This window comes from Cryptomeria japonica, chromosome 11 (genome assembly GCF_030272615.1).
Source record: "Cryptomeria japonica chromosome 11, Sugi_1.0, whole genome shotgun sequence".
NCBI classification, from domain to species: Eukaryota; Viridiplantae; Streptophyta; class Pinopsida; order Cupressales; family Cupressaceae; genus Cryptomeria; species Cryptomeria japonica.
In genome coordinates, this window is record NC_081415.1 from 350516309 (window position 1) to 350588397 (window position 72089).

Consider the following 72089-nt stretch of genomic DNA (forward strand, 5'->3'; position numbering starts at 1 on the left):
ATTAGAGGTCGGATTGGTTGGATCTATCTCAATTACTCCTTGTTCCAATAAATCTTGAATCATATGTTTTAATTGAAAACATGAAGCGGTTTTATGTCCTTTAGACCGATGATATTCACAGTACGCATTATCATTCCACCAATGTGGTTTTTCTGCTGGTTCTGCCTTAATGTCTGGTAGTTTGATAAACTTCGCTTGTATTAATTGCTTCATGACTGATTCGATAGGCTCTCCCAATGGTGTAAACTGTCGAGGAGGCCCATCCCGCGATCGGAAGGGTTTGCGTTGTTGATTTTGTTGTTGGCCTTGTTGTTGATTGCATTGTTGAGCATACTGTTGTTGAGCATGTTGTTGATATTGTAGCTGTTGAGCATGCGGTTGATATTGCGACTGTTGAGCATGCCGTTGATATTGTGACTGTTGTGTATGCTGCAACTATTGAGTAACATTGTTCCTAGGTACTTGATTTTGTTCCATAGTCGACATATTAGGAATACTCAACTTCTTGATTGTGAATGGGGGTTGATTTGCATTTACCACTCTCGCATCAACAACACCATCATTAGTGACGTTCTTGTTCTTATACCAAAATCTGTTTCTATCCCCTGAATAATTTGTGTTGTCATTGTCCTTATTGAGCTTGATAATTCCTTTAGCTACAAGAGCTGCTTCAATATTCATTCCTTTCTTAATGAGTTTTTCTATAGTACTAGGACTTTTCAATTTTAGCTCATACATCATTTCTGGGACTAGATTTTGGATAAACAGATTCACTTGCTGTTCTTCAGGTATATCGAGAGAAGAACGACTATACAAACTTCGCCATCGTTGCAAAAAGGTCACTAATGGTTCACCTTGCTTTTGTTTGGTATTGCACAAATCCGACATAGTCACATCGCTATCGATATTGAACGCGAAATGAGATATAAACTTTTGTGCCAGTTCTGACCAAGTCTTTATATTTCCTGGCAAATGTGAATACCAATCCATAGCTTGTCCAGCAAGACTTCGTGCAAATAATCACATTAAATACGTCTCCTCATAGCTTACTTCTGTGCATGCTGCGTAAAATGCTCGAATATGATCTCTTGGATTGCCATTCCCTCTATATTTCTCAAAGTGGGGTGCCTCAAAATGCTTGGGGAATGGAGGCATGTATACACTCTTGTCAAAGGGATTAGGACATAAATCTTGATCTGTATACAACTTCTTTGTTCCTTTAGCTTCTAATGCATCAATTTTTCGTCGCAACATCTCAAGTTGTTGCGCAATTGTATCAGATTGTAGAAGTTCATCATTAATCCCAGTTGGTATTCTTTGTTGATATATCGTATTTCCGATTGGCTGTTGATACTCCGCAATGGCCATTTTTGGCGTCTCTTGCATATAAAGTTCTTGGCACTTTTCTTGTTGTTGCGGTTGTGCTATGCCTTGATATTGACTTTGTTGTTGTGCCTCTTGGAGCCCAGGTTGATATTGCAATTGAGTAGGCTGTTGATATTGCATAGGCACCACTTGCGGTTGTGAAGTGGGATAACTTGTTTGTCTTGGCACATATTGCGGCACATATTGTTGGTGTTGATGAGTTGGAATTTGTTGACGTTGTGCCAATTGTTGTCGCGGAGTATATCCAATCATTTGTAAAAAAGCTTGTTTAGATGATTTTCGTTGCTTCTCCTTAGGATGGGGTATAGCACTTACATTAACTTGCTGTGTTGTTTGTCCAATCACTTGTGATTGTTGCAAGTTTGTGTTAACTTGTAATGGTGCCGAAGGCGCTGCAATTTCTTGTCGAATGCGACATTGTTGTTGTTGCACTTCATTTGTTTGCACATTCGATCGTACCTTCTGCGTATTACTCAATTGTTGCAACAATTGCTGATGGTGCACACCACTATCCATAGCTCTTTGTGTAGCCATTATCGAAGGATTTGTTGCAATAGTGTTTGACAAAGATACATAAGAACTTTGTTGCATCATGGAAGTGCTTTGGACATTATTGACATTAGGCATTCCAGTTGTGAAACTTTCTTGTATCTTGGATGTTGATCCAATTTTATGCATATGAGGAACCACTTCTTGTTGAGGAACTGCTGTCGATATTTGCATAGTCTTCATTTGATCTTGTATTGCAGGCGTTGTATTGAATAATGGATTATTTATCGTCTCAAACAATGACTTTTGAGGAATAGTCACTGTCAATGCCTTTGAAGTACGTTTGCCCATCAATGTAGATTGAAGCTCTTGTTGCACATTTTCTTCATTGAGATGCGAAGAGAAACTTAACGGCTCACTGCCTTGTTGTGTTTGCACATTAATTGGTTCATTTAAGGGAACCATATCACTCATCATGTGAAGATACTTTTGAGGATACGTTTTAAAAACTTTGCTCAGGAATTTATCCATCCTTTTTATTACCTTTGGATCTTGAAGGAACATGTCAACCTCATCAGAGGCATCAGAATCAGATGAAGAATCTGGTTGGACATTTGGATTCGTTTCTTGTTGAATACCTTGGTCTGAACCGAATCCTTGTGAAAGAGTTTGATCTTCATACAGTGTTTGAGTTCGAATATCATGTTGCAAATTTGGTTGATCCCAATTAAAAGGTGCACTTCCTCTTGGAGTTGGTGGAACACTCCCATGTCCTGGTTTCATGGGTACAAATACTGGTTCATATAATGGTGGTGGTCCAAGTTGAACCGTTCCATATGGTGGTAGAGAGGTGTTTGATGAACCTTCAACTTGCATTGTTTGACTAGTTTGAAACTGCGAATTTGCTATGTTATCCACGGATTGATACATTGGTTCACTCATCTTCTTAGATCTTGATCTTGTCTCAACTGGCATGTCACTTATGCAAATGCAATATTTTTGGAATTTTTCAAGGGTAATATATGATATGCAACTAAATGCAAACTAAATATATGAAAATGCAATCTATGTTTTTGGCTGTTTTGAAGATTTTGACAAACTTTTGAAATGCAAATCTAGGAGATGGACCCTTAGGAAATTGAAATGATGTCTAGACCTCAAAAGGACAAAAGGACTTAATGGACAAAGGACAAAATGACAATGTCTCCCCTGTATGCTTGGATACTAAGCTAGGTTTGACGAAATGACATGGATGACAAAAGGACAAAAGGTTTTGACAAGGTCTAGACTTCCTTAACAATGACTTAGGGTTTATCGAAGAGTTGAATTGCTCAAGTATGACAAGACCTAGGTTTGATACTGTATGCAAAAGGATAATTAATATGCAAATGATCTTAATATGATATGATGATGACTTAGGTTTAATGAAGAGACTTTGAATATGCAAATGCAAATGTATGACAATGTCAACCTAAGATGAAACCTAGGGTTTAATTATGAAATGATATTGCTCTTATGCAAGAGGACATATGTAAATGATCTTATTATGATATGACAATGACTTAGGCTTAATGAAGAGACTTGGGATATGCAAATGCCAATGTATGACAATGTCCACCTAAGATGAAACCTAGGGTTTAATTATGAAATGATATTACTCTTATGCAAGAGGACATATGCAAATGGATGACTTTTATTGATATGCAAAAGAAGTATGACTTAGGTGAATCCTAACTTTGATACTTGATAATGAACTTGCAAAATGCAAACTAGGATGAACCTAAATGCAAGTGACATAAGAGTTGAGACAAGTTTTTGACCAATGTTGGACAACCATGCTTGAAGTATGATCTTTGAATCTTGTTGAATGTTTGTTGGATGAATGTCTTTGGTGTTTGATCTTATGTTATATCAATGTGCTTGTTCTTGAAATGGTATTCAACTTTTGACAATCAAAGAATACAAGATATTGCAACTTAGACTCAAGACAATCATGCTCATTTCCACATTTCTTATGGTAGGCAAAGACATTAGGTACTTGAGAGGTAGACTCATTATGGGATTCAAGGAGAATACATAGATGCTTGACCCCACGGGCTCCCCTCCACGGCACTCACTTCTCAGGGCAGCCAAGCATCAGTCCCCATGGAATCTCCCCATGGCGAACTTAGTATCTCTTCCAAGTATCCGAATTTGTCCTTCTCAAGCAACTAGAAGGGTTTTTGGCCTCTAAAAACAAGGTTTGTAGTAAGGATTTCTGTTAAGCATTACTCCTTGATGTCATGAAAACATGATTGAGACATTAAGCCCATCAAGATACCAAACAAATGTAGTCGCGCAAGCACGATTTAGACCAAGAGGCCCTACTTAGATGTTGATATGAGAAAGAGTTTCAAGGGGCATCACTTCCCAAGTAACTGCAATTCCCACGTAACACTTCCTTCAAAGCTTTCGCTCATCAGGTATTTTTTTATAGTGAGTTAGAATGCCAAGGAATTCTATCCGTACTCACTTTGGGTCGTCCCCTTCTCACGATTATCACTCGCTTGCTAAAGCAAAGTGGTCGGGAAGGCAGGCCCTCTAATGGAGACAAACAATCAACAAGACAAGCATGGTATTGAAGATCTGGATTTCTGATCACCCTATGAAGGATGAGAGCATACTCTCCTACTCCAATGTCATACTTAAAAAACAAAGCAAACAAGGGTTCATTTCCACCTATTTAAAAATCACTAAGTGCCTAATTAAAAATCTCAAACACACGATTTGGTTGTTTCTCCAAGGCAACCTGCAAAACACATGTCAGAAGTTTGATTTGTTGTCTTTGACCATCGAATCTGCATAACACATGTTAGTAATTTGATTTTTAGTCTTTGTCATGCGTAAGCCAAGATCCTGCACAAATAATCAGTACCAAAATCCAAAACACAGAAAACAGAATGCAAAAACATCAAAAATTTCAAGTAAACTGCATTTTTTTACCCTCTGATCTGGACTTTACACAAGCGCAGAAGACAGGACACAAGCGCAGGTTGTCAAACACAAGCGCAAGATGTCTTGACACAGGCGCAAGACCCTTCAACACAGGCGCAAGATGCTTTACACAGGCGCAGGATGTGTCCAGAATGCACTGCACGGCCCTGTTTTTGAGTTTTGACCTGCAAATCAGCTTAGAAGCACTCCAAAACACAGTAAAATGGTTAGAAGGTTAGTATTCACGTCGGGTTCACCAGTTAATGTAGTGTAGAAATTAGGAATCATCACAAGATAAGTAGATCAAATCAAAACGTTAAACATGATAGCTCAATCAAAGAAATACTCATTGCAATGAACCTAATCACAATGCACATTCAATAGAGGTATGAAAATGAAGCATTCAAAAGAAAACATTATGCAAACCAGATTCAAGATTGAATACTCCTTCCATGCGGCTCCATTGTTGTTCTTTCCTCTTCAATAGTTTTGTGGTTCTCACCTACAAGTGCTCTCACAATTGAAAGCAAAAAGCTCAAGAGTACTAGAACTAAAATTTGATAGTTTGACAGCAATTCGGATTTCAAGAAGTAATTGAAGGGGTCAAGGGATTCGAAGAGTTATTAGAAGGGGTTGATTGAAGAAAAATTATCAAATTTATAGAGAAATTGGATAAATGACAAGATTGGCATGATGCAATTCAAATGGAAATTGCAAATCAATATGACAAATTATGACAAATTATGCACTTTCCATGCATAATTTGATTGATTGACAATTTGATGACAAATTAAAATGCCACTCCCATAGAATTAGGAGATGAAATAGGAGGGAAAAAGAATTAGAAATTTGAAAATTAGGAAATTGAAATTGATGACAAATTAGAAATTTATGAAAAATAGGATTTAGGAATTAGTGAATTAATTAATAATTTTTCATTTATTAATCAATTCACAAAGAAGAATAATTAGCCAATTAAATAAAGATTTAATTGTAATAAGAAGACTTAGGATTAACAAGTAATTTAGTAATCCTAGAGGAAGAAATGGCGAATTAGGTTAAATGACTAAATCATAAAACCCTAGAAGACGAATTAGAAATGCGAAAATGACAATTAGGTCTTGATTAAAGATAATTAATGTCATGATTTGATTTTGATAAATGACCAATACGACAAAATGATTTGATTTGAGAAAATGCGCCAATTGACGAGGAACAATGACAAATTGATCCAAATTGACATAATTGAGACAGACAATGATCGATGACAAATCGGTGGCAAAATGACAAGGTTGACCAAATAGATTGCAAGATGACATAATTGGAAATGACCACGATCGATGACAAATCGGTCGCAAAATGAAAAGATTGAAGAGAGGACAAAACCCTAATTAGGATTGACGATGTCCCAAATGATAAGATTGATGATAAGATTGATAAGAGGACAAAACCCTAATTAGGATTGACGATGTCCAAAATGATGACAAATAAGCATGCTCATTGATGCAATAAGATAAAATCGATCAAAATCATGACTGGATAATGTTGTTGACAAGACCAAATTCGAGGATGAGATGGTTGAAGAATGTAGAAGAATGACTCGATGTTCACAAATGATAAAGACCAAGTGCGAATCATAGGAGAAATGTTAATGCGACGCAAAAACCTAAAATGAGGCAATGCGCAAATGTTAAAGTATGACCTCGCAAGCGTTGACCATTTTTGGGTGTCTACACCAACAATCTCCAGAATAGATCAATACCAGAGATCAAAATACATAATATCTCTCCCCTTAGGATAATGATTCCTAAATACAAATTTTTTCCATATATATCTCTCCCCCTTTGACATCAAATGCCAAAGTAATACAAATACCAGATACAACCAGTTCATAGAACCAATTACAAATACCAACTTATCCAACTACTACCCCTGATGCCAAGCATCAATTGTCTAAGTCTCTACCAGTGAGGGTATGACCCCAAGCTTCTCTCTACGATATTCAAAAGTTTCCTTAGGAAAAGGCTTAGTAAATATGTCTACAATCTGCTCTTTAGTATTCACATAAACCAATCTTACTTCTTTTGCTTCTACATTCTCTTTTAGAAAATTGTATTTGATAGAAACATGTTTAGTTTTAGAGTGAAATACCAGATTCTTAGATATATCAATTGTTGTTGAATTATCAAAAATATATGATTATAGGTTCTTTTTATTTTACCTTTATGTCCTTCAACATTTATTTAATCCATAATATACCTGAGTACAATTGGTTGTTGTTGCAACATATTCTGATTCTGCTGTTGATAATGATGTACAACTCTATTTCTTGCTCAACCATGAAATCAATCTTCTTCCAAGAAAGAATGTCCCACTAGTGGTTCTCTTTCTATCATCTACATCTCCTACCCAATTAGCATCGGTGTATGCACATAAATCAAAATTTCATCTTTAAGATACCATAAACCAAGATTTGTTATGTCTTGTAAATACTAGAAAATCTTTTTTACTGCTGACTCATGATTTTCTCTAGGATTAATCTGAAATCTTGAAACAATACACACTGCATTCATTATATCAGGTATTGTTTATGTCAAATACAATAAACCTCCAATCATAGATTTGTATCTTGTCGGATTAACAGGAGTTGAATCATCTTTCAATGATAGTTTATCAATTGTAGTCATAGGAGTACTTACCGGTTTAGAGTTTTCCATACCAAATTTCTTCAGTAATTCCTTCAAATACTTTGATTGACATAAAAATATACCTTTATCAGTCTGAGAAATCTACAATCCTAAAAAGAATTTTATCTCCCCAATCATAGACATTTCAAATTCTTCCTGCATCTTGTTAGAAAAGTCTTTACACAATCCATCTTCTCCTCCAAAAATGATGTCATAAAAAAAACTTCAATAACCAAAATGTCTTCATTATTCACTTTGAAGTATAAGTTGTTGTCAACATTAACTTTAGTGTAACCAAGTTTCATAAGATATTTGTCCAATCTAGCATACCAAGCTCTAGGAGCTTGCTTCAATCCATATAAAGCTTTCCTTAACCTGCAAACCATATCTTTATCATTTGTTAATGAAAATCCATTAGGTTGTTCAATGTAAACTTCCTCTTAAAGATCACCATTCAGAAATGCACATTTAACATCCATTTGATATACTTTATAGTTTTTGTGTGCTGCAAATGCAAGAAATAATCTGACTGCCTCAATTCTAGCTACCAGTGCAAAGGTTTCATTGTAATCAATTCCCTCTTTCTGTGAATATCTCTTACACACTAGTCTTTCTTTATATATGATTACCTTACCATCTTTATTAAGTTTATTTTTGAATACCCATTTAGTTCCAATTACATTTTTAGTTTTAGGCCGGGGAACCAATATCCATGTGTTGTTATTTTCAATTTGTTCCAATTCATCTTCGATAGCCTTAATCTAATGTTTATCTTCACATGCCACAATGACAGATGTTGATTAAATTTGAGAGATTAAACATACCTCTTCATTTTCCAGTCTTCCTCTTGTCATAACTCCTTGATACTTATTCCCAATTATCTAGCTTTCAGAGTGATTCAATCTTATATACCTGGGTGTGTTCACTTGTTGTTGTTCTTCAGTCACTGTGGAATTCTCTAGTGATGCTAGTGTGACTGGATCATCATTCTATACTGATCCATTTGGTATAGGTTCATTTGTGATTATCTCAACTACCGGTTCAAAATCCATAGACCTTGAATTTCTTCTAAAATGTTCATCAATCTTCACATTTGCACTCTCAATGATTTTCTGCAATCTCTTATTAAAACATCTATATGCTTTGCTTTTAGATGAATACTCAAGAAATATTCCTTCATCACTTCTAGGATCAAATTTACCAATATACTCATCTCTCCTAATGTAACATTTGCTTCCAAATATTTTGAAGTACTTAAGAGTAGGAATATTACCAAACCATAGTTCACAGGGTGTCTTACCAGTTTCACCTTTGATGTGAACTCTGTTGAAAGTGTAAACCACTGTATTCACTGCTTCTCTCCAATACACATGAGGTAGATTTGCTTCTGATATCATGCTTCTAGCTGCATCTAGAATAGTTCTATTCTTCCTTTCCAAAACTTCATTTTTCTGAGGTGTCTGAGGTGCTGATAGTTGTCTTCTTATTCCATTCACTTCACAAAATGTATTCATCTCCTTAGATATAAAATCACCTCCTTGATCTGATCTTAAACATTTGATTTTCTTGTCGGTTTCATTCTCTAGAAGTGCCTTGAATAATTTGAATTTCCCAAAAGCTTCTAATTTCTCCCTTAGAAAAGTAACCCAACACATTCTAGAATAATCATCAATGATTAGCATAAAGTATCTATCTCCCTATAGACTTCTTGTTCTTGTCGGACCACATAAGTCAGTATGAATTAAATCAAGAACATCATTGGTTTTATCAGAAATACTCTTAAAAGTTGTTCTTACTTGCTTTCCCATTTGACATTCCTTACATACCAGATTATGAGGTCTTACAATCTTAGGTAAATCCCTTACTGTCTTAGATAATTTAATCTTCACAATACAATCAAAATTTACATGACAGAGTCTTTTGTGCCATAACCAACTTTCATCAATGTGTGCAATCAAGCATGTCTTTTCAATGTTATTCAAATGGAAGATATTACCTCTAGTTTGATTACCAATTTCAATTTCCAAACCAGTTCTATTCGTGATTTTGCATTTACCATTCTTGAATTGTAACTGAAATCCTTTTTCAACTAATTGACCAACACTCAAAAGATTATGCTTCAAACCTTCAACATAATAAATATTGTCAATATTATGCTTACCATCAAAAGATATAGTGCCTTTTCCTCTGATCAAACAAGCTTTGTCATCTTCAAATCTTACTAGACCTCCATTGTATTCCTGAAAAGATAAGAATTTACTTTTATCACCAGTCATATGATGTGAACATCCAGAATCTATAATCCATTCATCCTTTTCTTCAATTTTAGCTGCTAGGGCCTGCTCTACCAATGGAATAGTAGGTGCCGGTTGAACTTCTATTATTGCAACAAAAGCCCATCCATTGTCTCTTGGTTCTTCATCAGAATCATCAGTAACTCCTTCATCAGCATAGTAACAAGATTTGTCTCTATTTTTCTTGAATCGGTATCTCTGATATTCAGGGTTAGGCTTATATGTTCTTTTAGCTTCTTCTCTTAATCTTGCATTTTTATCTGAACATCTAGATGCCATACGACCAATTTTATTATAGTTAAAACATTTAAAAGGTTCTTTACCTTCATACTTACTTCTAATAGGACCTTTAGGCATTTTCCTTGCAAATAGTGCTTCAAGCTCTTCAAGTTCTTCATTTTCTCTCCCGATGTCTTCAAGTTCTCTTGCATAAAGTCCTTTCCAATCAGATTTATCAGCTGATGATGAAGATGCCATAGATGATGATGCTTTGAAAGATAAATCTGTCTTAGTTGTAGCAACAAAATTCCTCAAGCTCAAATGCTGAAAGTTTTCCAACCAAGGTATCTCTAGACACTGATGTATTAGGCATGGTTCTCAACTCATTAATAGCAATTACTTTCATTTTGTATGCTGGTGGAAATGCTATTAAAACTTTAGAGACAATTTCATCTTCACTTAAGGAACCTCCACAATATTGTATTCCCAAAACAATTTCATTAACTCTTTCCATAAAAGCAAAAATTCTTTCATCTTCTTCCATTTTCAAATTTTCATACCTGACCCGAAAGCATTCCAGTTTTGCAATTTCGATAGTGGTATCTCCTTCATTCAATGTCTCCAATTTATCCCAAATAGCTTTAGCAGTAGATCGGTCTAATAATCCCATGATTTTCTGATCTGACAAGGTGCTCAAAAGTGCTTCTCTTGCTTTTCAATCATTCTCTTGATCCTTACCCAATGTAGGTGGATTAGGTTGATTCGGTGTAGGACCAACATAACCATTCTATGTAACATCCCATATGTCTCTTCCAATGAAATTTAGATGAGTCTCCATTCTGATCTTCCATATACCATAGTTAGTTCCATCAAGTTTTGGACTATCCCTCCCTGAAATAGTTAGTTGCCATAGAATCTCCTCGAGTTGTTAAACTTCTACAAAAAAGAGGACTAGGCTCTGATACCAATTGTTAGGACCTGGAGGAAATTGAGAAGGGGGGGGGGGGTGAATCAGTTGTCTATTAATTTAAACCCAACTATACTTTAACCAAACTTAATGTCGGTAAACAGATTAACAGTTAATAACAGTACCAGTGAAACTTAATGCATGAAACATAAAGAGAAACAATATCCACAACACATAACACATAGATTTGTACATGGAAACCCTTTAAGGGGAAAAACCATGGGGGTAAACCTTACCCACAATCAAATGATACTACTGTAGATAGTATGTGTATACAAATGGGGTCTGCACATGCAGATAGGCCAGCTGCCTAGAGCTCACTGCTCAGTCACAAAATGAGTCACATTGACTACAATTGGATGATTAAATCTAATGATAATGTATTGCTCAAAGTAGCATCTCCCATGCTAGATTTAGTACTAGTTAAGCTCTGATTGTCTCCTTCAAACCTTCCTTGAATCTTCAAATGATCTCTGCATGAGTAGCTCTGCTTATATTCGCATATACCAAATATCACAACCTTATAGTACCTTATCTCATCTCCTATATCAATCTCACAGTTGAGCTCTTACATATATACCAAAACCTAAGACCAAATGTGTAGGTTGGCTTATTAAGAATAATATAATAAAATCTATTACAAGTAAGTCAAGATTTGATGCATCATGTCGGCTCAACAAAAATATTAATTGATTAAACCATCTTCATAATGTGTCATGCTGATTTGGAATATATTACGCTTGCCGGTCCATAACCTAGACCCATTTGCCAGTAATAGAAAATATGTTAAACCGATTAGACCAATAACCAAATCTCCAAAACCAAGTGTCCAAACCATGTGTTTGACATAACCAAGTGATCTCTAGTTGATAGCAAGTCATCCTCAGTGCCGGTGAACAATATAACCTATCAGTGAACCAAATACCAGTGATTGTGCATAAGTCATTGAGTCTTGCCAGTGAACATAACCAAGGATCTCCAAAAGGATAAGTGTTGATAAGTGTTGTCATCAATGACAAAACCAGTGCAACATATCCATAATGCCAATAGTGATGAGGTTAGATGAAAATGTATGTTTAACCACCTATTATAATGCCTTTGACCCAAAGATGGCCTATATCCTCAGGGATAAAAAACCCACATAGTCTAAGAGATTCTTATAGAATTTCTATAAATGTGGAAAGTAATAGGAAAGCATCAGGCAAAGTGGGAATAAGAACTGATGGCAGACTATGTTAAGAGAAAAAGCCACAACCAAATAAGGCCTCTAGAGAAGAGGATAAGATTGAGAAACTGATGACTGTTGTGAAAGACCTTACTGCAAAGGTGAGTAAGAATGATAAACCTCATTACAATTGGATAAACCTCATTACAATTGGCAAGATAGGATTGCCAGGTTACATGATATACCATATAATACTACCTGGAAAGATGGCAAACCTATGCAAGACAAGCCAAGAAGTACACATAATCATGATACTCCCAACCCTTCAAAAGGTGGAAACATGCATAATGTGGAGAATACTCCTTGGTGTGCAACATTTGATGGGCCACATTCCCCTTACTAGTGTGTTGTAGCTCAGGATTTAAATGAATCTATGGGGAGTGAGGGTGAATTGAGATATCAGAATGAGGATAAGCCTGTAGTACATATGTTTGAAACAATTATTGAAAGTGACTATGAGTCTTCACATGATGAAGTAGATAAGCATGATGCATTAATAATCAATGCAAATTGCCATGGGCAATTAACAATTGATTGGCATCCTACCCTAAATGTGGTGACAATTGAGGATGAAGAGATTTCATCTTAGAAGGCCTAGTGAGGAAGAAGTGAAGAACCTCACCAAAGCTGCAATAGCTAAGGCCAAACATAACTATAACTTGAGAAGTAGCAAGAATGATGAGAATCAGGGTGAGCCTAGTTCCATGTTTATTAAAGAAGTTTCTCAGAAAAGGGTGGCTAATGGTAAGACTTCTACCAAATATGGTCATGCTAAAAAGGATCAGTCCAACACTTCAGGGAAACCTGAGAAAGTTAGTGCGACTGGTAATTCATTTGAGACCGTTGCTGATAAGAAGACAAGTCAGCAAAAAGTAGATAAGGTTAAAGCCTATTCTGAGTCTTATATTAATTTTGCATTTGATCTGACTCAAGCTTTAACCCAGATGAAAGTTTTAGTACCATTGATAGAGCTATTAAAAATAAAAGAACATAGAGAAGCAACATTTTCTTTGCTTTCTAGTATATCATATACAGATGCATCTTCACCAAAAGGTACTAAAAAGGAGAGAAAGGATCAAGAACAAAAAATCTCAAAAATTTAAGTGGGAAACACAATTACTTAGGAACCTTCCCAAGTTGATCCTTTTTATGTGACATTATTAGTCAACAATAGAATAATAAAAAAATGTATGATAGATTTTGGGGCTGCTGCAAATGTGATGCCATATGGGGTCATGAAGGAGCTGGGATTGTGAGTAAGTACCTTGTATGGGAAGTGATATGCTATGGATAATAGAGAATTACCTATTGTGGGTACATTGAAAGATGTAGAGGTGAAAATAGCAACATTCCTTGAGGCCACCTATAAGATGGATGTCATAGTGAATGACACCAAGCCCCATTATGGAATGCTTTTATCTAGACAATGGGCTGCAACAGTTGGACGAAATGTCCAACTAGACCTATCATATGAAACCATCCCAGTGAATGGAAATTAGGTGAAATTATATAGGGAACCATGTTCCCCAAGGATCATTAAGAAATAGATCCTAACATGCTTAATTGCATGATTGATGTGGACCTTGAGAACTTTAGAATTGAACCAATTCAACCTCAGCTAAAAAATACAGACCCTATTGTTAATGAATTGGAATCTCAATAGGAAGGCCTATGACAGATGTACTTTGATGGAGCTTATTCCAAAGAAGGATCTGGAGCATGAGTACTTTTTGTTTCCCCATCAGGTATTCCTTTTAAATACTCCTTTCTATTGGCTTTTCAGTGCACTCATAATACAATTGAGTATGAGGCCTTATTATTGGGGTTGGAAATTTCTAAGAAATATAGGATTCAGTTGTTAAGATTCTTTAGAGATTCAGAACTTGTGGTTTCTCAGATAAGATCAAAATATGCATCTAAGAATGATAGGTTAAAAAAGTATAAGCATGTTGTTTGGGATGTGATTGAGTACTTTGATGCAGTTTCAATTGACTGGATTGAAACATCAAAAAATATTATGTCAGACTTTTTAGCTAATGTTGCACTGAAAAATGATGATGTAACATTAACTGTAGTATCAATAGTTGAGATCAAGGCCAGACCTGCTATTCCAGACAATGTGTATAACTGACAGGTGTTTGAAAATGATGATGATATACTTAGGTTTGTACAATGCATTGATGACTATGAAGGCCAGAAAATCGATTGTAATGCATTGGTAGAAGTAGTAGATGAGAAAGAAATAGTTTTTGGAAATGACATAGTTCAACTAGAAACTAATGAGATACCCAGAGGACTAGTAGAACTAGAGGGTATGTTCAACTATAGTGATGGTCATTTACACCAAAAGTCATCTACTAAGTTGGAAGAACTGGAAGAGGTAAACTTAGGGACAGAGTCATCCCATAAGTTGGTGTATACTGGGAAAAATTTACCTCCCCATATAAGGGCCAACCTCATTAATCTGCTTAAAAAGTACAAACATGTTTTTGCTTGGTCTTATGATGACTTGAAGGTGTATACACAAGATTTATTTTAGCATGAAATACCTCTGCATCCTGATGCTAAGCCTTTTAGACAAAAGGAAAGACCTATCAACCCCTTCTTGGGACTCAAAATGCAACAAGAACTGACCAAGCTGAGAGAAGGGGGAATTATAAAGCCTATAAGGTATTCATCATGGGTATCCAATCTGGTCCCTGTCAGGAAGAAGATTGGGGACATAAGGCTCTGTGTAGATTTTAGGAATTTGAATGTCGCTTCTCTTAAGGACAACTACTCATCGCCAAATATGGAAGCTATGCTATAGAGGGTCACAGGGTGTGACCTATTATCAATGATGGATGGCTTCTATTACAATCAGGTATTGGTAAAAGAGTCTGAGTAGTTCAAGACTTCTTTTAGTACCCCTTGGGGAACCTATGTTTATGTGAGGATGCCATTTGGTTTAAAGAATGCTAGGGAAACCTTTTAGAGGGCTATAGATGTAGCCTTCAAAGAATTTATTAACATTATATTGGTTGTTTACTAGGATGATCTTACATGTTTTTCAAAGAAGGTAGATGATCATTGTGGTCATTTGGAAAAAGTATTTTGCAGGGCCTTGGAATTCGGTGTCTCTAAATCCCAAAAAAAGTTATTTTGTTGTAGTTGAAGGAAAGCTATCAGGACATATTGTTTCCAAGGAAGGAGTCAAGATTGACCCTGAGAGAATTGAGGCTATTAACAATGTGCCTCAACCAAAGACTGTTAAAGAAATTCAGTCGTTCTTGGGTAAGGTGAATTTTGTCAAAAGGTTTATAGCCAACTTTGCCGAGATTGTTAAGCCTATTGTTAAGCTACTGAAAATGGATGTTAAGTTTTCTTGGGATGAGGAAGTAGCACAGACCTTTGACAAGATTAAAAAGGCTATTCAGGAAGCCTCAATGCTAAAATCTCCTGATTACAGTAAGCCTTTTTCACTGTTTTCCTTTGCTTCTTACCATACAATAGCAACAATATTTCTTTAGAAGGATGATGAAGGTTATGAACATCCAATAACTTTTTATAGTAGATCCTTGCAGACTAGTGAGTTAAATTATGAGATAATGGAAAAACAGGCATATGCTTTGGTCAAGGTTGTTAAAGCATTCAAACCTTATCTTGTAAATGCAAGAGTTGTTGCCTTTGTCCCACATGCAGCTGTCAAAGATATTTTATCCCAATCTGAAGTTATTGGTGTTGGTGCCCAAAACCACAGATTGGAAAACCAAAGACTTTCCAAATCCTCAGTTGATCCAATCAACCTTGACCAACAAATAGGGATGGTCAAAGACCAAATCCCTCTACACTTTAGGCTCCACTAAACCTAGGTGGGTGTACCTTATGCTCTCAAGCACAAAAGAGGTTTATTTTAAGTGAATTTAAACTATGGGAATTAACAATTGCAGGGATGGCAAAAGGTTTTCCTGCAACTATGCTAGCAAAAGTGCTTTTTATTGAATACCTTTAGAATTGATGAAATACGTGTGAATATAGTTGTGTTATGTAAAACATTATTGTTAGGGCTTTTAGACATTGTGAAAAAGAGAAGTATTGATAGAAATTAGAAGATTTGTTTCTTTGATAAGGACCTAATGCATACAAACTTATTCAACAAAGATTAATAACAGACCAGTGCCTTATCTGACCATTAAAGAATAATTTTGTGGACAAGAATCACTATCAACTCAAGAGACAATTATAAGACCATCACTATGAAAGTTGCATTATGTGTTGCATGAATAATAAAAACCCAATCTTATATTCAATATAACATCATGTGATGGAACATCACAACAAATCTAAAAGATTTATCAAGAGGACATATGATTCCATCAAACACAAAATTACACATAACAGTCTGAAGATAAAAGCATGAAATCTTGTATATTAACTTTTGGAATAAGAATGTACACAAAAAATACACTTACAAATACTCCAATATATTCAGTTTGCAAAAAATAAACTCCTCATTCCCATTAGACTTCTAAAACATAATACTTGTAGCCCAGCAAGTGGTAGAATATTGTCTATCTCTTTTTGATACAAAAATGACTCAGTACATATATGTGAGCCAAAAGATTCAAGTAAAATGACATACCCTTTCATCTTGTTAAACTAAACTTGACTAAAACCTAGCACCTAACTGCTTAACTACTAGATACAAAATATCAAAATTAGTTCTGGCCATCCAGTATTGTATCACATTTTTGTATGTGCTCAAAGTATTTGTTGTCCCGGTGAGTGCTAGTGTTGAATATAATATCCCTGACAGTGATCTCCCTGGTAACCGTTCTCTCCATCTACTCACCTGTCTCCTTCATATCCAAAACATCTACCCGAGCAACATTAAGGGATGTATTGAGTACATTCTGGCATTCTGCAATCTAAATCCCTTTGTCCTTTAACTGCTCTGCCTCATCCACAATATATGGTACACCATATCTAACAATATCCTTACAATCAGTAAATTCCTGCTTGATGTCCACACCAAATGCCTTATGATTGTTCAACCTTCTCTAGATCTTCTCAACAATCTTCTCATCGTCACTCTTCTCTTTCAACAATGCCTTCAATCTCTTAAAAGTTCTTTCATGAGAAGCCATATTATCATGAGTCTTCTGATAGTTGGTCCAGAATTCTTTGAGAACTTCCAACAAATGCTCAAACCTATTGGTCAACAAAACACAAGCAACATCCACCCTGGCAGTCCCAATTTGCCTTCTTAGCTTTATATTCTCTTTCATTTTGTCCTCATATTTCTTTTTCCACTGCACCCCAATGTCAGTTATCTATGGTACTTCATGACCATGACTTCTTAATAGGTCTTTATATATATTTTTGTATTTTTGACCCTCCTTTAACACCCATTGCATTTGGGCATTATTCAGTTTTGCAATGTCAATCCCAAAATATGCAGTGACAATTAGATTAACCTCTCCCACTTTCAGCCTCATCATATGCCCAAATGCCTTATCTACATCTAAAATCTTAGGTCTTTTATTTGGGGGGTATAGGGCCCAAAGCAACATTTCCTCTTCATTTAGATCATATCTTGATCCAATAAAAATGTCATCAACTCCCTGTATGTCTAATTTTACATCTTTTCTATCCGAATGCAACAAACTATCAAAAATGAAAGAGGCACTTAAATCCTATCATGGGAACAAAATGATGCCTGCCTCACTGAGAAGTTGCCTCCCTCTCTGTGGTGTCATTGTAGCCACCTCTGCATTTATGTCTTCCTTCAATCTTTTTAGCATCTCTGCTTCATTCTCAGGGGTGACATTTGGGATGCTCTCCCTCAATCTTTTCCCTTTGTAGTGGTACAAGAAGGACTTAAACTCTTTGGACTGTACAAAAAATTCATCTGCAACAAAATTTGCATGCTCTTCCATCCTCACATCTGTGTTGGCATTGAGTCTCACCATAGCTTGCTCCTGACTCTCTGCCACTTCTTCTAGTTCTGGTGCTTAGAGTGTTGATACAACTATGTTTTCATCAGACTTGATCTCAGAGTCTCCCTCTTCTCTTAGTTCCTAGAGCTTCTGTTTTCATTCTTCTAACTTTTGGTTCAACTCTTCTAAGATTGCATCAGCCTCATCCCGCTCCTTATTCCTAAATAAATCCTCAACCTCCATGGGTATGTGCAAATATTCTCCCAGGTTCTAGCTCTTCCTCCAGTAGTGAATATATCCTTCTGGATCATTATTCTTCCGAGCCTGGTGTCCATACAGATTGTGCTCCTCTACTGGCTTATTTTCAATCATTTCATATAGCTTGGTAGACACAATGGTGAAATCTCTTAAATGTAAAGTGTCAGGCATGAATGTATGTTTATGTGCACCACCCAAATGCTTTGCATTTGACATACTAAGCTACCTAACAATCTCTAGATATGCAATATTGTCGGGCACTAATGTAGGTAGCATAAAAGGAACACCTTCAAAACCATAAACCCTGAAAAAGGTGAAATTATGGCACACAAACCAGTCACCCCAGTTGTGGTTGACCCTAGTGTCTCCAAAAGCATGGGGTCTCAAGAATCTCTTAATCTCTTGTGAAATAGACCCGTCACATTCTATCCCAAACAATCTGTACAAGGGCTTGACGAAGTATTTTTCAAACAACACAGTGTGATTTGTCAAACCTTGAATCCCACAAGGATACCCATAATTAGATTGGTTGGTCTTGTCCCTCTTTATTCCTGGAAGTCACTTTTAATTCTCCCAGCCACAAACCTTGCATCTGACCATAAAACAAAACTATATGCATTAGCAATGAGTAAAACTTGAAAGTAGGGTTAGGATCTGCTCGCAAACTCAAAAACCCTTCATGTAGCTTCTCTACCAAGTAGGTTGCATAATCAAATGGCCTCGGCCCATGCATTTTAATGTCCACAGCCAACACCAATGGGCCTATTCTTGTAACATCAGGAACTTTTTCCCCACAGACCTAGCTACATTCCCAATATGTGTACTGCAAGTATTGCCTGAACAGGGTAATCTCAAAAGGGGGACCATCCTGCTCTGTGAGTCATCCCTTCTCCTTTTTGTGAATTGCCAAATTCCACATTGTGTGGGTGGTGTCCATCTGGGTATATTCTCCTTCTAAGTCTGTAAAGGATAGGGGAATGTAAGGCTCATATTTCATGACGAAAACCTCTTGAATAGACCCAACAGATATCTAGATGAATGGATCCCTATTGGGAAATTGGATGTATCTTGTTCTTTGTTGTATTTCCTTATGAGAAATTCCAACAATTTGAGATTTATATAAACATTTGATACTACCAATCTGCCCAAATTTGTCATCCAAGGGTTTTACAATGGCATCTCCTTGTTCCTCTTGAGATAGTGATATAAAAACAATTTATGGCCCCTTATGGTTGTCCATATGTCCCCAACCCCTTTGTACTTATCTTCCAATTGATCCTTGGGTGGAAAATTTGTTTTCAACCTCCTTGACTTAGCACCAGATGACTTTATCTGGTCAATCATATCCTAGTTCAACTTTCGCTTCTGCATACCCTCCATAGACTTTGCCTTTTTTGATTTAGTTGACTGTGTCTCTAAAATCTCTATGACCTTTCTCTTTCCTTGTGAACTAGAAGCCTCCATGATTAAGTGCTTGAATTCTTAATTACCCGTGCTTCTTGTCTGCAACTTCAATGTTAATGGCTGAAGAGACTGTGAAAAATTCCTGGCACAAGAACTCTTTCTTTATGTTGGATATGTAACGGCTAGGGTCTATAATGATTAAAAAACTCATCAATTTTTCTTCGTGCGAATCAAATCCTCCTGATTGTGAGCATTAAATAATGGTTGTTGTATCAAACATTCTAACAGCTAATCGGCATAACCCCACCTGATAATTCAATTATTTGGCACCATGCGTTCCTTCAATTACCTTTTTGTCTTTCTGATTAGTATAGGTCATTCTGATCAATGCATCTGATCTCGCTCCAGTTGTTTCACTTTTTTCCTCATGGCTTGACTTATCTTGATGGATCCACCTTTCCTTTTTATTAGTCAACATTTCTTTATGTTACATCGGGGTATGTCTCTCTAATGAAACCTTCGTCTATTTATTTCTCCAGTCGCTCCATCAGCTTTCAAAATGAAATTACTTTACACTTCATCCGATGGGCCCATGACATCTAACTTTCACTTTGATCAGCGTAAATTTCTTCAATTACTTCATCACGCGTCGGAGTAGCATATTTCCCTTACTTCTGATAGTTATAGTCTCCCCGATAGATCTGCCCTTTGTGGCATTCTTCCCATCGGGCATCGACACAACTCTAGAGATGTTTCTTTGATAGCGTAAGATATCTCGATGAGTCTTTTGCACCTTACTCTCCTTATCAAGTTGCTTTAGTCTATCGGTGTAGGCTTTCCCGATGTAGTCAACTTCGCTTATGTCGATCTCATCTTCCTCATCGGGCATCGGGATAACCCAAAATGCATCTCCCCAACAATGTATGTTATCTCGATGAGTCTTACTTCCTTTCTTGCTTGGTATCACTTTATTAGAGAGAGCCTCTCCGATAGAGTCGCCTTCTCTATTTAGTGCATCGGGCATCGGGGGTAACATAAAATGGGACCTCCCGATAACCCGATGTCACCGTTATGAAGACACCACTCCATCAGTTGTCAGCAATAGCTCCACCGATAACCTCATCGGGCATTGGGATGACATGTTTTCCTCGTTGCCGATAGTGTATGTTACTTTGATGGCTTAGACTTTATCGCCGTAACTTGCCTAGATGGATTTCCACTTAGTCGCACCTTTTCCCACCACTCACTCTTTAGGAAACATTGTCAGCATGAGTTACTCCGATTAACATACTCCTTCCTCCTTAGGTGATCTCATCAGGATGAATTATGCCAATAAGAAAATTTTTGCAGTTTTTGCAAAAGAAGGCCCTCTTTATAGATGCAACTTTTAATAATCATACTGAAGGGTTTCTCCCACACCATTTCCCTCTCTGAATATGCTCACAACCCTGCTCTATGTTGATTTTCCAAAAAGTGTTCTTGCAATGAGATTAATTGTGAAGATAAGGATTACCAAAATGCCATCATACTCAACACTTCCCTTGAATTTGCCCAAGTGATGCCTTTTTATGAAGACACTGCAACACAACACCTACACATACAATCTAGTAATAAGTGCTCCTATGATGAAACTAAATGCAAAAGCATTCATACATAGCGTAAAAATATTTTGTAAAAATATGTGCTAACAACTAGTAAAAGGTGTAGGTGGATAAATAGGATACAAGAGTTTGATCTTGAGATCAAGATCACAAAGTTGGTAAGAGGACTGGGCCTGGCCAAACTGATGACCGAGTCAAATCTTGCTAAAATTGACATCAACAATGTTGAAACTGAAGAGATTATGGTCACTAGCATTGAAATGAAGCCATGGTATTCAGAGATTGTGTATTTCTTGAAAAATGCAACATGTCCAGAGGGAATGACCCATAACCAGAAGAGAACACTATAGCTGAAGTCACATAAATATGTTCTTGTTCAGGGAGACCTATACTGGAGAAACAGAGATGGGGTGTTATTGATGTGTCTAGATGATTCCCAAGATCAAAAGGTTCTGATAGAGATGCATAATGGAGTATGTGGAGGTGACTACTCAACAAAGACAACTGCCAGCAAAATAATCAGGGCAAGATATTATTGGCCCACCTTGTTTAAGGATACTCACAAATATGTCCAGAAATGTGACCCTTGTCAGAAATTTTCTTCCAAATTGAAGTATGCAGGTGCTCTGCCACTCAACCATGTTACAGTTGAGGCCCCTTTTTTTCAATGGGGCATTGATTTCATTGGAGAGATAACAAAAAAATCAAGCCCAGGTCACAGGTGGATCTTGGTGGCCACCATAGATTATTTTATAAAATGGATCGAGGCCATACCTACCAAACAAGAAACTAGTAAAGTTGTTGAATTTTTAATGGATAATGTATTGACAAGGTTTGGTGTTCATGTGAAGTTGATTATGGATAATGCTATATTCTTCAAGTTAGAGGAATTCATAGAATTTTGTGCAAATTATGGAATTATCATGTCATATTCCTCACTGTACCACCCACAGGGAAATGGCCAAGTAGAATCAAGCAACAAAAGCCTCCTAAACATCATTAAGAATATTCTTGAGCAGAATAACAGATCTTAGGTCCAGAAGCTCAAGCTAGCTTTATGGGCAGATAGGGTTACTGTGAAAAAGGCCATTGGTGTATCTCCATTTGAAATGGTATATGGAATACAAACCAGGGTACCTATAAATAATCTCCTCCCTATATATAAACTTTTGCAAGCTGAAGAATTGGAAGTGTCTGAACCTATGGAGGACAAAATAATCCAATTGATAGAATTGGAAGAAATGAGAATTATGGCTCATAAAAGGAATCTAAAGATTCAGTTGCAGTCAAAATATATTTTTGACAAAAGGACCACAACCAGAAAGTTTTAGATTGGTGATATGGTTCTTCAGTGGAATGCTAGAGAACAAGATAAGGGAAAGCACAAGCAGTTTGAATCATTATGGATAGGCCCTTTGATTGTCTTCAATGTCAATAGAAAAGATGAATGGTGAGCTACAGGAATTTCCAATGCATGGACAATTTCTTGGAGCACTACTTCTCATAACTCATTTCATCCATGCATAGTAGCTGTAAAATTTGTATATATTAGGTTTTCTTTGGTTAGGGTTTTGAATTGGTTCACGTCCCAAAGTTTTTCTAGTTTCTTGTGTTGATCTCACGTCCAACCATCCTCAGTCAGAGTCACTATTATCAGTATTTTGGATGGTGCTGAAATATTCCTGATATCCCTAAAGTTTTTCGTCTCAATTTTTTCAGATTATTCCTTGTTTGCAAGTCATTGGTTTTTAAGGGTTTTGGGTTTAATAATTTTGAGAACATTTGATAAAAAACCTTCATGTCTTGTTGTCTCTTGGGAAAATTTGTTTGTCCATTACCTTTTTCTCCACTTAACCAGGAGGGTCATTGCGACATTAAAAAGGGGCCATTTGAGTTTTAAGTCTAGGCGGGTTTCATCTTTTAAGTTGGATCATTTTAATTTTCCCTAAGTCCTAAGTATGATTTTTTAATGTATGCATCGGGTTTTTAAAAGCTGGGCAGGTCTGATTTAATCCAATGACGGTCGTGATACCACAAAGGGAAGTTGTGTGTTGATTACCCATCATGACTCAACGACAAAATTCCAGTGGCAGGGCCGGTCAAAGATCCAACGGTGGTGGTTAAGCGATGGAGGGATCTTAAAGTTTGAGCGGTAAGGATTTGATCCTACGGTTGTCACTAGAACACAATGGGAAGATGCAAGTCCTTTTACCCTTCATGGATTAGTGACTAACGGGTGGGCCCGACCAATGTGAACAGCTAAGGTGTTTTAAACTGTTGTCATATCCAAGAGGAATAATCAGTGGTCGTGAGACTGCGATGGGAAGATGCAAGTCCTTTTACCCATCGCAACTTAGCGATAAAAGGCAAGCAGATGAAGTATGGTGGGACCTCTCTGAATGCTTAAGTGGTTAAAGGGTGTATTAAATATGCATGATCTAATAGTTGTCACTAGACCGCGATGGAGAGTTGCGAGTCTTTTACTCTTCACGGATCAGTGACTAAAGGGAAAAGCATACTGAAGAAACCCTTTTGGTTTGTTAAAGCAAAAAGTTTGAAATTCAAATAAATTAATTGCAGAGCATGTGGCTTCATTAATGAGAATTAATGCTGATTTGCCACCGAGGATGCTTCATAAAACCTTATTTTGAGATTTTAATTGTAAAAGACATTCACGAAGGTTAGCGGAGACAAAGTGTGCAACTTTTGTGAGTTCTTAGGTGACAAGTAAGTTGTTATGCGACTGTTATTTGCAATTTCCTCTTGTGTGTTGGTATTGTCTGGTTCTGAAATTCTGAAAGGTTGTTTGAGTAAAAGTTGAAGTAAGATAAATCCTAGATTGTTAAAATGGCACCACGACTATAATTCAAACGAAAAATAGATTATCAGGAAAGGGCTATCTACGATGATTTTCTAGAGTAGTTGGTTCAGTCCACAAATAGTTCTGCCAAGCTAAAGGAGCTTGTGCCCAAGTCTTCTCACCTATAGATTGGTGATGGTCTATTTGACAAAGGATGTTCGTTAAGGGATCCTTAGATAGGCATGTTTGGTTTAGTTCTATTTAGGGTAGGGTTTAGTCAGTGAAATGCACCTGCTCCTACAAACAGCCTATGGGAATTTGATGTCGGGAAATTGGTGGTCTTTGGAGTCTTCATGGATATTGATTTGTTGACCTAGATTGCGAAGAACTATGACCCTATCACCATGATTGTAATGAATATAAGTGGAGGCCCCCTAATTGAAATTACAGTCGTTGAGTTTAGAAAGGTATTTCGACTAAATGAATCCTCAAATTATTTAGAACCTATTGATTTTGAAATGTTGAAGAAGGTCTATGATGCTCAAAAGGACCATCTTAGAAGTGGACCCATGAGGTAATTCTTTGCAAAGATAGGAGGACTAACATTGGTAGGGCCTAGTATAGTTGAACCTTTCCCTATGAATTTCTTCACTTTGAGGCCTAAAGGAGTATATTGGTCTCTGTGTCATATTTTTGGAGAAGATGCAGAAAATGCTATGCCTACTCACTACATGCTCATGATGGCACAAATTCTTAATCCATCTATAGCAGTTGCTTATGACTTTGCACCCTATCTTGCAAATGTCATCCATGAGGGTTTGATTGGGATCAATAATGTCAAAGTGGATAGACATTTTGGTTGGTATTCTATGTTAATGCACAGGTTTTTGTTCAAGGATGCAGAATATTTTGCAAAGGGTATGGACCTATTGAGAGTAAAAGATGGTGAAGACATGACCGTGCAATTATGGAGTGCAGATCTATCTTGGGATAGAGAATATGCTACTTATCTGAAATTTGATAGATGTTTTGCATCAAAGCTAAGAATTCTTTTGTGTCAAGAGAACCCTAGGATCCCAAAAGTTCTCCTTGAATTTATCAGACCCAAGGAGTTTGCAGAAGACATTAAAATTAAGCATAATTGGGGTGATATAATTCTATATCCTGGTTCTACTATTTATAGGGTATATGGCTTCAGGGGAACCCCATACTCTATCCCTTATCAGGTCCCCTTGAAAATGGGTATTGCTGAAATCATAAGGCAGATTGGGGGTCTACAAGAAGCATAATTGACAAATAAGGGTAGAGGAACAATTTTTCCAACCATTACCATGGCACACCAATTTGTTATTACTAAAGGGGGTTGGTTGGATTTTGATAAATTCTTCAAGCCATACAGATTGCTAACAATAGTTGCAAGTTTTTCTGATCCAGAGGATTTTTTATATGGTATGTTCATAAAAAAGGTCAGGTGTGGTGCAAAAGTTCATCAATTCCACTTCCCTAAGGATTTGATAAGGAATGAATTTAATCTAGTAGAGCAAGAGGTGAGAAAAGAAAAATGGTTGGTATTTAAGAAAACTCTTGACTTTGTTTAGTATTTTGATAAAAACTATGATCCATTGAAGAGTTTTAACCCATTTGGGGAGAAGATAAAATTTTTGATAGAGTATTTTGAGGATGCCATGCAAACTTTGAATGAGAAAAAGGATGCAGTAATAAAGGCAGATCCTAAAAAGGCCAAGCTCATCTTGACCAAACCCATTTTTGCTAAGATTATTCCCTCTGGAGAGTATGTAATGTATAAGAAGTCGGGCTATAATGTGGTGATTCCTAGGAGGGATGAACCTTCCACATCAAAGGGAAAAGGGCCAATGGAGGATTCTCCTGAGTCCCAAACCTCCCCAAAGAGAAAGAGATTGGAAGAAGAGGTACGACCAAGTGAATCTATGTATTCACCTTCTCAATCCCCATTACATATAGGTAATTAGCAGGCCATTGCTGAGAAACTAATGCAATTAGGAAGTCTAGGGGAAATTTCTTTTACTTATGGAGAGTTGCAGGAAGGAATGCCAGAGGAGCCAACATGTGCTAAGATGGATCTAACTACTGAGGAATTTGCTGGAAGGGAATTGGATCCTGTTATAAAACATTCCAGTGATGAATTTTTGGCTAATAACAATTTTTGGCTAATGAAGTTGGTAATACGACACAACCTACATCAAAAGATTTAATTGTTTTTTAGCATGATTTAAGGAAGAATTTCTTGGGAATCAATGAAACGCTTAGTAGAGTGTTTTGAGGGTTTCACTTTGGTAAAGATCGATTTTTGTGATGGGTTACGATCAACCAACAGTTGATATTGCATTGTAATTTGTTGGAATGATCTGTATATTGATCTGTGATGATCTCTTATGATTTGAATTGTAAATTCATGATGTAATTAGGGTTTAGTGGCTGACTTAGTTGAGATGGCTATTTAGGATGACACAGTTGATGTTTATTGTGTCGGTGGTCTTAGAGAATATGTTAAGCCATCCAAGTGAAGTGTGAGATCTTCCTGAGAGTTGTAGAGTGTTGTGTATAATTTGATCTGATCAAGCAAGCAGAGAAGTGCAAGTAACAAATCATTTTCTTACTGTTGTTCCCTAACAGTTGCAATAGGTTAAATCCCTTAACCGGGTAGGTCCTAACATGCCTTAACATTTAAGTACCATAACAAGGAAACTCTCAAAAGAGTGTTAAATCCTCTCATGAGGTTGATCCTAACAGATCATCAAGCTCCTGACTAGGCTGCTAGGCAAATCTCTTAACAGTGTGACTCCTAACAGGGTCTGCTCCTAACTGGGTGTATTGTAAGCTCCTAACAGGGATAAGCTTGTAAGAAGGAATACTTCAAAAGAGTACAAATATTTGTGGGTACCAACTCCCACTGTGGTTTTTCCCTATTTGGATTTCCACGTCAAAAACTCATGGTGCTCATGTGTGGAATGTTTTTCATGTGATGTTCTTGTTTATGTTTCATTTCATGCATTATTTCTGAGACACCGGTTATGATGTTTTATCAAAAGTCTATCAAAGGTTACCGGTATTGATAAGAATTGTTTGAGAAAGTATTTGATCTGATTGATAAGGTTAATAAGATGGTAAATGATCAAATTAATATGATTTCTTTGGTGGTGAAAGTATTGATAGTTGTGGTAAACGATTTGATGAATGTGTTAAGTAAATCTGATAAAGAGATTGTTAGATCTGATTAAATAAGTTGAGATATTTATTAAATGGTTTCAGATCTGAGATAGGTTTGGTTTTGGGTTTAAAGTTTCAATTGGTCTTAATACCGATTCATCCCCCCCTCTCAGTATTAACTAGATCCTCATAGGATTAACAATTGGTATCAGAGCTTTGGTCCTCTATGTGCAGAAAGACTAACCACTTGAGGAAAAGATTATGAGGAAGTCAAGATGATGAAGAAAGAGGGTCATAAGTTCAACAAGGATAACTAAACGATCTGTAAAGATAGAATGAAGATCTACATCAAAGGTCTTGGTGCACAATATTGGAAGCAAGTTGAAACAACATATGTTGCTCCTACTACTACTCCCTTGACACTAGATGAACTTAAAGAACAACAAGATAACATGCAAGCCTTAGAAGCTATTGTAAGTACTTTATCTAATTCAGAATATATTGATGTTCAAGGATTGGAAACTATGAGAGAGGTTTGGGAAAAGTTAGATACAATCTATGGAGGAGATGAGCATGTTCAAAGAGCCAAAGAGGAAAGCTTGAGAGGAAAGTTCGATGACATGAGAATGCTTGAAGGAGAGAATATTGCATAGTATGGTCAGATAATCAAAGAAGTTATTGGCAGACTAAAGAATGCAGGAGGTAAAATAGAAGATGATGCAATAGAAAGTAAAATGCTCAGAAATCTTCAACCTCAATATGCTATAAGAGTATCGGAAATACAAAAACTTAAATCTATTTCAAAGGATAAGGGAACTGTTGATTCATTGATTGGTAAGATTACAACTTTTGAGTTAAATATTTTTGACAATAGTGTGACAAAATCGACTAAATCTGCCTTTAAAGTTTTTGTTACCGATTCATCTACTAGAAAAGGAAAATATATATGTCAAAATCATGAGTGTAGGACAAGTCATGAAAGTAACTGGGGAAATGAAGACAATGAAGATCAAGTGATGGAACTTGAGGCATTGTTAGCAAAGAGATTTCCAAGAGGCACTGGTAAGTATAAAGGAAAGCTACCTTTGAAGTGTTTCTCTTGTAGTAAAATTGGTCATATTGCGGCTAACTACCCTAACACTGATAAGAAAGAAAAGTTTAGAAGATTCAAAGGAAAGGGCAAGAAAAATTGTTATGTTGCAGTAGATGAAGGTGTTGTTCTCAAAATCTAATTCGCTTCTATCATCCTTGTAAGAAATATAATGAACTCTATTTGCATATAAAGAGGACACCAAGAAAAATGGAACTCCAGAATAACATATAACAAGGTTTCAACAAAACCTTCTACACTTCAAACTTATCAAAAGCTCAGGTGGGTATACCTTCTATGAAAACTTACACACTTTAAAATTCGAGATCCATAGTAAACTAATGCTAAAAACCTATGGACTTCATCACCTAAATAAAACTGAAACAATAAAGGAAAAACTTATGCTCATTTTTAGTATTGATCCCCAAGAGATATAGAAAGAATTCCACAACTGATACCAGTGCCTTATCCGGGCTACAAAGTCACCCAAATCAAATTAGAATTCCAAAACTGAACATTCCCATACATTTCACCATCTCAGCCTTAATTAACCCCATACATTCCTGACATATACATGAGTTTTATCTTCTTAAAACTAAAACCGTTCATCAAATTTAAAATGAGCAAACAATTGATTTTACTGATAGAGATATTTCATGCATATTTAATTCCTCTCCCTTGAAGAGAAAAGCTAGAAACACATCCATATGATCGCCTTACAATCCATGTTCAATCAAATAACCCTAGACTATTCAAATGAAACCAACAAATTAACGAGTGCACACTAAAAGACAACACAGATTTATGCCTGAAAATTTTTGATCTGTATATTCATATTCATTTTGAAAAAAACCTTACATAACTCAAAGTATTTCTCAGATGACAAGAAAAAACCCTTGATATATTTTAGCAGAGTTTCTTTACAAAATTCTTGTGATCCCTTTTCCTAAGCTCTGGTATACATTTATAACAACATGGATGCAAAACAAGCTTCAGACATTCCTAAGGATAATTTGTTACAACCACAATTTCCTTCAAAAAGCAGTTAAAAATCCTTTTCAGTCTCAACGGCCATTTTGGTTTGTTGCTCCACTATAACATCTTCTAACTATTCTGGGATTTCCTCTTCTTGCACTGCATACCTTTTGGTCCACTCTTGAAACATGTCATCATCAGGCCATGAATAGCTAACAATTTTCTTCTTCAATTTAACTAACCTTTTCCAAGAGTTTCTCACTTTCCTAACCTCTGATTCCAAAAATCCGTAGTGCGACTTTATCTTTTCTATTTCTTCAATTGTCTTAACAAACATAGATGTGTCATATTTATTGATGATTTCATTTACCCTTAAAGACAAGTTAGCTCCTAGCTCATCAACCCATACTTGTTTGTCCTTCAACTGATTTTGGCTAACAAAATCCCCAGGAAACAATTCAAATTTATGCTCAGTATATTCCTTCCTGTATAAGTTAACCTTCTATTGTTCACCAAAAGTGATAACCCAAGAACACCTGCAAATCTATCTATGGGATAGCCAATCTCAATCAATGAAACACTTCAAGGCTTGGACAACATAACATAGGATCCTAATGATCCTCCTGCACTTTAGGTTCTGCTAGACCTAGGGGGGGACACCCTTTTGATGCATTGAATACAACAATCACAAACATAAGACTGCATCAACAATGAGCAGACAAACCATTCCACAAGCTCACCAAATTAGGTAACACGTACAGATGGGCTGGATCTTATACAAATAATAGGTGAAATAGAGCTTTGGAAGGATAGAACATTAACCCCTAAACATAAAGGGAAATATATTTATCTTTTAAATTTGTTTGATCTGAAAACATCCCCAAACTTGCAAGACCAGTGCCTTATCCAAGGGCAATAGAGTTATATATCAAACTATAAATGAAAGCATGTACTGCAAATCCACCTTCATCATTAAATATCCCTGCATTAATGCCTTACAAAATTGCATTACTCAGCTCACTCACAAAATCATCAGATCCAAAAATATATATCCCATTATCTATGATCTATTACAAAATTTAAATTCTTCCTTGAAGAATGCCTGCAAACAACCACAACAATTTCCTTGAAATTGAGAAACTTCAGCCTCCTTGAGGCTTCAATTTATAACAAAGAGATATACATTCAGAGACAAATTCTGTGTGAATTTGTGCATGCCTTACATACACAAGAACCTGCAGCAAAACATCTACAGCAAGAATCAAACTCTATTCTCTAGAAAAGGACATTGCCCTGTACAATTTTGAAAAGAACTCAGAATTGGAAGCCATCAAATCTGGAGCCTTTTTCCAAATTTCTGGAACCCTTACAACTGAGAAGAATTGGGAATAAGAAGGAGAGGGAAGAAAATCAAATCTGCAACTAAAAATTGCCAAGTATCTCCTCTCTAACTGAATTTCACTCCAGTGGAAATGGCTCTCTAAATATCCCACATTTGTCAAAATTAACTACCTGACTGGATTCCTCATTCCGAGAGCTTTCCAGCGATATATAACACTTTATATTTTGAGCAAAAATGAGACCCTGAGTGAATTAATCCTCAACATGTGCACATCATTTAAATTTTTGAATTTTAATATAGTTTAAACTATATCATTAATCTACATTTAATTTTAATTTTTGCTCCTTTTGTGCCTGGCGCCTTGCCATGTGGTGGGACCTGATTGGTTTGCAGGGTCTACTGGGCGCCACCTGGGATGACACCTCATCACTCCGCCATGTGTCCGCTTGCTTGTCATCCACCTAGGTGCCACCTCTGTGCCACATCATCACCATGTCATCAGGGCCCGCTTGCTGGACTGCTGACTGGACCTGCCACCTCATCGGGACCCAAACTGCAATCTTCCTTTCGCCATTTTGTGGCCTTTAACCAGCATGCATCTTCACTCCACAAAATCGCGCGAGCCCTCAATCTTCATGAAACCTACATGTTCTTTAACCTTGCTCATTTTCGCCATTTCGTGGACCTTAACCAGTGATCAACTTTCCTTCGTGAAGCAACGCGGATCGTCCGATCAGTTGGAACTTGCATGACCTTTACCTCTTTTCGCTGTTTCGCAGGGTTTAATTGGCGGGCATCTTCGGGCTCTGAAATCATGCGCTTTGTCAGATCCTCTGCAACCTGCTCACTGGTTAAGCCGGCCCTTCTCTGTAAAATTTGCTTGTTTTCCTTGAGAAGTGTGCCTACGTGGGGTCCACCTTGGTCGATGCTCAGTCACCTCCTCCGTTGCCTCGGGATCCACGCCCGTGCGTGGGCCCACCTTGGGCGCCCATAGGTACCGTCCGTCGAAAGCCCAAAGGCTTTGACATTATAGATGTGTGTGTTCTTTCTTATAAACATCAAAACATTTCCCTTCACAGTGAATGTGGGACTAAGGCTTTAAACTGTAACTGCGTTTTTGAGCTTTTACTGAGAGTGTTTAATGGCGATTTCCAGATTTGCCTAGGAGAATGCTAAAGACCAATGCAACTCCAAATGCATTTACTTGAGATTTTTTGAGGTTCTTCCAAACACCGCATTGCAAGGGATGGCAAAGTCACGTGGAGCTGGTGTTTGTTGGGCAAAGGGTGTGGAGTTTGGTGCTCTTTCATTTGCCAAGGAGGACATTGGCAGGGGCCGTGAGATTTACCTTACACCTGCCTTTACATTTATTTGAAAACCTTTATGCCTCCCTTTTCAAACACCATGCAGGGGGCATTTCTCCACTGGTCATAATCACGCAAGAGAGGGAGGACTCACGCCACACAGAGGACTTGATTGCTGCTTGTATTTACTGAAAGGTTTTTCAAACCTCAGCTTGAAATCTTCACGCAGTGCCTTCAACCAACACCACGCCTAGCAAGGAAAAGCAAGGAAGAACATGGGGGTTTAGGGATCTATCTGTTTTCCATCCACGCAGAGGGGGAAAACTTGATGTTTTATTTGCTTGAGTTTAATCAATGCCCTTTCAACACCTTTTCCATGCTATACATCTTCAAGGAGGACGTTGGCATCATGGAAATTATGTTTGCAAAAAGGTTTCAACTGCTAAATCATCAGCGCCCAATCACAGCAGGGAGGAAAGGATGCTATCAAGGGCAATGGGGCAGCATATGCTTTGTTTTACACCTGTTCAACACAATTTGCATTAAGTCCTTTTGCCCTCATCATTGCGTAGGAGTGGAAGCTTGGATTTGTATTTGCTAATAACATTCTCTCTTTGCTAGTAGCCTTCCCAAAACACTCTCCCATGCTTCCACTCTAGTAGCTCACGCCATTTGGGGATATTGGCTTAGTCGTGGAGTTTGAAGTTTGATGCCCATTTCACTTGCCTCTTTGAATAATCTCAATCAAAATTTAGATACTCTAGAATTCTCGCAGTGAGCCAACATTGACCATGACCATAATCGCCATATGAGTAGCTTGAATATTGTGAGTGCATAAAATTCGTGTCTTATGAGCTATCAAAGGACATAGTTGGAATTTGGTAAAATCCAAGCAGCAAACTATGTATCAACAACACTCAATGCGCCATCAAGCAAGTAAAATGTCACAATCTTGGTATAAAACCCTTGCAAGAACCAATCGTGCTCTTTGACCCCCTAACAAGTTGAATCCCTTCTCTCCATATCTCTATCTGAAATCTCTTCACAATTATTAGAATAACAAACATATTGTCTGCAACTTTCTCTAGCATCATTATTTGTCAAATGGGAGATTGCATGCCATGAAGTAAGAACAATTTGCCACAAAAATTAGTGCACAAGCATGAGCCAGGTCGGGCCCCAAAGTGGGCTCGACTAAATTTTTTTTTCATTTTCGAGCGACTGGCCTTTGAAATGCTTCATACACCTTGAACACACCTCTAGAAATGATCGGCATCATTTTCGGATCATCAGACTGAATTTTGCAACCTTCAGGCAATTACGCCACATTTTCGCATTTAATCGCAAAGACATAATTTTCAATGTGGTCAAAACACCTTTCTGGATCTCGCCGTCTGACAGGCGTGTACTCTGATATGCAAGCATGAAATCTACAAAATGGTTTCTCAATATGAGTCCCAAGCAAAGAGATATTAATTGGCGAAAAAGGCAAACTGCCTTTGTCGACACTGCGAACCTGATGAAGTCAATGTTCTGGCAACACATGATGCCTTTCTCAAAAATACCAAATGACCTCTATAGGCCCTCAAATTTGAAACATAGGTACCTTGAAGTACATATTAAAACTTGGAAATCTCAGTTCGATCACAAGACTGAGAAGATGCAAATAGTGCACTGACAAAAATGGCTACATTAACTGATACAACATTGAAAGTACGGATAACTGAAAACGATGGCTAAATGAACCCTTTTGAAAACCAATCAAACGGATTCACAGAGGCTTGAAATTTGAAACGTAGCTCATCATTTATAACAACATTAACCCAAAAGAATCATTTTGGCATGACACCCACTAAGGCAACTTTTACACTAGTGCGAAATAGAGCTCCGACTAGCTGTCGAAACAGGGACTAGTCAAACGACACAAACTGCAAAGGGATTTGACTTGGTAAACTAAGCAAATGGATTCGTTAAGACTTGAAATTTTGCAAGATGACTCAAATTTATGCATAGAATCTAATCCACTTTGAATTTTTTCATGAAAATCAACAGGAAAAAAGATATAATCTCTCAAAGTGGGCTACTCAATAAAATCTACATTTGTGCCTAAAATGCACTTTCAACTCACCCCTCGAAATGGGTACCTCATAAACTTATCCAAACTAAATTCTAAAAGTTTCACATCACTGAATAGGCCAAATGAAAGGTTTAGGACATGAATCCCGAGCCTTACCCTCTGAAAATCAACTGGCTCCATTTTACCCCCTTGCTAACTAGGCCATTCAAACTGACTTATTTGGAAATGCAAAGAAATTTTTTGAAATGGGCCTCTAAACTTGACTCAATTTTGATGAGTCCCAATAGTGGCTTTGACTGGGGATGGTTGATTGCAAGATCAACATAAGAACATAGAATCAATGGTTAAGCAGACCACCCAAAAATAGATCATTCTTCTTCTCTTCTCTTTTCAAAAACAGGGCTTCCCTATTCTACCCAAACAGCAGGGAACTTTATTGAAAACCACACAACTGAAAGCAAAGCAACTATACAGAATATACAAACATGCTTAAAACTGATTATAACTGTTCCACTTACAAACATTTACCTCTATCAAAAATCTGATTCTCATCCCTTGATGTTATGATCCAAACAAAGGCACCTTTCAATAATAACTGAGCATAACTTTTATAATCCACCTCTTTTGTCTCATTACTGAAATGACTAGTGTGCATACCTTTGGTCTAATTTTGAACTTTGTAATCACACACTACTTCAACACAAGTAAAAACATGAGACAATTCACCGTAAAGGCTTTCCCACAAACTGCCATACACTTCACTATCCCACTCAACTCTATCATTTGCAAGGACATCATCATGTTGAACTTGAAAAATAAAACACTCATTTTCAACATTGTAATTCCTATCAACACATGCCTTATTACCATTTAAATTAATAGAATGAGGGACACTACTAACCAACTGATGCAAACAAGGAACATGAACATTACAAGCCAGATGTGATACTTCACTATGTTGATCACACCTCAACTATCCTTGCTTATCAAACTGAAAACCTTTGCATTATCAACATCCCATTCATGGAAAAGAATGCATACCTCCGGCTGAAGCAAATCCTCAGCTAACTCTTTCTCTTTTAGGCTTACATCCACCTGAAACACTTTCATTTGTGGTTTTAAATGATCATCACATAACCCATGCCTCTCGTCGTCATCATGAAATAAATTTTTACAACCCATGTTATTGCTGTTCGGAATTTCATTAGTATTATGGACTGGTTCGTCATTTGCAACATCTAGCTGATCAGTTATTTCTTCATACAAAGGGTTAGAAACAAAATGAAGAATCCCGTTATGAACATTATGACACTGAAGTGGCTGGTCCGTATCTATATCAACATTGAATAAAGCATTAGTAAAATTGCTAAAGACACCATCCATCCGATCATCATAATCATCTTCATCAGGCAAAGAAGAAATTGACACTTGGCTGGAATAATCCTCAGTGTTCCATGTTTCACATTCATAAGATTTCATCATTTGACCATCATTCTGAAAATCAAGATAGTCATACTTATCTTGCCACAATTGATCTTCTTCACCAATAGAACACTCGTCATCAGCCAAAGAATGAAAATGAACATTGCTGCCATTTACTTCATCAAGTGAACTTTCAGCATATTCACTAAAATTTTCTGTCATAAAACTATCTGTTAGATCAACATGTTGATCAAGTATACAAGCATTCAGTTCACGGTCCTTTTCTGAAGAATCCTCTTCACTATATCGCAAAAATTCTTCATCAATAGCTCGAAGGCTTTCCAATATCTAAACCTTCCTATCCACAACCTCAAGAGCTTTCTTGAGTTCTACAACCTTCTGGACTTGCATTGCACTTTGTTGTTCCATTTCAGATTCCGTAAAAATTTGTCCATCCATGTGTGCTATATCTTCATTGCAATCATGTGCACCCTTGAAATTTTCTGAATTAACATTGTGCATAACTTTCAAAATAGAAAAATCATCAACATGATTAGAAGAAGTGAAATCTGAAAATAGATTTACTTCGTCCTCAACACAATTAAGATTATCAATATCTAAGTGAGGATCAACTATTGTTTGCACTAAACAATTCCGATTTTCATCATATGGTACATTTTCACTTACACAAATAGCAACACGTAGTAATCCCTCTGTATTTGGTATTTCAACATCAAATACATCAGCAGCATGTAAAGATTGATGGTCATCACCATCATTATTTTCATTAATATTATCCTGGAGAAATGCATGATTCACTTGGTAATTGGCAGCCACATAATCAGCATAACCGACATACAAATCAAATGGTACATATCCCTTGTATATATCTATCTTTGTATCAACATTTTCACAACACTTCCCGCTGATCATTCTATCATTACTGCGAGAGACAACTGACATTAACAACAAAGGTTCTTGACTCTCATTTAAATATGAAACACATGCATCAACAAAACTTTTCGGAACTACAGAGCTTGATGCACCTAGACAAGGAATGATTTGCTCAGCTTCACATGGTATTTCACCATTGAAGGTATTTTGGCATGAAACAACAGCAGACATAAACCTCTTGGCTATCCCAAATTTCAAATTATTTTCCATGTCCCTAGCTGTGTTAAAAGCTTCATGCAAAGTCTTAGGTTCTTTGTTTCTCAGTAAGAAGCTCATCTTCTCATCAAATGCACTCAAATAAACATCCAGACATACTTTATCATCAAGTTTATACTTTCTGGAAATTTTAGACAAAGCTTATGAAAATCGGATATTGAATGTTGGTACCAATTCATCTTCCCTGATTTATATATAAGTGAATTCTTTCAACAAGTCATAATCACTCACCTTCTCATTGAATTGATCCATAAAATCTGAAACTAATTCTTCCCATGAGGTAATAGAATTCACTGGCAAAAAAGAGAACCAATCTCTTGCATCCTCTTTCAATGACTGAATAAACAATTTCATGCATACATCTTCCTAACAAATTTCAAATTCTCCTATCAAATCTGAAACTGTTTTCACATGCTAACATGCTGATTCTGATTTCTTCCCACTGAAAATTGGCAAATACTTTCTAATTTCTGTGGGTATGGGATTTGGGTAACCTAGAATACCTTCAAAGTTTAGAGCAGCATAATAATTCATACTAAAACTCTTCCTATTACATGGTTGTTCTGGTTTACTAGGCATGGTCATATATGGAAATACACAAGGCTGGAAAACTTTACTACACATTTCTTTCTTCCACAAATGATTATATAACTTTGGATAAAAACTTCAAGCAAGTATCCTCAGACTGAAACTATTCATAACATTGCTTGACACAAAGTTTTTCCTAAATTTGCACACTATGGGAGATCATAAACACTGGATATTTCTGCAGAATAGCTATGCAAAATTATTTTGTGATTCTTCTTTCCCTCTAGACTAGTGCTGTTCACTAAATGGGAAAACAACATTACACATTCAAATTTTCAGAAGAGATATCTTGCATTTAAAACCTCTGAAAATACTTGGAGATTTGTAGCTGTAAGACTTGTAGATCTGGAGATTTACTTCACTTTTAGCACGGTCTTTTACATCAGAGTCGCCACCTCTTGCATAGAGGATATTTTGAGCAGCAGAATGCCAGTGAACACTTATTTAATTCTCTGTTTCTCTTTCAATCTTGCTGCAATCAACACTCTTCCAAGCTATTTAACACTAGTATGAACCACAGAGTCGCCACCCAATAAGGAATTGTGGAAAAGTGCGTATACAGCTGCAAGAGCTTCTTACAACTTTGAACAAATACAATTTACTGTTACCTTTCATAAAATATAACATGAAACTCATGGATACTTGCAGATCTAGAACAAGGAACACTTTCTAACTGATAAAATCACTTTCATACTCTGTGCATACACAATGGACAGACTGGCTGGATATGAAATTGATAGAACGGAGGATACATTCAACTTCTGACCTCATCAATCAAACATTCAAATCCATTAAATCCCCAGCAGAGTGGCCATTTTTGTTGTTCACCAAAAGTGATAACCCAAGAACACCTACAAATCTATCTATGAGATAGCCAATCTCAATCAATGAAACACTTAAGGGATTGGACAACATAACATAGGATCCTAATGATCCTCCTGCACTTCAGGTTCTGCTAGACCTAGGGGGGGACACCCTTTTGATGCATTGAATACAACAATCACAAACATAAGACTACATCAACAATGAGCAGACAAACCATTCCACAAGCTCACCAAATTAGGTAACACGTACAGATGGGCTGGATCTTATACAAATAATAGGTGAAATAGAGCTTTGGAAGGATAGAACATTAACCCCTAAACATAAAGGGAAATATATTTATCTTTTAAATTTGTTTGATCTGAAAACATCCCCAAACTTGCAAGACCAGTGCCTTATCCAAGGGCAACAGAGTCATATATCAAACTATAAATGAAAGCATGTACTACAAATCCACCTTCATCATTAAATATCCCTACATTAATGACTTACAAAATTGCATTACTCAGCTCACTCACAAAATCATCAGATCCAAAAATATATATACCATTATCTATGATCTATTACAAAATTTAAATTCTTCCTTGAAGAATGCCTGCAAACAACCACAACAATTTCCTTGAAATTGAGAAACTTCAGCCTCCTTGAGGCTTCAATTTATAACAAAGAGATATACATTCAGAGACAAATTCTGTGTGAATTTGTGCATGCCTTACATACACAAGAACCTGCAGCAAAACATCTATAGCAAGAATCAAACTCTATTCTCTGGAAAAGGACATTGTCCTGTACAATTTTGAAAAGAACTCAGAATTGGAAGCCATCAAATCTGGAGCCTTTTTCCAAATTTCTGGAACCCTTACAACTGAGAAGAATTGGGAATAAGGAGAGGGAAGAAAATCAAATCTACAACTGAAAATTGCCAAGTATCTCCTCTCTAACTGAATTTCACTCCAGTGGAAACAACTCTCGAAATATCCCACATTTGTCAAAATTAACTACCTGATCGGATTCCTCATTTCAAGAGCTTTTCGGTGATATATAACACTTTATATTTTGAGCAAAAAAGAGACCCTGAGCAAATTAATCCTCAACATGTGCACATCATTTAAATTTTTGAATTTTAATATAGTTTAAACTATATCATTAATTTGCATTTAATTTTATTTTTTGCTCCTTTTGTGCCTGATGCCTTGCCACGTGGTGGGACCTGATTGGTTTGCAGGGTCTACTGGGCGCCACCTGGGATGACACCTTGTCACTCTGCCATGTGTTCGCTTGCTTGTCGTCCACCTAGGCGCCACCTCTGCACCACATCATCGAGGCCTGCCTGCTGGACTGCTGACTGGACCTGCCACCTCATCGGGACCCAAACTGCAATCTTCCTTTCGCCATTTTGTGACCTTTCGCCATTTTGTGACTTCACTCCATGAAATCATGTGAGCCCTCGATCTTCATCAAACCTGCATGTTCTTTAACCTTGCTCATTTTCGCCATTTTGCATTTCACCATTTCGTGGACCTTAACCAGCAAGCAACTTTCCTTCGCGAAACAACGCGGATCGTCCGATCGGCTGGAACCTCCATGACCTTTACCTCTTTTCGTTGTTTCTTTGGGTTTAATTGGCGGGCATCTTCGAGCTCTGAAATCACGCGCTTTGTCAGATCCTTTGCAACCTGCTCACTGGTTAAGCTGACCCTTCTCTGCAAAATTCACCTGTTTTCCTTAGGAAGCGTGCCTAATGGGGTCCACCTTGGTCGATGCTCAGTCACCTCATCTATCACCTTGAGTTCCGCACTCGCACGTGGGCCCACCTTGGGCGCCCATAGGCACCGTCCATCAAAAGCCCAGAGGCTTTGACATAATAGATGTGTGTGTTCTTGCTTATAAACATCAAAATGTTTCCCTCCACAGTGAATGTGGGACTAAGGCTTTAAACTGTAACTGTGTTTTTGAGCTTTTCCTGAGAGTGTTTAATGGTGATTTCCAGATTTGCCTGTGAGAATGCTAAAGACCAACGTAGCTCCAAATGCATTTACTTGAGATTTTCTGAGGTTCTTCCAAACACCGCATCGCAAGGGATGGCAAAGTCATGTGGAGCTACTATTTTTTGGGCAAAGGGCGTGGAGTTTGGTGCTCTTTCATTTGCCAAGGAGGACATTGGCAGGGGCCGTGAGATTTACCTTACACCTGCCTTTACATTTATTTGAAAACCTTTATGCCTCCCTTTTCAAACACCACGCAGGGGGTATTTCTCCACTGGTCAAAATCACGCAAGAGAGGGAGGACTCACGCCATGCAGAGGACTTGATTGCTGCTTGCATTTACTGAAAGGTTTTTCAAACCTCAGCTTGAAATCTTCACGCAGTGCCTTCAACCAACACCATGCCCAACAAGGAAAAGCAAGGAAGAACGTGGGGGTTTAGGGATCTGTCTATTTGCCATCCACGCAGAGGGGGAAAACTTGATGTTTTATTTGCTTGAGTTTAATCAATGCCCTTTCAACACCTCTGCCATGCTATACATCTTCAGGGAGGACGTTGGCATCATGGAAATTATATTTGCAAAAAGGTTTCAACTGTTGAATCATTAGCGCCCAATCACAGCAGGGAGGAAAGGATGCTATCAAGGGCAATGGGGCGGCATATGCTTTGTTTTACACCTGTTCAATGCAATTTGCATTAAGTCCTTTTGCCCTCATCATTGCGCAGGAGGGGAAGCTTGGATTTGTATTTGCCAATAGCATTCTCTCTTTGCTAGCAGCCTTCCCAAAACACTCTCCCACGCTTCCACTCTAGAAGCTCACGCCATTTGAGGAAATTGGCTTAGTCATGGAGTTTGAAGTTTGATGCCCATTTCACTTGCCTCTTTGAATAATCTCAATCAAAATTTAGGTACTCTGGAATTCTCGCAGTGAGCCAACATTGACCATGACCATAATCACCATATGAGTAGCTTGAATATTGTGAGTGCATAAAATTTGTGTCTTATGAGCCATCAAAGGACATAGTTGGAATTTGGTAAAATCCAAGTAGCAACTTGTGTATCAATAGCACTCAATGCGCCATCAAGCAAGTAAAATGTCACAATCTTGGTATAAAATCCTTGCAAGAACCAATCGTGCTCTTTGACCCCCTAACAAGTTGAATCCCTTCTCTCCATATCTCTATCTGAAATCTCTTCACAATTATTAGAATAACAAACATATTGTCTGCAACTTTCTCTAGCATCATCATTTGTCAAATGGGAGATTGCATGCCATGAAGTAAGAACAATTCACCACAAAAATTAGTGCACAAGCATGAGCCAGGTTGGGCCCCAAAGTGGGCTCGACTAAATTTTTTTTTCGTTTTCGAGCGACTGGCCTTCGAAATGCTTCAGACACCTTGACACACCTCTAGAAATGATCGGCATCGTTTTCAGATCATCAGACTAAATTTTGCAACCTTCAGGCAATTACGCCACATTTTCCCATTTAATCGCAAAGACATAATTTTCAATGTGGTCAAAACACCTTTCTGGATCTCGCCGTCTGACAAGCATGTACTCTGATATGCAAGCATGAAATCTACAAAACGGTTTCTCAAGACGAGTCCCGAGCAAAGAGATATTAATTGGCGAAAAAGGCAAACTAGCTTTGTCCACACTGCGAACCTGATGAAGTCAATGTTCTGGCAACACATGATGCCTTTCTCAAAAATACCAAACGACCTCCGTAGGCCCTCAAATTTTAAACATATGTACCTTGAAGTACATATTAAAACTTGGAAATCTCAGTTCGACCACAAGACTAACAGGATGCAAATAGTGCGCTCACAAAAATGGCTACATTAATTGATACAACACTGAAAGTACGGATAACTAAAAATGATGGCTAAATGAACCCTTTTGAAAACCAATCAAACGGATTCACAGAGGCTTGAAATTTGAAACGTAGCTCATAATTTATATCAGCATTAACCCAAAAGAAAAATTTTGGCATGACACCCATTGAGGCAACTTTTACACTTGTGCGAAACAGGGCTCCGACTAGTTGTCGAAACAGGGACTAGTCAAACCACACAAATTGCAAACGGATTTTACCTAGTAAACTGAGCAAATGGATTCATTTAGACTTGAAATTTTGTAGGTTGACTCACATTTATGCATAGAATCCAATCCACTTTGAATTTTTTCATGATGATCAATAGGTCAAAAGATATAATCGCTCAAAGTAGGCTACTCAATAAAATCTGTATTTGTGCCTAAAATGGACTTTCAACTCACCCCTCGAAATGGGTACCTCATAAACTTATCCAAACTGAATTCTGAAATTTTCAAATCACTAAATAGGCCAAATGAAGGTGTAGGACATGAATCCCGAGCCTTACCCTCTAAAAATCAACTGGCTCCATTTTATCCCCTATCTAACTAGGCCATTCAAACTGACTTATTTGGAAATGAAAAGCAAAATTTTGAAATGGGCCTCTAAACTTGACTCAATTTTGATGAGTCCCAACACCTTCCTCTCTACATTGGCTCTTCCTTCTACTAGCTTGGTCATGCCTTTTGCTAATTCACATGTGGATTTGATAACGGCATCAGACGCTGCCTCATCATAGGACGCACACATAAGTTCAAGATCCACTTCTCTTGGCATCCACTTGTTCAAAATAGGCTCTAAAATAGCCTTGTCTTCATTCAAATCACTCAAAGTATCCAAAATTCTTTTCATGTTAGTGTGCACAATGGGGGCTTCTACTGTATCAACAAAACTCAAAATTGTGGCCTTTACCTTCTCTTCATATTTATTTGCGAACAGGGCTTGAGCCTGTTTTAACTTCTCCAATTCATGTTGAATAGTCTCAATTGGTTGAAAACCAGAAGGCATAGGAGAAGGAGGGAATTCAACTATAGGACTGGTGGGTGGAGGTCTTGCTGGAGAAGATGCAATTATTAGAGTAGAGGATTCACCTCCTTGGTGTTGTCCTGCCAATTGACTCTGTAGTCTAGCAATAATACTTTCCCTTTTGGCTACCTCTTTTTTGGCTTCATTGTAAGCCTTCAGAACTGTTTCTATTTTCACTTGGAGATCAGCTCTCTCCTTTGCTTCTTTCTCAGCCACTGCCACACTGAAATTTGCAGTTTCTAGAATTGTGCTGGTAGCTTCCACCACTCCTATGTCTTGGACTCTTTTAACTATCATACCTCCTAGGAAACTGGATTCTAAGGTATCTTTCCTCCTTATACTTCCATACCTCTTTAAGGACCACATGACTAAAGCAACATTATACTTGCTGAATGTCACTCCTTCCATAGGCTTGGTTTCTTTTCTGACTACTTCAAGTACCAAGACATCTACTATATCTCATTCAGGGAGAATTAGAACACCAGCATTTGACACCATTTCTCTTCCCTTTTCAGGAGTAATGGCCTTGAAGTCCACAATCATTTCTTGCTTTACTTCTTCCTCCACCAAAGTTTCATCTTTGTGAGGCTTCTCACTCTTCCTCTTTTCACACCTTGCCTTGAATTGCTCTATGTTTTGCTTCCAGACAAATTGCAGGAAGGCCCCTATCGTGACAAAAATTGCTATCAGCTAGGAACTCCTCACTGGCTTGCTTGATAGCAAGGTCTAGCTCTTTACCTTTGAACTCATCTATAGTTAAGCTCATCTCGACACTAGGTGGCTCTTCTGCTATTCCCTCTTGTGTCTCCTTATATGTGTAAGCAAACTCTCTGAGAGTCCCTAACTGCAACAATTGTTCTGCTACTACCTCTTCATCTCCTATATGGATAGGAGATTGAGATGGAGAGTACAGAGACTCACCTATTTGCACTTCCTTCCCCACCCTTTGCCTTTTAGGGGAGTCTTGGATTTCAATGACATCTTCAATTGCTCCCTTCCCTCTTGAAGTAGAAGGCTCATTTATTACTGGCATCAACACACTGTATTTTGACTTCTTATGCATCACATAATTACCTAGAGCAATGGCCTTAGCAAAGGCAGGCTTGGCTAGAACCATCTTAGCCTTATCAGGATTATCTCTTATTATAGCTTCCTTCTTTTCCTTCAAAGTTTGCATTAAATCTTCAAAATAAAGAATTAAGAATTTGATCTTTTCCTCAAAAGGGTTAAATCTAGATAGAGGGTCATAACTACTATCAAATTGATGAATAAAATCCAGAGCCTTTTTGTATGCCACCCACTTTTCTTTCCTCAATTCCTACTCATCCAAATTGAACTCATTTATAATTAAATCCTTTGGGAAATGGAATTGGTGTGGCCAACCTTTACATATTGCTCTCTTCCTAAACATACTGTTGAAAAAATCCTCAGGATTAGCAAACCTTATTACTATAGTAGGCAACCTATATGGTTGAAAGAAGTCATCAAATTATTTCCAACCACCCTTGGTAATCACAAATTGATGGGCCACGGTGACAGTTGGGAAAATAGTCCCTTTTCCCCTATTTGTTAGCTCTACCTCTTGTACACCTCCAATTTGCCTTAGGACCTCTGCAAATCCTATCTTTAATGGGACTTGATAAGGAAATAAATATGGAGTGCCTTTGAAACCATAAACTTTGAAAACTGTAGAGACAGGGTATAAGTATATGTCACCCCAGTTGTGCATAATCTTGATGCCTTCAACAAATTCCTTAGGCCTAAGGAATTCTAAAAGATCTTTGGGGATCCCAGGGTTCTCTAAACATAAGAGAATCCTAATCTTAGATGCAAAGCATCTATCAAACTTCGGGTAGCTGGCATCCTCTCTGTCCCAGGACAAAATGGTGCTCCATAGTTGTACAAGCATCTCTTCATCATCCTTTTCCTTAACTAGATCCATTTCACTATCAAAGTAATCAACACCTTTAAATAAAAACATGTGCATGAGAAGGGAGTACCATCCAAAATGTCTATCTACCTTACCACTTTTTATCCCTATCAGTCCTGCATGGATTGCACCTATGAGATAAGGTGCATAATCAAATGTTACTTCCAGAGAGGGGTTCGGAATCTGTGCTATCATCAACATATAATGGGTTGGCATAGTTGTGTTAGCATCTTCCCCAAAGATTTGACATAGTGACCAATACATTCCTTTAGCCCTTAGAGTGAACAAATTCAAGGAGAAAGGTTCCATGGTACTAGGGCCTACAACAGTTAGCCCTCCTATTTTGACAAAAAACTCCTTCAAAGGGCCACTCCTGAGATGATCTCTCTACACATTGTAAACTTGGGCTAACGTTTTAAAATTGATAGGCTCTAAGTAATTTGATACCTCATTGAGCTTAAACACCTTCCTAAATTCATCATCATTAATCTCAATTAAGGCTCTTCCATTCACATTCTTGATACATTTAGCCACGGGGTCATAATTGTGTGCAATCTGGGTTAACAAATCTACATCCATGAAAACCCCAGGGACTATGAGCTTTCCTACGTCTAATTCCCATATGCTATTCATTCGGTCAAGGGCATGTCTCTGACTGAATCCTACTTTGAAAAGACCCAATCCGGATATCCCTATCTGTGGATCTCTCAACCAGTTGCCTTTGTCATACAAATCGTCTCCAATTCTTAGATGGGGGTCTTTAGGTACTAATTCTTTAATTTTGGCCGTGGCATTTGTGGACATAGTCAATTGTTCCAAGAAATCATCACATATGTTTCTATCCTGATAATTCACCTTCCCTGTGAATTCCCTTCTTGGTGCCATCCCGGAATCACAACTATATTAATTAAAATTATGACTAACCTCTGAGAAAACAAGCATGCACTGATCCAAAATCAAGTAGTAACAATCAAGCAAAACCTTTTTGTTCCAGATATTAATGTTATCTTTGGTATTTCTTAATTTTTTAGCAAATTTGAACATGGCAGATCCATCCACAGTAATATTCCACCATTTGGCAATGGAAGTTTCCAAGGAAGGGTGTGAAATCCACATTTTGTCAAACCAGAATGGAAAACAACGTTTGCCCTTAATTTAATCAACAACAAAAGAAATGGGATAATGATCTGATCCTATTCTGTTAATAATAGATAAAGAGCATCTATAATTAAGGACCCAGTCAGGATTGATAAGGGATCTATCTAGCCTTACCTGAATAAGATCTCCTCCATCCCTTCGGTTAGACCAAGTGTAGGAAGCTCCAGAAAGATCAACATCAATCAAGGCATTGGCATTGATGAAGTCCATAAGATCAATCCTGCTATCCAATTGAGCTTGAGTTCCTCCAAATTTGTCAATCTCTTGCAAAGGGGTGTTGAAATCTCCCATCAACAACCAATTGTCCTGAGAAAAAACCCCCTTTTCTGCTAGATTTTGTCCCAAAACTTAGTCCTAGCAGCTTTTGAATTTGGAGCATAAATGTTTGTAACCACCCATTCCTATCCTTCAGCAATGCATTTAACTCTCATAGAAATGATATTACCATCTTCATCAATCAGATCTCCATCAATGGTTTACTTATTCCAAAATATGGCCTGACGCCCAATTCAAACTACTACCACAAACACCCCCCTATTTAAAGAAGTTTAATTTTTCAACTTTTTCCTTACTCATTTTAGTTTTCCGAGTTTTAAGTGTTGGTCAGCTCATTTTAAGTGTTGGTCAACTCAATAATAAAGGTTATTTGCTTGATTTTAAAAGTGGAGTCTGCAGAATTCTTGGAGGTAATGGTGAACTGATTGCTATTGGGAAGCAAACTAGAGGTAACTTATTCCATTTGAATAGTAATATTAATAATTGTCGGGTTGCAAGAATGGAAGATAGTTCGTTATGGCATAAAAATGTTTCCATGTTATTTTTGATAATTTGGTTAAGATAAGCAAGTCAATTGTGGTAAGAGGATTACCCCAACTTGTCAAATCAGTAAGATGACCTCTATTTCTTTCAAGAGAAAGAATTGTATTTCTGAGAATGTTTTAGATTTGGTGCATACTGATCTCTGTGGCCCTATGAGAACAAAGAGTTTTTATGGTGATAGGTATTTCATGATATTCACCGATGACTATTCTAAAATGATGTGGGTGACATTTTTGAGATAGAAATCAAAATCATTTAGTAAATTTAAATCATTTAAAGCTCTGGTTGAGAAGGAAACCAACAAGAAGTGTTTAAGATCAGACCGAGGAGGTGAATTCACATCTGATGAATTTGTTAAGTATTGTGATGAACATGGTATAAAGAGACAGAAGTATGCTCCGAGGACACCACAATATAATGACATAGCAGAAAGGATGAATAGAACAATAGTTGAAACTGCAAGAACCATTTTATTGCAGGGTAATGTATCCAAAATGCTTTGGAGAGAAGCGGTCAATATTGATGTATATACTTTAAACCGGGTACTGGTAAAGAGAGGTAACGATAAGACACCCTATGAGCTATGGTATGGAAAAACACCTTGTGTAAGTTATTTTAAAATTTTTGGAAGTCAATGTTTGACTAAGAGAGATAACTACACTAAGAAATTTGATGCAAAATTTGATGAGGGAAGTTTTCTTGGTTACTCTTCTAAGAGTAAGGCATATAAATGTTACAATAAGAGAACTAAGAAAATTGTTGAAAGTGCTAATGTAAAAGTTGATGATCTATATGATAAGTCTAAAGGTACAAGCAGATTAGAACCTGAAAAGGATGATAACGAGGAAAAGTTTGTGATCATTGAATCGAAAGCAAATATTTATGAAGAACTAACAAATGCAGAACTAGATGCTCAACCGGTAAGCAATGATAGTGAGGAAGAAGATGAAGAACCTGATCAAAGAAGATGCATAACCGACACATGCAATACCTAGATATGTTAGATTGAATCATTCACAAGAGAAGATAATTGGTGATAAGAATGCAGGTGTGCAAACCAGGAGAAAGATCCAAGAGAACTCATGTTTGATATCTACAATTGAACCAAAGACAGTTAAGTAAGTACTAAAGGATGATGATTGGGTGAATGCAATGGATGAAGAATTAGATCAAATTGAGAAGAAATAGACATGGTCACTTGTTCCTAGACTGATGGATAAAATTTAATTGGAACAAAATGGGTCTTTAGGAATAAATTGGATGAAGGAAGAATTGTAAGAAACAAGGCAAGGTTAGTCTATAAAGGGTATTCTCAAGAAGAAGGTGAGGATTACGGTTCAAAACTTTTGCACATGTTGCAAGATTAGAAGGAGTAAGGATGGTCCTGGCATTTGCTGCATATAAGGGATTCAAAGTTCACCAAATGGATGTCAAGCCAACCTTTCTAAATGGGATTCTAGAAGAAGAAGTATACATTGAATAGCTAGATGGATTTTACTTGACTGATGATAAGGACATGGTGTGTAAATTGCACAAAGCACTATATGGTCTAAAGCAGGTATCAAGAGCATGGTATGAGAGATTACATGCACATTTGATCAAAATTGGATTCCAATGTACTAGTGAGGGCAACAACATTTATTTGAAGACTGATGGAGACAAGATGCTAATAGCAGAAGTGTTTGTTGATGACATAATTTTTGGTGGAAATCATGATATGTGTATGGACTTTGCTGATATAATGAAAAAAGAATTTGAAATATCTCTAATCGGTGAAATTAAGTTCTTTATTGGCTTACAGGTTCAACAACTGGATGGTGGTATTTTTTATTTGTCAAACCAAGTATCTCAAATAGGTGTTGAAGACTTTCGGCATGGAAGACTGCAAACCGGTAGGAACATCGATGGTGACAGGTTGCAAATTGTCAAAGGATGATGATTCCCTTGCTGTTAGTGAAAATGAGTACAAATCTATGTTTGGCAAGCTACACCATGTTGTCCATAGTAGACCAGATATTGCTCATGTTGTTGGATTAGTGGCTAAATTTCAAAAAGAGCCTTAGGAGAGTCACATGGTGGCTGTGAAGAGAATTTTTCAGTATCTCAAAGGCACAGTAGACTATGGTTTATGGTATCCCTATAAAGGAGATTTTACTTTGGATGTCTTTACTAATGTTGACTGGGTAGGTAATGTGGATGATCAGAAAAAGAACAACCGATGGAGCTTTTCTACTTGGAGGAAGATAAGTGGCATGGATGAGCAAGAAACAAACTTGTGTTTCTCAATCTATAGTTGAAGCAGAGTATGTAGTTGCATCCATGAATTGCACGCAAGCAATATGGATGAGACATGTGCTAGAAGGATTCAAGATAGATATGCCTGAACCAGTGACTATCTATTGTGATAATACAAGTGCAATAAATATTTCTAAGACTCTTGTACTTCATTCCAGAACCAAGCACATTGAATTGAAGTATCACTTCCTAAGGGAAAGAGTTCAAGAAAAGGAGGTGAAGATGTAATATGTGAAGAGTAAAGATCAGTTAGTTGATATATTTACTAAGCCCTTACCAAAGGCTACCTTTGAGTTTCCTAGAGGTAAACTAGGGGCTAGACCCCTACACCAGAAGAACTAGAATGATGGAGATCCATCAATCCTCACTAAGGATTGATGAAGGTGTAGGATACTCCTTTGGGGGAGAAATTCTAATGTAAAGTTTTGATTTAATGCTCTGTTATAAATTTTCTGATTTGAGTAGTGGAGATGATGGAAGAGGCAGCAACAAAATTGAAGAAAAGTGATGCATTTACATCTTTGGCATTGTTGTCAAAGGGAGAGAAGAAAATAAATAATATATGAGAAAAGAACATATATGGGAGAAGTTCAAAGAAGCATTGGTAAGGAGGAGATGACAAAAGGAGGAGAACCAGCAGGTGATGTGATACTGACAAGTAAGTTGTAGGTGATGATGTTACTTTGATTGTATATTTGATTAGTGTTGTCATGAATGGGAAAGGGGGAGATTTTTGGCATTTGGTATACCTGATGTAGATGAGGTGATGCAGTTGAAGACTGATGACTACACCGGTAAAGGATAGAAGTCTATTTGTGATGAAGAGATTGAGATTCTATGATTAGATGACATGATCAATTATTTGTGTTGTCATTGATGACAACTGATGTCAACTGATGTTCCTGATGTTTTGTTTTGTCATCTAAGTGATTTGGTTTACCAGAAGAAAGGGTTTACCGATAGATAACTGAAGTCTATAAAATAGAACTTTAACCGATAAAGCAGAGTTGTTTTGATTGAATTAGACAATCAATGATGTATGGTGATTTACGGTTTGGATGGTGAACTTGTATAATAGAAAGGAGTATATGACTAGAACTGGAACTTGTGAAGATTGCCGGAAGGCACGTTTCAAATTTTTGATGAAGTTTTGCTAAGGTTTTAGTAGGGTTTAAGATCGGTGAAGAAATCATCAAACCGGTAATGGTTTAGTTATGACGGTGATCGACAACGAGTCTGCATGAAGTTGGTAATGTTGGGACTGATTAAAATTGAGTAAAGTTTAGAGGCCCAATCCAAAATTTTTCTCTGCATACCTAAATGAGTCAGTTTGAAGGGCCTAGTTTGCGAGAGGGTAAAATGGGGCCAGTTGATTTTCAGAGGGTAAGGCTCGAGATTCATGTCCCACACCTTTCATTTGGCCTATTTAGTGATGTGCAACTTTTAGAATTCAATTTAGATAAGTTTATGAGGTACCCAGTTTGAGGGGTGAGCTGGAAGTGCATTTTAGGCACAAATGCAGATTTTATTGAGTAGCCTACTTTGAGCGATTACATCTTTTGCCTTGTTGATCGTCATGGAGAAATTCAAAATGGATTCAATTATATGCATAAAATTGAGTTACCCTGCAAAATTTTAGGTCTTGACGAATCCATTGGCTCAGTTTTTGAAGCCAAATCCGTTTGCAGTTTGTGTGGTTTGACTAGTCCCTGTTTTGACAGCTAGTCGGAGCCCTATTTCGCATAAGTGTAAAAGTTGCCTCAGTAAGCGTCATGTCAAAATGTTTGTTCAGGGATAATGTTGGTATAAATGATAATCCACGTTTCAAATTTCAAGGCTCTACCAATCCGTTTGATCGGTTTTCAAAAGAGCTCATTTTCCCATCAAATTCAGTTATCCGCACTCCAGTGTTATATCAGTTAATGTAGCTGTTTTGGTGAGTGCACCATTTGCATCCTGTCAGTCTGGTGATCAAACTGAGATTTCCAAGTTTTAATATGTACATTAAGGTACCTATGTTACGAATTTGAGGACCCACGGAGGTCGTTTGATATTTTTGAGAAAGGCGTCATGTGTTGCAAAGACATTGACTTCACCAGGTGCGCAGTGTCGACAAAGCCAGTTGGGCATTTTCAAAAATTAATATCTCTTTGCTCGGGACTCATCTTGAGAAACCATTTGGTAGAATTCATCCTTGTATATTAGAGTACATGCCTGTCAGATGGCGAGCTCCAGAAAGGTGTTTTGACAGGTTTGAAAATTACGTCTTCGCGGTTAAATGCGAAAATTGTGGCGTAATCGCCTGGAGGTTGCAAATTTTAGTCTGATGATCCGAAAATGATGCCAATCATTTCCAAAGGTATGTTGAGGTCTGTGAAGCATTCCAGGGGCTAGTTGCTTGAAAATGAATTTATTTTTAGTCGGACCCACTTTGGGGCCCGACCTCGCTCATGCTCGCGCGTTATTTTTATTGGCGACATGATTCCGTTAAGAGGTGTTATTGCATGGGCCATTGTGAAATTGAGATTTGGTTTTCTTAATGCTTGTTACTATGATGTCAAAGAGAGTATCAGGTGTAAAGCGTGGTAGTCATCAAAACCTCCAATAGCAATTTCAATTGGCAGGCATAAGGCGCATGATAATTTTATTTTGTCTTCATTGCTGTGGTGTGAAAAGGGCATTAAACTCTAGAAAGATTGCATTGTGCTTCTTATGTTTTCCCTTTTGTGTATAGCTATCCTTTGGCATTGAAATTTATTTTCAAAGCTATCAAATGTGACTTTGCCATTCTCCAAAAGCTCTACATGGTGCTTAGCAAAGGGGCTGCAGTTTAATGTTGGGGAAAATCATGTGTTCAGAGAGGGGGCTGCATAAAGTTTCAAGTGCTCCAAGCAAACTCCAGACAAGACAAACTCCCCCACATTTTGCCTCATCCCTCCAACAAGATAGCGTGGTATTTGAAATAGTTTATAGAAGACTTTAGGCTTCTGTGTGGGCGTTGAAGTTACCAGCAAATCAAACATATGCAATGCAAATTTGGTAAGTCAGAGCTTGTGACTCCTCTACGTGGGGGTTTTCAGATTTGCAGCGAATGCAAAGTGTGTTTTATGCTGGAAGGTGAAAGGTAGGCATGAGGATGTTAATGTGGCAAGAGAAAAGGGGCTATAGAGATAAATGAAACCTAGCCAACACTCATCCCTTCCTCCACGTGATGATTGGTAGAGGGTGCTGATGTTCTTAGCAATTGCAAATCAATACCATGTCTTCTTTCCCCTGCATAGTGTTCAAAATGGCATTGAAACCCAGCAGCTTTACATCCTCCTTTGGTCACATGGGGGTTCTTTTTTTAAAAAAATAGCAAAGTGCAATTGCAATGTTGGCAGATTTCTATGCCATTCTCTTCTCCACGTGAAAAATTTGAACGAGGCATGGAGTTTGCTGCGTGGAAGTGACTGCAGTGAAACTCAAGCAATTTGGAAAATGGTAGTAGTCCTCCTTCTTAAAATTGTGACACTTGCAATTTTGACTGCATTTGGGTCTTCACGATGGCGATGCAACACGGAACCTGAATGGAGACCCCGAAACTTGTTCATGACATCAAAAACTACATTTCTTAGCACCTTGGCCTGATCCTCCTTGCACCCTGCTGCCCCTGGAGGTGGGACAATGGCGCCCAGTGCCCTGGTCCTTCAGGACTAGGGCGCCCAGCGCCCTGGTCCCCCAGGACCATGGCGCCCAGCGCCCTGGTCCCTGGCCCTATTTTGGGCCCGGTCTCTTATTGGGCTTCGGGTCTTTAAGTTTGCAAATTGGAAAATAATGTTTCCTGGTCGGTCTAAGGTCGGGAAAATCAGTCTATCAGCCCTAATTGACAAGTATATAAACTACTTTTCCTCTCCTAGAAAAGGAGAAGGAGGAGGATATATGTGAGCAAGGCGCGAAAGTGATATTCAAACATTCAAGCATTCAAGCATTCCTTCAAGCAATTGAGCATTCTAAGTCTCCATTCAAGGCTAGGTGTTGCATTCAAGACAAGGATTCAACCATTGAAGAGGAGATCACTTACAACACATTACATACAACATACATTACACGTTCGCATGTAAGAATACAAACATTCTTACAACAAGGTATCAATACTTGTTTACATTACAAACATTTACATTTACAGTATTCTCATTTCTTGGTTGATTCCAAAATCGGGGTTTGACCTAAAGGAAAACCCCTCATCCCTAACCCCCCAATCGTCCTCTCTTTTCTGTGTGTAGGTTGCAGGTACGCGACTGTAATTGAAGATCTGGAATCCTTGTGCAGAGACGAACAGATCCACCTTCGTTTCGTAGATTTTTCGGAGGACCGTGTGCACGCCGGGCGCCATCGTCCCTTCAAATTTCACTCAAATTTGCAGAACAGCACCATCGCAACATTTTACTGCTAATTCCAGGTCCGCAGCTTCATCCTGTATCCCTATCTTTGTTTATAAGCGAATCTTTCCTATTTTACATGCATTCTTAGTTCAATCATCCTATCTATATTCTTTACAAAAGAGGGTATCCTTGATGTCTTAACCATTGAAACTCATTTAGAATCCAATCCTGCATTGTGTGGGATTGGATCTTGTGGGTTTCAACCCCTCTTTTGAATGTAAAGCCTCTCCCAAGTGAAAACCATCAACCCTAGTGACCTCCCTTCTCTCTCCTCAGAGTTGGGGAGGGGAGAACAACTAGGGTTCGATTTTTCTGCTTTACATTTTGGTGAACCCGACGTGAACATCCTCATTCTGATTATTCATGGTTAGATCTGAAAAATTTGCTTCCTTAATTATATTTTCATGTTTGATCTTTTGCAAATTTTAGAGGTTGATTGCATAAAAAAACCCTAAAATTTTCTTTTTAGTAATTAAACTTGTGAAATGTTTAATTGTTAATGCTTGTTTCAGATCTACTCTTCTATTGCAAATTACCAATTCATATTTGTGCTTTAATTCTGAAAATTAAGTGGTTAAGTGTCAAAACCCTAATTTTTAAAGCCTTCTTGATTCAACCTTTGACTGATAATTTGACTGATCAAAACACCTCCAAATCGGCTGTAACTTTGGATTCCGCAATAAAATCACAATATCTTTCATCCCTAAAAATTTGGAAAAAAGTTGCGAGGACCGTGTGCACCCCGAGCGCCATCGTCCCCGACATTTTTTCCGAAATTTCGGGAGCTAGATCTTATTGTATTTTTCTGCTAAAATCCAGAATTTTGGCTGATTTTATCAATTTTAACACTTTCAAAATTAAAGTCAAAGTTGGTCTAGCGATTGCTTGGATTGAGGCTTCTAATCATTCAAAAATTGTTGAAATTAAAATTCCTATCAAAATTGTGTTTCTTACAGTCCTAGATCTGAAAAGTGTGTTGGCATTCATTCAAAATTTCAGTGCTTTATTCAAATTTTTACAATTTGTGACTTTTGAAATTAAATGTTTAATTACAACAACCTTGATTTCCACTTTCAAAATTGAATTTGGCGTGAAATTGAGTCAATTTTTAAATTTCAAAGCCTGCATTGCTTTCAGTATTCCCTCTAAAATCATAAAATTCAAAATTTCAGTTTCCCTCTCTTTTTCAAAATTCAAATTTTACATTTTTCAACAATCTTGGTAGGGTTCAATTTTGAGATTGCAACTTTAATTTGGCCTATCTACAGATCGTAAAATCACTCAATTTTTTCAGATTAGCTTTAAAATCATCATAACGTTCATCCTTGAAAATTTCGAAAAAAGTTGCGAGGACCGTGTGCACTCCGTTCACCACGGTCCCTGACATTTTTCCTGAAACTTCGGGAGATTGTCCTGATTGCATTTAACAGCTTAAATCTAGGAGATTGGCTGATTTTATTGAAATTTGCTACCTCTAAAATTCAAAATCTTCTCTCTCTCTTTAGTGTATGAGTTTTACAACAATAAGCCCTACTTACACTATTCCCGTTAGACGAAGCCTTAGAATTAAGTCTTTCCAAGGTGTAATTATTGAGGAGATGGAACCTAATTTGAATGGCCTTTTTAACGAGGACATGGGTAATTCCTCTAATCCTCTTAATGATGAAGAAGCTCTCCATGAGGTTTCTGTAGAACAACTTTCAAAATTGGATAACCAATTTGATGATTTTCGACAATGGATGTCTCAAGAATACCCTGATAGTGAAGCTCTTTCGTTAATTGAGGGTCTAAAACGTATGGTTCAAAGTGATAAGAATGGAATTGATATTTTGCGTGGTATTGCACACATTGTGGATTTGAATGTGATGCCTATGAAGAGTTGTGCTAAAACTTTAGGTTATACACAACCTCCTACTCAAGTTAATCATTCTATTCCTTTGACAACTTCTATTGCTAGTATTCCTACTTTTACATCAAACATAATGACTACTTCAACACAAGACATTCCTCCTATGATCACCAGTCATGGGGGCAATCCCTCTTCTTCAATCAACCCTCTGCCTTCACTCAATCCAACTTCTTCATTCATTCCTTCAATGAGTGTTCCTATTATATCACCACAAATGAACATGACGCAAGGGGGCAATTCGTTTAATCATTCCATTCCTCCTTGTAGTGTTCCTCCCTTCCAATCATCTCCTATGACTAACTATCATAGTGTCCCACCACCTTACTCTCTACCTTCTTTCAATAACATAACACCTCCATCACAATCTAACACGTCTAATATGAACTCTTCGACTAAAGCAACCATTAACAATCTTGCACAAACTGTCTCTTCTTTACAACAACAAATTGCGTCTATGAAACAATCTAAGTTTAGTGTGCCCACATTTGATGTTGCGAGCCCACTTTCTCTTGACATTGTTTGAGCTATCCCCCCTAAACATGTTGAAATTCCACATTTGGAGCTCTATAATGGTAAGGGTGATCCTCTAACACATGTTAAGACATTTCAAACAATATGTACCGATTTTGCTTATGACCAAAGATTGCTTGCAAAACTATTTACTAGAACATTAAGAGATAAAGCCTTACAATGGTATTGCTTGTTGCCTTCTTATTCTATTACTTCTTTCAAACAACTTGCAAATGCTTTTATTCAACAATTTCAAAACAATATAAGTCCTAAAGTTACTTTGATTGATTTAATGCATTGTAAACAAGGTGTTAAAGAAAAAGTGACTGATTTCATTGGTAGATATAAGCATTTGTATGCTCAAATTTCTTTTCCTGTACCTGACAATGATATTCAAAGAATCTTTATTTCTAATTTACAAAAAGATATTAGAGAAAAACTTCTATTTTCTGAGTTTACTTATTTCCAACAGTTGTGCGCAACTCTTCACAATTATCAACTGACTGTGAGTCAAATGGAACAAGCAAATCCTATGACTCCGAGTGATAAGGGTGATAGTAGTCAACAACCACTTGGGAAGTTTAAACCGAATAGAGAGTCCATTAAATTCAATGAAAACATCATCAACAACAATGTGAATGCAGCATCAGGTGTGCCTCCTATTTCTAAATTTTTCAAGAAAGAAAGAAAGTTTACTCCTTTGAATGAATCATTGCATAGTATTATGAATAAGTTATTGGAACAAAATGTGCTTACCCTTCCTCCTATAAGGCAAATAGATCCTGCAAAGATTAATTCACCCTATTTTGATAACAAATCTTTTTGTCAATTTCATCGTCATCCTGGGCATGATACTGAAAAATGTTTTGCTTTAAAGGGTAAAATTCAAGATTTGATTGATAATAATACTATCTCTGTTTTTGGTGTGAATGATAAAGGCAACAAATCTGTAGCTCCTCCTAACCAAAATCTTCAGATTTTTACTGATCCAGTGCCTTCTCATACCTCTAATGCGATTGATACTACTGATTCCTCTGTCTCACCTGATGATCTTGTGTCTATGACTCCTAATGTGATTAACTTTGTGGAGCAGTAGAAAATCCCTAAAGAACCTTCCATCACATTTGATTCCAGTGAAACTATCAGGGCACCTGATGGTCCTTTATATATAGTTGCAAAAGTCAAGAATACACCTTTCCGTGGAGTGCTTATTGATCCTTCTTGTATGGTTAATGTCATTACTGAAGAATTTCTTTTTACTTTGCAATTGAATCAAGTGATCTATGACGAAACAAATGTGGTTGTAAAATTATTTGATGCATTTTCTTCTCCTACAATTGGTTCTATTACATTACCTATTGAGGTCCATAACAAATCCCTTGATGTGGACTTTGCTATTATTCCATCGTCCGAACAATTTCATGTGAAGCTAGGCTATCCTTGGCTGTCTTCCATGAAAGCTATTGCTTCTCCTATTCACAAGTGTTTGAAATTTCCCCATAATGGTGAAGTTGTTGTTGTCAATCATAGTCTCTTTAAACCAGCTGAAAGAACTTCTAGCGTTCCTATTGATTACTTTTGGCCTAAACAATTCCAATCTCTTCCACTGCGAAGTGATCATCTTTTCAAATCTTATCAAAAGTGGAAAAAGGATATGATCCTATCTCTAAGTGAACCTAGAACACCCAAACTTGACATTCCTATCGTTCTTGAGAAGGAAATTCTTCCTTTGAAAGATAAAACTAATGTCTTTCCTCAAGAAGATTCCCAACCCATCCCTATGGATGTGACTATGCCTATATCTAATAAACTTCCTAAAAGTAGACCTATACCTCCTCGTCATGATGGGCTTGGTCTCCTTCCTAAACCAAATATTCCTCCTTTGTATGGAGCAGTTCCTCCTCCTTCCTCTTATAGAGAGAAGAGACCTTCCTCTTCTCCTATTATTCAACCTAAGAGACCACAACCTAAACACCCAAGTGATAAGGATGAGAACATTCCTCCTCCTCAATCTCCTAATCTTCCTACTAATACTAGACGAAATCGTTCTGCACGTGAACGCCGATTAAAGCGTCATCTTAGAGCTCTGGCAGCTGCTTCTCAAACTTTGCAATCCCCAAAAACACCTTCAGCTAGTATTATTCCATTTTCTCTGAAAATTGAGCCAAAATCTCCTAAACATAAGATGTATGATGGTCTTGATCCTGTGGGAGTTAAAGATCCTATTTTTATAAATCTTGATGATGATATAGATGAAAATGTTATTCATGATGAAAATGTTACTTCTATTCATTCTGATAGTGAATATGAATACGTTGATGTTGATAACCATTTATCTAACGAATTTTCTAAAGCACTTATCCTAGCTCTTAGACAAGAACAACGTGGCTCGGAACATGAACATAGCCCTTGTTTGGATCTTGTGATAGCTCCATCTGCTGTGTTGGATGTTCCTCCTCTAGCGTGTTTCCTACCTTCCCGAAATATTGATCAGCAAGATCGGGGGGTAGATGACGTGCTAGACTAGTTCATTAGCATAGCAGATTCTCTCCTCCTCTCTTGATCTTTTGTTACTTCTTCTATGTGTTATTCTCATTCTTCTATTTGTTGTCCTTAGTGTTGTCTACTTGAGGACGATGCAAAGCATTGAGATCTCTTTTGGTCTCTCTCATGTTGACTCAAAAGACACATGTGTTCCCTTCTTCTAGGTGACCTTCCTTGATTGGGGAATGAAGAACAATTATGAATACATACATATGATATACATGAATTATCATACAACATACTGACCCCGAGGAAAGCGAAGTCACCTTGTGCTTTGTGTTTTGTGTCAATTATCCTTGGGCTTATCTCACACTTGGGGGCTAAATCCTTGTGATAACGTGCTCCTTTCCCTTCTCATTCTTATATGTATCACTACCTTAAAGCAATCACCCCCGGTGAGGCGTGTGCGATCGCTTTAACGTAGGGGGGCATACATCCCGTCTATATCTTTTCAAGATACTTGAAAATTTCTTGACAAATTTAGCTTTTCCTTGAAATTTTTTGATATCTTTCTTGCATGACTCATAGTGAGGGAACCTTACTACTGACAGTCGTGGTTCTCCCTCGTGATCTTCCCTTTTACTTTGTCAATCGAAGTCATAAGATCCTTAGTCCACTGGGGGCTTGGTGTATCTTGCCTCCTTGACATGGTGAAAGTTTTTCAGTGTTGTTTCCTTTTACTTTACCGGAAGTATGAGCGTACGCTTATACTCCCGCTAAAGTGGGGGCTAAATGTAGCGTCCTAAAATTGCGACACTTGCAATTTTGACTGCATTTGGGTCTTCATGATGGCGATGCAACACGGAACCTGAATGGAGACCCCGAAACTTGTTCATGACATCAAAAACTGCATTTCTCAGCACCCTGGCCTGATCCTCCTTGCACCTTGCTGCCCCTGGAGGTGGGACCATGGCGCCCAGCGCCCTGGTCCCTGGCCCTATTTTGGGCCCGGTCTCTTATGGGGCTTCGGGTCTTTAAGTTTGCAAATTGGAAAATAATGTTTCCTGGTCGGCCTAAGGTCGGGAAAATCAGTCTATTAGCCCTAATTGACAAGTATATAAACTACTTTTCCTCTCCTAGAAAAGGAGAAGGAGGAGGATATATGTGAGCAAGGCGCGAAAGCGATATTCAAACATTCAAGCATTCAAGCATTCCTTCAAGCAATTGAGCATTCTAAGTCTCCATTCAAGGCTAGTTGTTGCATTCAAGACAAGGATTCAACCATTGAAGAGGAGATCACTTACAACACATTACATACAACATACATTACACCTTCGCATGTAAGAATACAAACATTCTTACAACAAGGTATCAGTACTTGTTTACATTACAAACATTTACATTTATAGCATTCTCATTTCTTGGTTAATTCCAAAACCGGGGTTTGACCTAAAGGCAAACCCCTCATCCCTAACCCCCCAATCGTCCTCTCTTTTCTGTGTGTAGGTTGCAGGTACGTGGCTATAATTGAAGATCTGGAATCCTTGTGCAGAGACGAACAGATCCACCTTCGTTTCGCAGATTTTTCAGAGGACCATGTGCACGCTGGGTGCCATCGTCCCTTCAACTTTCGCTCAAATTTGCAGAACAGCACCGTCTCGACATTTTACTGCTAATTCCAGGTCCGCAGCTTCATCCTGTATCCCTATCTCTGTTTATAAGTGAATCTTTCCTATTTTACATGCATTCTTAGTTCAATCATCCTATCTATATTCTTTACAAAAGAGGGTATCCTTGATGTCTTAACCCTTGAAACTCATTTAGAATCCAATCCTGCATTGTGTGGGATTGGATCTTGTGGGCTTCAACCCCTCTTTTGAATGTAAAGCCTCTCCCAAGTGAAAACCATCAACCCTAGTGACCTCCCTTCTCTCTCCTCGGAGTTGGGGAGGGGAGAACAACTAGGGTTCGATTTTTTCGCTTTACAAATAGCAAAGTGCAATTGCAATGTTGGCAGATTTCTATGCCATTCTCTTCTCCACGTGAAAAATTTGAACGAGGCATGGAGTTTGCTGCATGGAAGTGACTGCAGTGAAACTCAAGCAATTTGGAAAATGGTAGCAGTCCTCCTTCCTACGCTTGGTAATGGTCTCAAGGGTTTTCAATGGTGATGCAATTGGTAGGTCTCCAGCATCCTCCTCGCGTGAAAAAATGGAGAAGGAAGACCATTGATTTCCAATCAAATGCACAGAAAACACCATTAAAGTCACAAGGAAAACCTTTAAAATGCGGTTTTTGGGCATAAGCTTTATCCCACATTGGCTGGGAAATGGTCTTTTTAAATATTTATATGCAATGCCCCACAGTAGTAATATGTCTAAGCCATAAAGGCTTTTGACGGATGGTGCTTGATGGTACCCAAGGTGGGCCCACGTGCGAGCATGCTTCTCGAGGTGATAGAGGAGATGACTGAGCGATGACCAAGTGGACCCCACATAGGCACGCTTCTCGAGGCAGACAAGCAAAATTTTGTAGAGGAAGGCTGGGTTAACGAGTGAGCAAGTTCGAGAGAGATCAACGACTCGCGCTATTTTGTGAAAGGAAGATGCATGCGAGTTACACCCTGCGAAGTTGCAAAAGCCAGGTGGCGGGTACAGTCAGATGTCCAGCAGGCAGGTCCCGGTGAGGTGGCAGTGACATGGCACACAGTTGGCACACAGGTGGCAGTCCAGTGGCGATGACATGGCGCTGAGGTGGTATACACGTGGCAGCCAAGGGAAGGATGAGCAAGCGAACATGTGGCAGTGATGAGGTGTCATCCTAGGTGGCGTCCGCTCAACCCCATCGACCAATCAGAGGCTGCCACGTGGCAAAGTGTCAAAGCACATCAGGGGCAAAAAATCAAATTTAAAATGAATAAATGATATAGTTCTGACTATATTAAAATTCTTAAAATTTAAATGATTGAGCACAAATGGAGATTAATTCGCCCAGGGTCTAAATTTTGACCGAAATATAAAGTGTTATATGTTTTCAGAAAGCTCTCGGAGTGAGGAATCCGATTATGAGGTTAATTTTGACAAGTGTGGGATATTTTGGAAGCAGTATCCATGAGAAAAAAATTCAGTTAGAGGGGAGACACTTGGCAATTTTCAGTTGTAGATTTGATTCTCTTCCCTCTCCTTCTAATTCCAAATTCTTCTCAGTTGTAGGGGTTCCAGTTTTTGAGAGATTTTCTCTAAGGGAGAAATCTGAAATTGCAGGTTCCAGTGATGGCATCCTTTTATCAATGCAAATGACAGTGTGTTCATCTATTTTTTCAGTGTTGTCTTTACTGTAGGTTTAGTTTCAGTTTGCAGGTTCACACATATGCAAGGCATGTGTGAGTTTCCATGAAATTGTCTCCAAAATGTACTCAGATTCATATAATTTCATATTATCAAGGATAATTTGAGTTGTCTCTTTTAGATTCCTCTAAGAGTGTAATATTGTCTTTTGGGTATTCTTCAAGGAAGGATTTAAATCCTAAAACCCAGCATTAATGATTTTGAATGCATATTGGATATATACATATAAGTATGGTTTTGTGACAGAGCAGAGGATTGTATTAATGTAAGGCATTGATACATGAAAATTTAATGTTGAAAAGAACTTGCATCTAAGATTTCTCATCCAGTTTTATGCATGACTCCATGGCCTGGATAAGGCACTGGTCTCTTGTAATATTGAAAGGTTGTTAGAACACCATTTAAAAAACAAAAATCAGAATATCTTTTTATATTTTATGTAATGTGGAAGTGTCCCTCCATCTCATGATTCAAAAATGTTGAGTTGCAAGTGTGGATCTAGCCCATTTGCAGTTACCTCTTAGTTTTTGAACCTTTTGAGATCCATCTGTTTTTGATTGATGCAGTCTTGTGTGTAATAGGTCTGACTAAATGCATCAAAGATATACCCGCCTAGGTTTTGCAGAGCCTGAAGAGTAGAAGGATTCATATCCTTGTCATGTTGTCCAAGACCTGAGGTGTTTCATTGATTGAGATTGACTATCTCATAGATAGATTTGTAGGTATACTTGGGTTATCACTTTTGGTGAACAAGAAAAATGGCGACTCTGCTGGGGAATGAAATGAACTATCAAGAGCCTTTGGTTAAGAAAGATTTAATTCATATAAGGTTGAGATTATCCCATCCGAGTCACCACAACAAAAATTGCGACTCTGCTAGGGAAGCTAAATAGAAATTGCCTAATTTCATCCAGTTAGTCAGTCCATAGCGTATGCACAGAGTTGAAAGTGGTTTTATGATGAAGATAATAGTTCTTGTTCTGGATATGTAACATGATATGTTTTACATGTCATATATTGTGTGAAGGAGTAACAAATAAAAGTTATATTGCTTAGTTGTGATCAAGTCCTTGTAGCTGTATGCAAATTTTTCCCCAATTCCTTATTGGGTGGCGACTCTAGTCTCTATACTAGTGCTTGAAGGAAGTTTGTATTCCAAGACTTTCACAAGATTGGTTGATAATCTTATGAATCATATTAAGATGCAGATGGATCTAAGTAGTAGATGCTCAGACACGGTACTTTCATCATAAAAGTGTTATAAAGAAGATGCAGTAAAAGATTTCAGTCACACATAACTCTGTGGTTCATACCAGTATTGAGCATCCTGGAAGAGTGTTGATTGCAGCGAGATCGAAGGAGTAACAAATAATTTAATAAGTGTTGAGTGGTGTTCTTCTGTTCAAAATATCCTATGTGTAAGAGGTGGCGACTCTGATGTAAAAGACAGTGCTAAAGTGTGAAGTAAATCTCCAGATCTACAAGTCTTACAGCTGCAAATCTCCAGGTATTTTCAGAGGATTTAAATGCAAGACATCTCTTCTGAAAGTTTGAGTGTGTAATGTCATTTTCCCATTTAGTGAACAACACTAGTTTAGAGGGAAAGAGAGAATCTCAAAATTGATTTGCATATCTATGTTGCTAAAATATCCTGTGTATGTTATCCTCCGTAGTATGCAAATGTGGAAGAACTTTATGTCAAGTAATGTTAAGGAATAGATTTGAATGAGGATATGTGCTTGAGGTTTTTATCCAAAGTTATATAATCATTTGTGGGAGTAAGGAAAATGAGCAGTGAAGTTTTTCAACCTTGTGTATTTCCACATAGAGCCACGTCTGGTGAAGTGTCACAACCATATAATAGGAGAAGTTTCATCATAAATCATTATGTTGCTCTAAACTTTGAAGGTATTCCGGGTTACCCAAATCCCATACCCATAGGAATTAGAAAGTATTTGCCTATATTCAGTGGGAAGAAATCAGAATCAGCATGCCAGCATGTAAAAAGAGTTTCAGATTTGATAGGGGAGTTCGAAATTTGCCAAGAAGATGTATGCATGAAGTTGTTTATTCAGTCATTAAAAGAGGATGCAAGAGATTGGTTCTCTTTTTTGCCAGTGAATTCTATTACCTCATGGGAAGAATTGGTTTCAGATTTCATGGATCAATTCGATGAAAAGGTGAGTGATTCCAACTTGCTGAAAGAATTCACCTATATACAAATCAGGGAAGATGAATTGGTACCAACGTTTAATATCAGATTTTCACAAGCTTTGTCCAAAATTTATAGAAAGTATAAACTTGATGATAAAGTATGTCTGGATGTTTATATGAGTGCATTTGATGAGAAGATGGGTTTCCTATTGAGAAACAAAGAACCCAAAACCTTGTATGAAGCCTTTAACACAGCTAGGGATATGGAAAATAACTTGAAGTTTGGAATCTCGAAGAGATTCATGTCTGCTATTGTTTCATACCAAAGCACCTTCAATGGTGAAATACCATGTGAAGCTAAGAAAATCATTTCTTGTCTAGGTGCATCAAGCTCTGCAGTTCCAAATGGCTTTTATGATGCATGTGTTTCAGATTTAAATGAGAGTCAAGAGCCTTTGCCATTAATGTCAGTTGTCTCTCATAGTAGTGATGGAATGATCAGTGGGAAGTGTTGTGAAAATGTTGATACGAAGATTGATATATACAAGGGATATGTACCATTTGATTTGTATGCCGGTTATGCTGACTATGTGGCTTTCAACTACCAAGTGAATCATGCATCTCTTTAGGATAATATTAGTGAAAATAATGATGGTGATGACCATCAATCTTTACATGCTACTGATGTATTTGATGTTGAAATACCAAATACAGAGGGATTACTAAGTGTCACTGTTTGTGCAAGTGAAAGTGTGCAATATGATGAAAATTAGAATTGTTTGGTGCGAACAATAGCTGATCCTCTTTTAAACATTGATGATGTCAATTGTGTTGAGGATGAAGTAAACGTTTTTTCAAATTTCACTTCAGATTTCACTTCTTGTAATCATGATGATGATCTTTCTATTTTGAAAGTTATGCACAAAGTAAATTCAGAAAATTGTGATGGTATGCGTGATTGCAATGAAGATATAGCACACATGGATGGAGAAAATTTTACGGAATCTCAAATGGAATAGCAAAGTGCAATGCAAGTCCAAAAGATTGTAGAACTTAAGAAAGCTCTTGAAGTTGTGGACAAGAAGGTTCAGATATTGGAGAGCCTTCGAGCTGTTGATGAAGACCTTCTGAAATATAGTGAAGAGGATTCTTCGGAAAAGGACTGTGAATTGAATGTTTGTATACTTGATGAACATGTTGATCTAACAGATGGTTTTATGACAGAAAATTTTAGTGAACATGCTGAAAACTTATCTGATGAAGTAAATGGCAGTGATGTTCATGTTCATTCTTTGGCTGATGACAAGTGTTCAATTGGTGAAGAAGATCAGTCGTGGCAAGATAAGTATGACTATCTTGATTTTCAGATCGATAGTAATAGGATGAAATCTGATGGATGTGAAACATGGAAAACTGATGATTGTTCCAGCCAAGTTTCAATTTCTTCTTTGTCTGATGAAGATGATTGTGATGATCGAATGGATGGTGTCTTTAGCAATTTTGCTTATGTTCTATTCAATGCTGATATAGATACAGACCAGCCACTTCAGTGTCATAATGTTCATGAGGGGATTCTTCGTTTTGTTTCTAACCCTTTGTATGAAGAGATAACTGATCAGCCAGATGTTATAGATGATGAACCAGTCCATAATACTGATGAAACTCTGAACAATGATAGCATGGGTTGTAAAAAATTATTTCATGATGAAGGTAAGAGGCATGGGTTATGTGATGACTTTCTCAAACCACAAATGAAAGTGTTTTAGGTGGATATAAGCTTGAAAGAGAAAGAGTTAGCTGAGGATTTGCTTCAGCTAGAGGTATGCATTCTTTTCCATGAATGGGATGTTGAGAATGCAGAGGTTTTCAGTTTGATAAGCAAGGATAGTATGACGTGTGATTTGCATAGTGAATTATCACATCCGGATTGTAATGTTCATGTTCCTTGTTTGCATCAGCTGGTTAGTAGTGTCCCTCGTTCTATTAATTTAAATGGTAATAAGACATGTGCTGATAAGAATTGCAATGTTGAGGATGAGTGTTTTATTTTTCAAGTTCAGCATGATGATGTCCTTGCAAATGGTAGAATTGATTGGGATAGTGAAGTGTATGGCAGCTTGTTGGAAAGCCTTTATGGTGAATTGTCTCATGTTTTTACTTGTGTTGAAGTAGTGTGTGGTTACAAAGTTCAAAATTAGACAAGAGGTAAGCACACTAGCTGTTTCAGTATTGAGACAAAAGAGGTGGATTTTAAAAATTATGCACAGCTATTATTGAAAAGTGCCTTTGTTTGGATCATTGTATCAAGTGATGAGAATCAGATTTTTGACAGAGGTAAATGCTAAGATTGATTGAGTAGTTTGTAATCAGTTGTTAGCATGTTTGTATATCTTGTACAGTCGCTTTGCTTTAGTTGTGTGGTTTTCAATAAAGTGCCCTGTTGTTTGGGTAGAATAAGGAAGCCCTGTTTTTGAAATGAATTGAGAAGAGAAGAATGATCTGTTTTTGGGTGGTCTGCTTAACCAAAGATATCTTGATTCTTGTGTTGATCTCGCAATCAACCATCCCCAGTCAGAGCCACTATTGGGACTGATTAAAATTGAGTCAAGTTTAGAGGCCCAATCCAAAAATTTGCTCTGCATACCTAAATGAGTCAGTTTGAAGGGCCTAGTTTGCGAGAGGGTAAAATGGGGCCAGTTGATTTTCAGAGGGTAAGGCTCGGGATTCATGTCCCACACCTTTCATTTGGCCTATTTAGTGATGTGCAACTTTTAGAATTCAATTTGGCTAAGTTTATGAGGTACCCAGTTTGAGGGGTGAGCTGGAAGTGCATTTTAGGCACAAATGCAGATTTTATTGAGTAGCCTACTTTGAGCGATTACATCTTTTGCCTTATCGATCGTCATGTATAAATTCAAAATGGATTCAATTATATGCATAAAATTGAGTTACCCTACAAAATTTTAGGTCTTGACAAATCCATTTGCTCAGTTTTTGAAGCCAAATCCGTTTGCAGTTTGTGTGGTTTGACTAGTCCCAGTTTCGACAACTAGTCGGAGCCCTGTTTCGCATAAGTGTAAAATTTGCCTCATTAAGCGTCATGTCAAAATGTTTGTTCCAGGATAATGTTGGTATAAATGATGAGCCACGTTTCAAATTTCAAGGCTCTACCAATCCGTTTGATCGGTTTTCAAAAGAGCTCATTTTCCCATCAAATTCAGTTATCCGCACTCTAGTGTTATATCAGTTAATGTAGCTGTTTTGGTGAGTGCACCATTTGTATCCTGTCAGTCTGGTGATCAAACTGATATTTCCAAGTTTTAATATGTACTTTAAGGTACCTATGTTCCGAATTTGAGGACTCACGGTGGTCGTTTGATATTTTTGAGAAAGGCATCATGCATTGCCAGGACATTGACTTCATCAGGTGCGCAGTGTCGACAAAGCCAGTTGGGCATTTTCAAAAGTTAATATCTCTTTGATCGAGACTTGTCTTGAGAAACCGTTTGGTAGAATTCATCCTTGTATATTAGAGTACATGCCTGTCAGATGGTGAGCTCCAAAAAGGTGTTTTGACAGGTTTGAAAATTACGTCTTCGCGATTAAATACGAAAATTGTGGCGTAATCGCCTGGAGGTTGCAAATTTCAGTCTGATGATCCGAAAACGATGCCAATCGTTTCCAGAGGTATGTTTGAGGTCTGTGAAGCATTCCAGGGGCCAGTTGCTTGAAAATGAAATTTTTTTTAGTCAGACCCACTTTGGGGCCCGACCTGGCTCATGCTCGCGCGTTATTTTTATTGGCGACGTGATTCCGTTAAGAGGTGTTATTGCATGGGCCATTGTGAAATCGAGATTTGGTTTTCTTAATGCTTGTTACTATGATGTCAAAGAGAGTATCAGGTGTAAAGCGTGGTAGTCATCAAAACCTCCAATAGCAATTTCAATTGGCAGGCATAAGGCGCATGATAATTTTATTTTGTCTTCATTGCTGTGGTGTGAAAAGGGCATTAAACTCCAGAAAGATTGCATTGTGCTTCCTATGTTTTCCCTTTTGTGTATAGCTATCCTTTGGCATTGAAATTTATTTTCAAAGCTATCAAATGTGACTTTGCCATTCTCCAAAAGCTCTACGTGGTGTTTAGCAAAGGGGCTGCAGTTTAATGTTGGGGAAAATCATGTGTTCAGAGAGGGGGCTGCATAAAGTTTCAAGGGCTCCAAGCAAACTGCAGAAAAGACAAACTCCCCCACGTTTTGCGTCATCCCTCCAACAAGGTAGCGTGGTATTTGAAATAGTTTATAGAAGACTTCAGGCTTCTGTGTGGGCGTTGAAGTTGCCAGCAAATCAAACAGATGCAATGCAAATTTGGTAAGTCAGAGCTTGTGACTCCTCTACGTGGGGGTTTTTAGATTTGCACCGAATGCAAATTGTGTTTTATGCTGGAAGGTGAAAGGAAGGCATGAGGATGTTAATGTGGCAAGAGAAAAGGGGCTACAGAGATAAATGAAACCTAGCCAACACTCATCCCTTCCTCCACGTGATGATTGGTAGAGGGTGCTGATGTTCTTAGCAATTGCAAATCAATACTATGTCTTCTTTCCCCTGCGTAGTATTCAAAATGGCATTGAAACCCAGCAGCTTTACATCCTCCTTTGGTCACGTGGGGGTTCTTTTTTAAAAAAAAATAGCAAAGTGCAATTGCAATGTTGGTAGATTTCTATGCCATTCTCTTCTCCACATGAAAAGTTTGAATGAGGCGTGGAGTTTGCTGCGTGGAAGTGACTGCAGTGAAACTCAAGCAATTTGGTAAATGGCAGCAGTCCTCCTTCCTACGCATGGTAATGGTCTCAAGGGTTTTCAATGGTAATGCAATTGGTAGGTCTCCAGCATCCTCCTCGCGTGAAAAAATGGAGAAGGAAGACGATTGATTTCCAATCAAATGCACAGAAAACACCATTAAAGTCATAGGGAAAACCTTTAAAATGTAGTTTCTAGGCATAAGCTTTATCCCACATTGGTTGGGAAATGGTGTTTTTTAATATTTATATGCAATGCTCCACAGTAGTAATATGTCTAAGCCATAAAGGCTTTTGACGGATGGTGCTTGATGGCACCCAAGGCGGGCCCACACGCGAGCATGCTTCCCGAGGTGATAGAGGAGATGACTGAGCGATGACCAGGTGGACCCCATGCAGGCATGCTTCCCGAGGTAGATAGGGGAAATTTTGCAGAGGAAGGCCGGGTTAACGAGTGAGCAAGTTCGAGAGAGATCAACGGCTTGCGCTATTTCACAAAAGGAAGATGCACGCGAGTTACACCCCGCGAAGTTGTGAAAGCCAGGTGGCGGGTATAGTCAGATGTCTAGCAGGCGGGTCTCGGTGAGGTGGTAGTGAGTGGCACACAGTTGGTGCACAGGTGGCATTCTAGTGGTGATGACATGGCACTGAGGTGGTATACACGTGGCAGCCAAGGGACGGATGAGCAAGCAAACATGTGGCAGTGATGAGGTGTCATCCCAGGTGGCGTCCGGTCAACCCCATCGACCAATCGAAAGCCACCACGTGGCAAAGCGTCAGAGCACATCATGGGCAAAAAATCAAATTTAAAATGAATAAATGATATAGTTCTGACTATATTAAAATTCTTAAAATTTAAATGATTGAGCACAAATGGAGATTAATTCGCCCAGGGTCTAAATTTTGGCTGAAATATAAAGTGTTATATATTTTCGGAAAGCTCTCGGAGTGAGGAATCCGATTATGAGGTTAGTTTTGACAAGTGTGGGATATTTTGGAAGCAGTATCCATGAGAAAAAAATTCAGTTAGAGGGGAGACACTTGGCAATTTCTCAGTTGTAGATTTGATTCTCTTCCCTCTCCTTCTTATTCCAAATTCTTCTCAGTTGTAGGGGTTCTAGTTTTTGAGAGATTTTCTCCAAGGGAGAAATCCGAAATTGCAGGTTCCAGTGATGGTATCCTTTTATCAATGCAAATGACAGTGTGTTCGTCTATTTTTTCAGTGTTGTCTTTACTGTAGGTTTAGTTTCAGTTTGCAGGTTCACACATATGCAAGGCATGTGTGAGTTTCCATGAAATTGTCTCCAAAATGTACTTAGATTCATATAATTTCATATTATCAAGGATAATTTGAGTTGTCTCTTTTAGATTCCTCTAAGAGTGTAATATTGTCTTTTGGGTATTCTTCAAGGAAGGATTTAAATCCTAAAACCTAGCATTAATGATTTTGAATGCATATTGGATATATACATATAAGTATGGTTTTGTGACAGAGCAGAGGATTGTATTAATGTAAGGCATTGATACATGAAAATTTAATGTTGAAAAGAACTTGCATCTGAGATTTCTCATCCAGTTTTATGCATGACTCTGTGGCCTGGATAAGGCACTGGTCTCTTGTAATATTGAAAGGTTGTCAGAACACCATTTAAAAAACAAAAATCAGAATATCTTTTTATATTTTATGTTATGTGGAAGTGTCCCTCCATCTCATGATAAAAAAATGTTGAGTTGCAAGTGTGGATCTAGCCCATCTACAGTTACCTCTTAGTTTTTGAACCTTTTGAGATCCATTTGCTTTTGATTGATGCAGTCTTGTGTGTAATAGGTTTGATTAAATGCATCAAAGGTATACCCGCCTAGGTTTTGCAGAGCCTGAAGAGTAGAAAGATTCATATCCTTGTCATGTTGTCCAAGCCCTGAGGTGTTTCATTGATTGAGATTGGCTATCTCATAGATAGATTTGCAGGTATACTTGGGTTAGCACTTTTGGTGAACAATAGATAACACAACACAACCAATGTGAAAATATTTAATTGTTGTTTTAGCATGATTCAAGGAAGAATTTCTTGGGAATCAATGAAATGCTTAGTAGAGTGTTTTGAGGGTTTGACTTTGGTACAAATCGGATTTTTGTGATGGGTTACGATCAACCAACAATTGATATTGCATTCTAATTTGTTGTAATGATCTGTATATCGATATGTGATGATCTCTTATGATTTGAATTGTAAATTCATGATGTAATTAGGGTTTAGTGGCTGACTTAGTTGAGATGGCTATTTAGGATGACACAACTAATGTTTATTGTGTCGGTGGTCTTAGAAAATATGTTAAGCCATCCAAGTGAAGTTTGAGATCTTCCTAAGAGTTACAGAGTGTTGTGTATAATTTGATCTGATCAATCAAGCAGAGAAGTGCAAGTAATAGATCATTTTATTACTCTTGTTCCCTAACAGTTGCAAGAATCCCTTAACCGAGTAGGTCCTAAATGTGTGTGTAAAAAGTGGACCTGTATCTATATTTGGAATATAGAACACTTCAATTAAGTCATTAAATGCATGGTTAGACAGATATAAACATGAATAATAAAACCATAACAAATCGACCCATTGCCTTCTAGTAGATGCATGTTTAGATTGCTCTCATATTGCTAAGCTATCCAGTGACTAGACAACACCTAAACGAAGGATTTTTAATCTATATGAGCATGGATTAAGCTAGATGAATGCAAGATTAATCTAATATGATTTAAGCAATAAATGAGATAAATGATCTAAATATGCATGCAATAACTAATATATGAATATCTGAATGCACAAATATTAATGAACCTAGATCAAAAATAAAATAATAATAATATATTCTCCAGGATCCTTGAATGAGAGATGAGAGCCTCAATTTATAGAAAATTTAGAAAGAAACCAACGACTGAGATCAAATGATGATGAGCAGTCAAAATTTTCCAAGGGGAAGCACAATCCAGGTGAATTGATGTGATTGGATGCTTTCTCAATTTTAAAGGAAATTGAACTAAAATTAAGATAAAATCAGAAAAAACTGATTTATTCTCTATTTCATTCAATTTTAATATTTAATTGCTTTAATTGCTTTCTCTAAGATTATTTATCAATTTTTAATTTGTTTTTATCAAGATTATCTCCAATTGATTTCT